This window comes from Varroa destructor, unplaced genomic scaffold, assembly GCF_002443255.2.
Source record: "Varroa destructor unplaced genomic scaffold, Vdes_3.0 BEIS01000003.1, whole genome shotgun sequence".
Taxonomy (NCBI): domain Eukaryota; kingdom Metazoa; phylum Arthropoda; class Arachnida; order Mesostigmata; family Varroidae; genus Varroa; species Varroa destructor.
Genome location: NW_019211456.1, coordinates 16937972 through 17010060, shown reverse-complemented (window position 1 = coordinate 17010060; position 72089 = coordinate 16937972). Strand labels below are relative to the sequence as shown.

The following is a 72089-nucleotide window of genomic DNA, read 5'->3' as shown; positions in this document are numbered from 1 at the left end:
TCGGACGCAGTGCATTAAATAAACATAAAATGTATGTATCTGCGCCAAAGATCAGTTTATCAGTGTAGAATATCTATATTTTTTTTAAAACAAACTGGAGGCTCATGATTTTCGAAAATCTGTCATATAGTCAAAGATTTTTTCGAATTCGTTCGAAAACCTGTCAGTGATTTATGTCGACATTAGGTGAACTGGCTGCAAAGATATTTTTCTTTTGCTGAACATCGCAACGAGGTGGTGATCAGACCTACAGATTCCTCTATAATCTGACCGGACAACCTCCTGTATCTGCGAAAACATGGTTTATTCCTGGCAGAAGTTCAGCCTTGTATCTTCTCGGTGCAATCAGGAATATTTTGCCAGACACAAGTCGACCTCAGGTCTTCGTGGTTTTTTGTTTTGGAAAAACGAACTTAGTTTCTGGCCCGTTATTGCCAATTTCAATAACCTTATTCTAGATTGTTTAGGCTAGACCAACGAAATCAGCGTGGGTGCAAAGACTGTATTTCACTTCTTTATTTGTTTTGAATAAAAGGAACAACGACAAAGATGATAGATAATCTAGGCTACATTCCAGCACACAAGTAGAAAATGAGTCAAGGCTTTGTGTTTTTGGAAACCTCGTTCTAATTAAATTAAAACACCTATGCGGCCTCGGCATCACAGCGCTGAATGTAAAAGAAAGTTAGTGCAAAATATTAGAATCTAACCCTGGAAGCTTGGCGATAGGAAAAAATAAGATCGCTTCTAATTTACTACTTACTATTCACATCGAATAGCAGGATACTAGGTAATGCAGGTGAAAAGGCTTGAGAAGGAAAATTTATGTGTCTATTGGCCCTGTTGTGAACATTGAAACATCTTCGTAACTCATCCAAGAAAGGCAAATTAGCTGATCAGCAAATAGTATCCAGTACATACTTAATACAATATAAAGCTGATTTGAATTTAGCGCAATACAATTCTGAGGCTATCTAGTTCTGCACAGGATTTGTAGAGATGGAGGGTTCATCTGACTGATTAAAACTTTAGCGCTACAAGCATCTTCCAGCGAGTCAGTTTGAATTCACTGACCGCCAGTGTGGTGCGCCTACACCTACTATAGACGATATACTGCCTACCTCAGAGGCGTAGGCGGTATATCTGTATCTGTCACGGAAAGAGAAGCGGACGCTGTGCTCAAAATTGAATTAGGGCTTCGTGGTCGTTAGTTTAGAGAGCATCTGTTTGTACTCAATCTCTATGTTTGAGTTTCGTTAGGCGAGTATTGGCGATCTGTAGGGCGTCGTCTGTTACGCTGTCCTGGGAACGCGTGCAAGGAGTCTGGAATATAAATGATCGAGGACTTCGGGTTAAGGCGGGTTAAGCCTGTCTCTCTTCATGGAGGAATATAGCATGTTCAATGAGGCGTCAGGTCCACAAAGGTTGTGTACACCGCCAGGCCTCTAGGAGGTCTCTGGGACGGTTCGCCTGTCATGAGTCGAGTCACTACCTTTGCGAGATGCTTCGAAATATTCGACCACATCTACAACGGAAGATCAACGACGGCAGAGTCGTTTCTTTCTGGTGTCAGCTGCCTGTTCAAGCAGACGATTAATGCGCGTTGCCTTCAAATAGGCCAAATTGCGTTGTATTTAATCCACTACGAATTTATGTTCAAGTTCGGTTCTGAAGTTCTAGTTTCCAAGAGCACATTTGCTTGATAATTCGAACGTCACACGTTACGTTTGAAGAGTTCGTTACAAATTTAATCATAGGTAAACTCGCCTACGATTGACGCTCATTAAACATTAGATTACCACGACTGGTTTGCAAATACGTACGCTACTGATTTGCTGGGGCAAGTTTAGCCGTTGGTGATTACAGACTCTCAATACTTTATGTAATAGAGAGCCTAAAGAAGGAAGTGTCCCATTATTTATTGAACACCAAAAAACATATTTGTATGTATGTTTAAATTTATGATGCTGCTGTCTCTTTGAGCATACGGCACAACAGGTACGGTTCTTCAGTTCTGAATCCCGAAGTTCACTTTCTAAGCAATATTGAACGATGTAAGTGATTTAAAAGCAGAATGCGACAGTTCGGAAGGCTAAACAGCTGGCTGGAAGGTCGCTGCCGTCAATGACATCTGTATTATATAATCTGTGTTAATAAAGAAAGTAATTCTTTTGATGAGTGAAACGATTTTATCAATGGCCGCTCATTAGTCCAATCTCTCTTTCGACGCAGCGCATTCAACAACCCTTATACAGCTAAATTATGGGTCATACTCTTATGCTCGGTTCTTTATTACCTTCAGATTATAAAAGGGACTGACAAATAAAAAAACAAGACAATATTGCCCAAGGTAATCACAAACGTATCTATAAAGCAATGGCTCGAAGTGCTTCTGCGGATCCCCTTGACGCGTCCGGCTTATTTCATTATAGAGGACCCGATTTCATGTACGTATGTATCTTTAGCCAGGTTTCTATTCGTTTTCACACACGTGTTTGAAAGATGCGATAGTAATTCTGGAGAAGACACTAGTTGACGTTGTTTCGGCAAGCTCTCTTCGCGGTTCCCCATTAGGCAATGTTTCTTTTCCATGCATTACTTTGTTTTTTTCTTTTAACTCTTTCATAGATTCTACGCTGGCTAGTAAAAGTATTCGACTGGTCTAGTATTTCAGCAAAGTTGGACTGGATTATTATGACGAAGGTAATTAATTAAGACGAAATGTAACCTGTGTATATCTATAATAGACTGTAATAAATTGAAGACCATCGCTTTTGCAATATTTCAAAAGGCTTGTCCACTGTCCCATGTATCGGTCCTAACTTTTGCCTAGTATCATATAGTGGCTTTATTTACTATAAAAAAGAGTCAGCTGACTGCCGCCATGCAATTTTCTTCTCAGCGAAATGCACAACCGAACTCTTAACGAAAGAGAAAGCTAATTGATGAATATTTTATCGCGGGTGTATGACAGTGGACAAGATAAAGCCAGATATACTTAGCCAATTTGAGAATGACGGAACGTTTAACAAGTTAGCAAAGAAAGAAATGAGTTTTTGACGTTGCAACAAAGCCTGTTAATTATTGAAAAAAAAAAACGGCTAGAATTTACAAATAGGCCGCATTATTACTGTTGTTTTTCTCATATGAGGCTTTTGTCGCCCGGGATGAGAGGCCCAAAATGTTTTGCGTGCAAAAGCGTCAATAATACTTTGTTCAGTTTTTTTTTTTTGCATTCAGCCAAACGTTTACGTTATAATAAATAACTTCCTTTCCTAGCGTTGTCTCTTGCGAGTTAAGCTGCACATCACAGCGGAACGGGCAAGATAAAAATGTAAATGAGACAGGTAGTAGCTGGTATGATGTGTAATGATGCATGTTGACTGAATGTTAGAATCGACATCTTAAAGAGGGTCAACGGATGTCTTGAAAACCATTTAGAAACGTTTGCGTTGGACTGATATTCTTGTTAGCAAAACAGTTTAATCAGTTTCTGCTGAACGGCTCAACCGAAATAACGCTTGATCGAACATGTTTGATAGCCATTGATACCTATCTTATATACAAATATGATACGACTACCTCTAACGACATTTTTAAGCTCAATGATTAGGCCAACGCGAGAACCAAGCATGGAAACATTAGGGAACCTGACTTCAAGCAGAAACCTTTATTCGCTTTATGGTTAGTCATAAACGCTGTTCTCGGTAAGAGCGTAATAGAGTAAAGCGTATGTTCTATTGAAGCTCCATTGGCTGACCACTCTGCCTTTTCTTTTTGTGTGCAGCTTTGTAGAAGGGTACTTTCAAACACGCTCTGGTGTGTAGTGGCCGTTCGGTTCATTTCTGAGAAAGCTATAAGATCCTGAGATAAGTGCACAATAGACATTCGGTAGACTGCGTTTGGTCGTCGTTACTGCCAAATAATGGTCCAAACAACAGCAGCGCCAGTGATGACTGCAGAAAGGACGGAAATCCGAAGCCTAAGAGGCTGTGACGTTAGGCCGAGCGCCATGGTTAATCCAATGTCTCATCGTGACTCCTAACTGTGCCTTAATTGTCTGATAATTACTGTTATCGGCTTTAATGATGCTGGGGCGTTTCTGATGCCACGTCAAACCTTATGAAATGGAGCTTCGACTAAGCCTATTTGAGGGCTGACTCAAAGCAAGAGACGCACATATCTGGCGAGAAGAAAGCATCGAACAATTCAAATGGGTGGAAATAGAAAATGCTTTAGTGATAACGGTATGTTGATATGCTGTGACTGCGCCTACTTCTGGCTAAATAGGTTGAAGATGACGCGACCCGAGATAAAGGCTTTAGGTGTTCGGACCTTTTACACTCATGTGTGCAAACAGTTGGATTTCCATCCAGATAAGATGTAAAGATTGTTGACTTTGTCCGAGAACCTGCGACAGAAAGAATAACTTCTTTTGACGCCTCTCATTTTTAAGGCACGGAGGGTAGCCTTTATCTTTGCATAACAATTAAAGGAGCTGAGGCGGCGAGTCAAATCGAGGCAGAAGGAGATGTTTACCTTTATGAATTGAAGTCCATTAAGCTCTCTTTTTGAAAAGAACAAAGCGGTAGTGCTTAACACGCATATAAATCGAATATCATCTATTGTACAATGTACTTCTATATCCGTAGACTGAAGGTGCGTGTGAGTTTTTGCTTTATTTTATAGAAATTGCAGAAACCGTATTTCAATATGTACTTGCTGTATCATTCATATAAAAGGAGAATTTCGGCGCAGGATGGATTCAATTATAAGCATCCTAGACTTCTGAGGATTCATACAAGGAGTTGTTGTTTTTTTTTCACGTAATATCACCTACAGATTTCAAAATGCGTAAGTTTCCTTTCAGAAGTACTCCACATTTATCGAATCTGCAGGAATAGACCCTGAACCCGGTATTTCAAACGAAAAAATTGTCCCAGGAAGTCCTAAATAGGCATTGACTTTGTTTATTTTTCTTTTCTAAATTATCCCATAGTCCGTTGCCCTTTGAGTTACGTCACTGGAGGTTTTTAAGTCACCCCAGTGACATTGAGAGGTTAAAGGGAGAGTGGAGGCAGGCTGCGCGTAAACGAAATTCATACATGAATAGAATCGAGACTAACGTTGTTTGTGCACTCGGAATAACGATGATACCAGCAATGGGAGTATAACACATAGTTTACACGAATAGCTATATCGTGGTGAGTTGCCGTAACGACGGATTAATGGGGGGCGTCTGACAAGACTACAGATATATAAAAATACAGTACAACTCGGTCTCATCATCTCATGAATATGCATTTTGCCCATATGCCTCAACGGTTGTAGCAGATATCCACGGTCTACAGAGTCAGTCAGCCGGGATCTAGAGATAATTATTCTGTAGGATATAACTCCCGTGCGGGTCCTACTGTTATACGCATTTATACAGGTATTAAATAGAGACATTGCTCGTCTCATCTTTAGTTCATGTGCCATGGATCCGGGATGTACGTAAGCAGCGCTTTTACTTAGCGTTTTGTTATCAATGTACGGTTACTTAAAAGCAACTATTCTATGTGCATATTCAGTTAAAAGCTGGAGTTATCAATCATAGACGCTGACTCGTTTTTGTTCTAATAAAATGACTGTACCGGCATGTTCGATTTTCGTAGATAGAAAAGTGCTGACGGAAATCTTTGTTTGAAATGCATTAAATGCGATGTGGCAACATGCTCTTTGTTTTTCCGTATTCATTGTCCTTTCTATAATTACTATTAGTGATCATTTTAACTAGTTTTCGTTAAGTTGCATCACGCATATACGGTCACGCAGAGCCTGTTTTGCTATCTAGCCGTGCTTATATCCAGGTAATTTATGTTAAGTTATTATATGTCTTAACAGTTCCAAGCTGTGTACTTTTCGTCGAAAGCATCTGCTCTATTTCGCCTTTGACTTACCTGCATACTGTCCCCAACCTGGCCCAGATAAAACATTTGCGTCAACCATCGACCCATGCTATTCACCACATCGTGGCTTTTACTAAGCCTCTCTACGTATAAACACTTGACTGACTATATTGAGGTTTTTGTGTGCTTATCCACTAGGCTAGCAGTAGGTGCTGTTCCTTCGAGGGGCCAAAGAAGACCTTAGGCGCTTCAGGATGCGAACAGCTCTAGCGCTGCTAAACGACCCTTGCAACCATCGGTGTTTTTCATGCTAAGGCTGGTGTCCCATATAGAACTAATTTACTCCTAATGTGAACATTCTTATTAAACAGGAATCAAGCACGCTTTGCGGTTGCTTCACGCACGAGGCTGGTTGTTGGATGCTGCTGTTCATTGCATTCAGAAGTGACAATTTAAAAATCGATCAGGTGTTCAAACATACATAGTTTTACATATATTAGGGAACGTACGTATGGCTACGACAAATTTGGGCCTAGAAGCCACATGGAGAACAAGAGTGACAAACAACTATATTACACAAATAATCTTAGTCAAAGCCACAAAGCTTAGTCCAGCCTGTGTGGTACACTCAGTTGCTTGCCCATCGCTTTTGAAAAAAACGGGACTAAAAACAGGGGTAGCTAGCCTACGTGAAGAAGGGCCTATAAGAACTCCAAGGGCTATTTCAATCCGTCAATTAATCGAGGATTGTGGCCTATACCCTAACCGCCATTACCATGTGTACATATACACTGCACCCTCAGCTCGGACTTAGTGCTCTCTGTCTTTTCTTCGCTAGGCAGTTCACAGTAGTCCTCCGCATGGACCCTATATTGAAAAAGCACGAGGTGGCTGCCCAGATGCCTAGGGGTAAAACCAGACTTAGCTGGAGCTTGGTCGACTGTGAGTCTAGGCTATAGAAAGAGTCACCCTTCAAGTGGCTTTTCGTGAGTCGATGAGAATGAATGCTCAACCGTAAGCATGGCGACTGGGCACACAAGGATTGGATAAAATATGTGCCATAGAATGCGAAAAGAATTAGGATACGTGGGCGGTCGAAGAACTACTGTAAAGGTTTAGATACCACACATACTGGGAGTGACTTGCACATATGTTAATATGAATTTTATCGAGAGCTTTTTTTCTATATCAATAGATATCATAGTTGCGTATCATGCTGTTAGGTGTCCCAAGAAGCGCTGTAAGCGAGACAGGGCAGTCTGCCATATTTTTTAATGCTAATACTGTTGACATTGTTGCGCCATGTGCTGCACTTAGAGGATGCACTTTTCTTTACTCAGTATAGAAAACACATTTTTGAATAATGAGATACTTATTAACTAATATTATAATATGAAACAATGAAATCAGTAGTATCGTCGCTACATGTCCATTGTTGCTGGTTTAAAGTGTTTTATCCGATAGAGTGGTAGATATGTTTTGTCGTCTAGCTTGTTTAATTTGTTGGGATTTGCTTGGTTCAATTGAATGTTTTCATATCGGCATTATACCCCCTGGGACCCGCCGCCCCTTAGGTTAGTTCGTTTATTATACTAATAAACACTGTTCTTTCACAATAAACATTCTATTTACTATAGCGCCCCATGTTTATACTAAAACTTCATATCTAGTCCTGTGTGATCCCCTCATCAACTTTCTCGTGCTTGTAATTACGCTGGATTGGTACAACGTACCGGTGATATAAAACAACTAGTCAGTGACCCGGCTTGTCCGATTCTGCATCTTCCTCTAGATATTTTTCTCGTTAATTTGTTTGTGTGTACCATTTTCCATGTCCAGCTACGTTAGTTAGCCATAGCCAATTTCCCCTCTCGACTCTGCACGGGATTTATTTCTAGTGCTGATGCAACTCAATAATTTACAGAGCGGACAAACTTGCACTTGTGTTTGCTGCCTGACTGCTTAACAGTTTTCTTTCATTCTAATGAAATGTTACTGCTGCTATAATCGCATTTACAACTATCAGTAGAAGTTCGGGCACTCATCATCTGTTTGGTGCTCGGCACCCGCTGCCGTGGTGTAGAGGAAAGCCTTCAATCGCCGCCGTGTCTCGAAAACCCTCTTTTCAATGATCGCGGGCGGGAGTAGCATAACTTCGTAATATTGTAGATGGGTTGGATTCGTTAGTTGGTTAGTCTAATGGTTCATTTACGCGTCATAAAGAGAGATATCATGTGAGTCTGGGCGGGAGGGAGTCGCTCGTTTCTTTGATATACTGGGTTCTTGGACGGATAAATGGGCAACATTATTACGTTGTCAAAGTGGGTACTCTTGGCGTCAGCGAAAATGTCGCGTAAACAGCGATTTAGCTAAAGGAATTATTCGATAAGCCCAGCACGGCTGATTTCCTTGCGCCGACTGGGAAAAACAACGGTTCGAAGGAAAGAAAGCACTGGATAAAAGGAATAAGATGTTAAATAACAAAATCAAGAGAATATAGGCGATTTTCGCAGAATAAAAACTACGTATAGTTACTTAGATGAGAAAACGCACATCCAGATACACACGTATATATACAAGAACAAAACAAACCATTGTTTACAAAGGCAAAGATTGTGAGAAAACTAAAATTATAAATCAACATTATGCGAATCAGTAATTATTAGAAATGTTTCTAACTTTAACTAGACAAATCTAGATGTATGAACGTGTCCAACATTTAAAAACCCAATATTGTATATAACTTCTATTTTTTTTTGACTTCCATCTCTTTGTAGCAAAGGTTTGCGATTGTCATTAACAGATATGCCATACCGCGTTTGTGAATGTTTAGTGAAAAACGATGGAACCAGTAAGCTCTAGTTCTTGAGTCATCAAAGCTATTCTGCAATCTGTTTTTAAAGTCTTCTACCAGATACAAAGTTAGAAACTCAGGGCGGCTCAGTGCTTCGCCCGCCATTGGGCAGAAAACTGAGAGACGTTAAAGTGCCGCATATTTTTTTAACCTATTCTATTTCGATGTGATAACGGCTTGAGCTGCACGCTAAATGGTATTATGATTGACCCTTCAGTCCGAGTTTCTGTCCCAGTGTTTCATTCCTTAGGGACGCCAATGCAGGGCTGTGGGCGGTCGAGTATGCTCTATCCAACTTCTATATAGTGGCGCAATAGTCGGCGTGCGTTTGAAAAGCACGAGAGGCCATGATAACTACATCTATTTACACCTATGACCCGACAAATATAGCTGCTGCGCGTACCCATTTTTGTGCAATTGCTTAACTCCACTCGTTAACTCTGTTGTAGACTTTTCGAGGAGGACCTGGAGTGGACGACGAACGCTAGCAGGTAAAAGGTCTAGGATGGTATTATTGGCAGAATGAACCTGAGCCAAGCCACCCAACTGGCACTGAAGTCCGCTTGATTTACACCTTTCCATCTTCGAAATTGTACCTATACTTCACACTGCCACTACACAATAGAAATCTATACTTGTCTTATACAATGTAACTGAATTTCGTAAGTAAGCTAATGCTATCAGGTTCTGTGAGGATGTTTTGTTCATTATTCTTTCACACTTGATTTGTTCTCTTTGCTTTACGGTGTTAGGAGCTCATTAAAAATGTTTATATTAAAATGTGCTTATGTCCATAATGACGAGAACTTGGTATAAAGATCTGATCGAGACAGTTTAGTGGACATTCACGTAGATACGTTCGTAAATATTTACTGGATATATATATAGAGATCCGCATGTACAACTTTTTGTGTATTATTTGTACAAAGCCATCTTTACTTGGCTAGCCGCGTTGCTCTACCAATACAAAATTTATAGCCAATGATCTGTCGCAAAAGTTCTACCCTGTGTATCTGCCTAACCCACCATTATAAAGTATATTTACGTACTCTCTAATTATATCTAGCTTATATTCTCCCGTTGCAGTCATCTAGCCAGCTTGTTCTAGTCTCTAACGGATGAGGGTAGACTTAGATACGACGGGCTGTTACGCGTGATCTCAAGTTTCTCCTTTAGCGATAAAGGAAAGGCCCAGCACTAGGTAGGACCGGTGAAAGGTATACTGCATGGTCGGGAATTGTGACCCTTTATAAAAGCTCGTCTTGCAACGCAAATTGTTGTCCTCGACCAATCCCCATCAGATTGGTAGGAGCTACCGGTAGGACGAGAGTGAGATTGCAATTAGCTCGCTAGTTCTCCAATAACGTAACGAATTCCACATTCAACGCTTCGTCCTTCCTTACCGCAATGACTGGATCTCCTCTCGCCCTTACTTACTACTTTATGTATTTTCCTCACTCTTTTGTCCTCCAGCCGTTTAGCCAAGCAAACCCCCTGCTGAGGTATTCTACAAAGGGTTAGCTAAGAGATTTTGAGGGGTACTTGGCCATGCAACTGGCTTTGGCAATGCTGCTGCTGAGCGATGCCAATGGTACTACTTATGACAGCCGGAGAAAGTCCAGTTACACAGTTCTGCTAAAACAGCGCAATCAAGAACAAGGGAAGACATGAGCGAAAAGCTGAGAAAGAGAGAGTTACTAAAAGAATTCTGGTGGGAGAAATGGGAAACGCGGTGTTTAGATGCACACGTGCTCATATGAACGCGCGGTCGTGTATATGCCAACATACAGCTCATAAACGTTTGCTGTATACATAGGCAGGAATGAGTGGGGGCAGCATTTAAAGCATACACGCTTGCTAGCATTCTAAATTAAGAATTACCGGTAGGACTGTGCACAAGAGTTCCCAGCGGATACAAACATCCATAAACACAGATAATTTTCAAAGAGAACCGCCAAAGCTGAAGCGTTAGAGGGAATGACGCTGCGCACGAAGCGACCCGAACGCGAATCATCGTCCTCGTTGCTAACACGTAAGCTAACACGTTGCACCATGCTGTGCAGTCGGCTAGTGTTAGTACGAGCTCCGAAGACTATGACCCTTCCAACTGCGCGCCAATGCACCATCGACCAGGTGGCGGTGTTCGGCCAGGCCTGGCCTGTTCATCTGCCTGAATGGCCAGCCGCTACGAGTAGGCAACCGCAACAAGCAGCTTCAGGCAACAAACGCCTGCTTGCTTCATGGTTGGCTGTCGACCGGTGACGGTTCGGTGTGAATATGCAGAACGATTAGGCACGTCTCGTCGTCGTTCTCGAGCTGATCCGATTTGTCTGCTGCATTGGGCGGTTCGACGCGGCGGAACCCTGCGACAACCAATTCCGGTCAACATAAAACTTCTACTGGATAACTTGCCCTTCGTCCTCCATCGAATAAGCGCTAAGACTCTCTTGAGCCACCGCTTTTGCCAACCCTATTCAGGACTACAAGAAAAGTTAAGAGAGAAGCAACGAGGATGATGATGACGACGACGACGATGGGGGTTGATGCGGAACGAGTTAAATCGTAGAAATGGCATGAGTGAACGATCCGTGGACAGATGGTGACAAAAATCAACAGCATGGCTGCGCTCCTCAATGTTACTAGTAGACAAAACCTTTTGTTGACGCTGATATGTTAATGTAAGCGATTGCGAATGAGTGGTGCGTTTCGAGGAACAGTTCTTGCTCAACCGAGTTGGGCTGGAAAGCACCTTTATTAATAGTGCATCATGGCTCAACGGTTTATGGCATTGTCATATTATGCTGCATAAAAAACCACTTCCTAATTACGGGTCAATGTATGTTTTAGGATGTTTTTTTGTCCATTTGCTGACAGCAGTACTCAGAAACAAATATTCATCTATATATGACATGTAACACAAGCTAATTTACTACTACAAGTACTAATCTAGCAAATGAGAGGGAAAAGGGATTTGGCAAAAAAACAACTTCTCAAGGCGACATTAATTCGTTTTAGCTTAAGAGAACAAATAAAATGAACGATTTTGATCATGACAAATTACTATCATACATCTAGTCTATGTAATATTTGTGCACAGACGGTAAACTTGTATGTGAATTTAGATGTTAGAAATATGTTTCCGTATATCGTAGACAAATTACTAAACTGTTCGCGGATAACTGAATCAATATAAGTTTTTTTAAAATATTTTTTAATATCTTCTCTTATGAATGTTCTAAAATTCTTAATCTTCCTTTCATGAGCGACACTGATACGTTAACAGATTTGACAAGCTTATCTCGGGAACAAAATAGATAACACTCTGTACTCAGTTATGACTATTCCGTACCTATCCGATGTCTACTGCAAAGGACATAGAATATTATTCAAGTGTTTTTTTTTTTTTTTTTTTTTTAAATAATTTATCATCTTCACGTTCTATTTCAAAGATTGCTATAGTACTCCCTAGATATCCTTCTGCTGTCACTATTTCCTTTCACTGGCTGGCCAATAATCTAGGGAAACTCCCAACTGTTAGAGTGAACCCGCTAATTTGATATTATCATGTGGACATATTTTTTCGTCTACCTTTATTCATCAGTCAAGCTTCCATCTTGTCTAGAAACAAGTGCGTTATTGTTGATCGACGTCCTTTGACAATCTATGTTGGTTAGAATTGTGCTGTAAACTGTAGGATTAAACAAAGTCTATTATACTGTTGCCGTCTATATCATCGTATACTACTACTACTTCTACATTAATGCGACTAATATAATGAAGGCCCGATAGCAGGGCAGTTATGGCCGTCATGCATTTGTGTTAGCCCTCTTCTTGAGCGCGTTATTCCTTAAAGGCAAAGCTAAATTTTTTCATAGGTCGCCGTTGTATTTTGTCACCTTCAGCTGCGGCTGGCCTTCTTTGTCTAGGATGTTCGTTGTTAGTTTGAACGTCTCTTTCAGTGATTTCGGACTGCACTGAAATCTGTTGGCCAATCATTACTAAACGGCTGACCACTATTCAACCGTCTTGCTTCTAGTTAACGGCACTACAGTTTCTAGTGCCGATAATAAGTAATCTTATTGGCTGATATTGTATGTAACAATGGTGCGGACGGTGATCACAGGTCCGCTGCTGTGCAGACAAACAACGCCGTTTTCTACGGCCGTTGCCAGAATCGGCTAGCACCAACTTCCCTCTTAGTGAATCATACGTGACAAACCTTCTCATTCGTCGTACGGATATGGGATGCTAAGTTACGAAATAATATACATGTGGAAACAGCGAACTATCAGTAGTAACAGCAGCGGCACACAACGGCAACGTTACCACATAAAGTACGAGGCGTCCGGCTGCCAGAAGTGCGATCCGGAAAGCTGTGTTGCTATCACTATTGCCGCTGCTCCCAGTCCGCGCACCGCTGCTGCTGCTGCTGCTGCTGCTGCTATTACTGATAACAATAACAATGCGATTGTTGCTTCATAGACAGATTTCGGTGGTGTGTTTGTACGTGTGTCTCGCGCGTGTATTCACAACAAGAACTACTTCGATCACTCGGTTAGCCGTCAATGAATTTTCGCCTCACTCGTTGGTTTGGCTGCTTGATGAAAACGGTTAGCGGAGAACTCTGACATCGTACCGTATCGTGTATAATGTCCAGCGTTTGCTCTGAAACCGCTTTTGGTGCCACTGCCGTCACCGACGGCCGCTGTCGTTGGCGTCATTGCTGGCTTTGACGGAACAATTCAGAGGAGGTATCAATACAGTCAACAAGCAAACAGAGCTAAATCAATGCCTAGTATTAGCCAGATCCGAACTCAAACTAAGGCAATGCGAACGCTCACTGTCGAGTGCAGACGCCAATGGGCCATGCACCAGTTCCATTGTGCCCGAAGTAGATCGATGATAATGTATGTGCATATGTAATAGATTTAACCCATATATTACAGACCCAAAAAAATTACCGAGAAGTCATGCTAAAAGAACAGAAAGATCTGAACCGAAAATTACTCTTAGACTGGCTTCCTAAGCTGGATTGCTTACAAGCTGAGCACTCAGTGCAACAGGGATTGATTGTATATGAACGACTGCAATAACGATGCCGATGTTGTCAGCCTGCTGCGAAGTAAACGGTGCCAAAGAAGTCGAACGACGAGCTCAATGGCTACACAAAAGTATGTCGTTGTGCATACAACAACAGCACACGTACACACATGTACATGCATGCGCTCAAATAACTACTATTCTTCTGGCTCTTGAAAGATCGTTTCCGTTTGAAACCGTTTTTATACGTCGTCTAGTCACTGCGATGCTATTAAACTTGGGAATATGTGCTCATCTAGGCTCGAAACTAGTTTCAGTTGTCCTAGAAACCGCCCATCTGACGCAGTGCCTAGCGGCAATACCGGCTATACAGTTCAACTCATCTATTACTTAAGTTGTCTATGCTAGAAAGAAAAGATGTTCTTCGCAAGAAACAGGACATCTGTCCTATGAGGACCTATTGTCCGTAAAGTAAAAGGGATCAAATGCAGAATATTATGAACCGATGCCGATGAGCGATAAGTAATATCTGAAAAACATAACTGTACGATATGAAACGAAGATCCAAATCAATTAAACAGGCCATTGAATTTTCATTGGCGGTAGAAACTGGAACCGTAACCGGAAACTGGCGCTTGGTGCCGTACCTACTTTTACCGCTGTCTACCAATTCGGTCCGTTGTCTACTATTTTTTGAACGTCAGCGAACACATTCTACATTGCGTCATACACGTTCTAAGAGAAACGTGCTTTAGACAGCTATAGCAGCTAACCTCTGAAGACACAAATCATGTGGGTGTCCTTGAATCCTTCTGGCAATTATTGTGTCGCCAGTGAATACCAGACGCCACTGACTGTCGCACCATCGTGCAGACGTATGTAGCTTGGATTATATCTAAGAAGCAAATTGCTAAGCACTTAGTAGTTAATTTTCCACCATCAAAGCTCTCACTCAATGCCCACCGACGTAATTTCACAAGTCATAAAATTCAAGTTCGTTCAACTTATTTTGATGACCCAGGACAGGGTCGGTTCTATTCATCAACAATGGGGATATGATTGTATTCTTCGATTTTTTTTTCTAGGTCTTTAATAGAATAAAGCATGCATATGTCAGACAGGTTTGAAATGCTTAAATAACGGAAGTTAGCCGTGTCATGTGGACTAGATGAAATCCAGGATAGGTACTGATCTGTATAAACCAGGAAAAATCTCGCTCAGCGTGCTTCGTGCCGCCAGCATGTCGGAACGGTCGTGCTTAAAATCTATTTTATTTTATGTATTTCCCCTTTTCATTTCCCCTTGATTTAAAGTAATATCACTAGCAACAGTTTACATTATAATCTATGAGTTTAAATTGTGTAGATTCAACACAATATACAAATAAAAAGAGTGTTTGCAGTATCCAGTTAATTCAATCTCAAATATTGCGTAAATAATGGCATGTTCATGTTTGCGCTCAAGTGCGTTACAATATATATATTAAGCATCACATTGGTTTTCAACAAACACAGATTCGTTACTGCTAGAACCCATAATGAGTGCTATATAAAAGAGGCAAACAAGTTAATACAGATAAACAGTACAACAGTAAACCTTGTTTATACGTAACGGTCAACCTATTTCGTTAATAGAAACTGCACGCACGGGCTAGATAGTTGGTTCTTGCGGAACTTCGCGGAAATTATAATAATATGTAATATCATAGCTCCAGTGCTAAAGTTACTGTCAAAAATTAGTACAAATATGTTATATATATCAGAACAAGAAAAATGATTATGTGATGTTGCCTTTCTTTAATTTAACAAACGGGTGCGTTATTTCACAGACGACTCACCTACAAGTACTCGCTCCTAAAGAAACTGACCGTTTTTGTTCTAGTTGATGAATATCTATATAAAGTACGAATGGGTCTGCGTGTGCCTATAATGCTATGGCATTCCGCTAGAACGGCCAACGTTGATGAGCATGTGTCACTTCATTTCGCCATAACAGCCAACAATTGCGAGGTCTAATTCCGTACGCGCAAGCTCATGAGCGAACGGAATATTACAACATAGTAATTTGCTGGACAAGAGACAGATAAGGCTATGGCTGACTGACGCAAGTTGGAATGAGAACCAGAACAACCATGTCGAAGTGCCTCCGAAAGAAGCACAGCCGCTTGGCAAACCCTGCCAGCCTGTGTGGGCCGAGTCGACGTGGAAACATTCGTCCTTGCCCTGCAGTGTTTGTCCTGCAGACGGACTATCCAGGCTAGTGGCTGGCCAGAGAACGCTGCTGTCAACGTTGTCGTTACCGATTGTGCTGATGGTAGTGTGACTGAATAATGCACAACGCGGAGGCGTTGTTGTGTTTCTGAGTCGAGTTAGGTATTACACGCTTCCAGCGGTATACTCTAGCAGTACTAATCTCACAAAACCGCTACTGAAAACGGCACCAGCATGGAAGTAGCACAAGCAACAACCAAGGTTAATTGCCTGTCGGTCTTTCCGTCCGAAAAGAGGGGCTCCAGCCCTCTTACGCCCGCCACCCCCTGTCAGAGCTAAGGACAGGATATAACACCGCGTGCTGCTTGCTTCTGTTCATTACTACGAGCATACTTTTCAAGAATATACTAGTGATATAACCATTGTTAGCGGTAGACTCACAACTTACGATGTACGGTTTGCACAGCATGAGGTTAGTTGGGAGAGATAGAGAAAGCATTCGGCGTCGAGACTTCATGAAAGTCCCCCCTTATATTTTTCTTCTACGGGTATACGTATAAATATATATGAATGAACATAAAGTCGACCTATAATAGCAAAAGTTCATTGCTGGTGAGTTTGTAATAGACCTGAAGAATAAATCAGATTATCATATTACCTTGCAGCCACCTATTGAACACATATATAACGTTTTAGATTATGTATCAATGGGTACACTATTAGCTGCCTGTATTCATACACCTTGATAGAGTAGCCATGCATATAATATGCCTCAGCAATAAGTAACAGACCTTTATTATATAAAGGTTCGAAAAACCTTATTGTGAATAGTGATATAAAAGATCGGTCATAAATGACACCATTGTCTGTCTGTTCTCTTCTTATAGATTCATGCATGTCGATCACTGTGGTACATCGTATGGATGATGCGTGTAATTACAGTCGAATAATAGATATTAACTGACATGTGGATACCTTCTCTATATAATCAGCTCGTAAATAAATTAGTCTTTGATCATGATGCTTGCATGTGACCTTCAACCGTTCGGATGGGATTGATGCCGTAGAAAGACAAAACGCACTATCTTTTCTAGTACTAGTCTAAGGCTAAATCTGCCGTAAAGCCGTCTTCCCAAAATACGTACACTGGACGCTACATCGCTTACATTATAATCCTATTTAGAGACGAGCGTGTATTCTATACATAAACCTGCTATCCAAAATGCTTACACGTTGTGGCATGATCTACTTTCGTGTAAGGATAATTTCGTTATGGTGGAAATACTATTTTGGTTTCGGTTAAGGGCGGGACACGATCCGTCGAACCTTATTTTTATCTCATTGAAACGTGTGACACCGATAAAAGTAGACTAAGAGGTTTTTTCACTACAATTTCAACAATCTCTAGATTTCCAGGATCGATCGTAGAGATAGTAGATTCCAGGAAGATAGTAAGAGTCAAGCCCTAGCTCTTGAATTTGTTGAACACCAGCATTTATTTATGCTCGTTATCCACATGAATGGCAATGCAAAAGCCGTTTTGTTATAAAAAAAAAAAAAAAAAAATGTATGAGCATTTTTTTCACATTAAAACAAGGTGGCTGTCAGTCAAATAGTGGTTTTCGTTTGCGTCGTAGCACCGTGCTCTCCTGCCGCTAACGACTGCTTTTCTATGCTGGTTTCAAAAGCGTGCCAACTCGGCTGTACGCACAAATGAAGATTATTAAATATTTTACTAACAAGGATTTTGGAAATTCTTCCCTTTCCTTTATTTGGGTTGCAGATATTTATTTTTCAGACCAGTCTAGTTTCAGCAACATGGTAAAATATTTGCCAGATCCCAAGCTAGTCAAGCGGTGCCAGCCTTTCTACCCTTGAGCGCAATTATGTTGTCATTCAGGTTCGCGACTGTCGGTAGCGCTCGGTATACACGACACAGATAGCGGAGTACCAAAGCGTTGAGTATCTTATTCGTAAGCTCTTAGCTTCTTTCACCTGAAGTAGTATTCTGCGGGTTATAATTCCGCATATTTATCGATTGGTCGGAGCTGCAGGTTAACGGTGAGGCCTGAGTTCAGCACTGACTGGGCCTGATGTCTTCGTTGAATTCATTACTAATTTATCTGTGCAAATACATAGACTTTAGAATTAAATTTATAACAGTTTCGGCTGTGTGATTACGGCAGTGTTAGATTGATTGGACGAAACCTTTGTATTATTAATTACTAATGAAAACCTCACATTTGACTAGTCTGCGTCTTGTCTTTGATTTATCTTTAACCAAAATTACGTAACGGCGACGTTTTTGAGCTGCTTTAGGCGAATGAATGTTTTAAGGTGAGTGCACCTTTGAAGTAGAATCAGACAGTGAACCTTGAAGATAGCTATTGAGTGCCCCATATAGATCTTTTCGGTCTCCTCAGAATAAAAGGTTGCTTTAACAATGATAATTAAGACCTTAACATACTGAATCTGAATCCACTTGTGGCTTTTGCCTGTGACAGTTCCTCTAACAAGATCAATTATCAATCAAGAGTAAACACCTTTAGCCTGGGATACCTCACAGCGTTTAACTCTCTCAAACTTCACTACTACGGAAGCTGTAGGGTACGCCTCGTAGCCCCATAACCTTAATAAGAAATTAATAAGTTCGTGTATGGTGGCATTTTATTCGTAAAGTATATCACAGGATAAATCTGCTTTCAAAATGCCCCCGATGAGTCATTGCATTTCGGAGTATAAGTAATTTGTTTGCGATATCGTTTATTAAATACTAAAAAAAATTGAACAAAAAAAGAAAAAGCGACGAATTTGCTTAATAGCTTTTCGGTCGTTATATACTGACTGTTTATGAACCGAGTTTGAAATGATCGACTACTTTCTAGTAAGGTGTGTAAGGTGTTCACTCGATATTCAAAACTAACTCCTGCGACCAAACCCCAACTTTTTTAACCGATATCACCCATCTGCTAAGCCTCCAATAAGCTTCTACTTTCGGAAAACTTAAGCCGAAATAATCAAATAGTTAATTCTTAATGATATTGTTATTTTCCCTATACCTTCGCATGCGCACTTTTTCCCAGCATGCACCTCAGATGCTTATCGATGATATGGTGGTATTTTTTTGTGCCAAACTGTACAAAAAAATACACGTCTAGCCATGTACGCATATGCCTAATTGAAAACCTAACTAGAGAAGCATCGAATCTACTGGACAATGCAGCAAACTTATGACAGAGTTGAAACATTGTTCAAGGTAGCACCGTAGAACTGCCAAATAAAATGGCACTAATGTTCCACTTGCTATAAAGCTCCTTTAATATCCTACATACATCAAACGTATGGGTTTGCTTTGCAAACGTTTGATGTTGCGGACCCATAATTTTTTTCCATACATATATTACTCCCATTCCTAATTCTAGGCATTCTAAGTCCTAATTCTAGGCATTAAAAAGATTCGATTACGCATGTTTTTAATCAATCAGCTGTTAGTTTCATGTGATTGATTGCACCCTTTTTGTTACAAATTGGTCTATGTAACCATAAGTTCCAGTCCGTTCTATTACAGAACTATAACAACGCAGCCTCACTATTAATTCGAACGCAAGTTTTTTAATTTTTGAGTTAGGATGAAAAGAACCCTTCGGGTTTCTCTATCCGAATGGGACTTTCAATGACCCAATTACAGACAGAAACCGCCTCTCTTGGAGATCTTAATTTCTCTCATTCAAACAACACCTCGGCCCAGTCGCGGTAAAAATTGTCATTTGTACTATTTCATCTCGCGAGTACAAAGCGGCCACTATTTCACTTGCCAGCTGCAACTCGTAGGGCTTTGAAGTAGCTGCTGCTTTGATGGCTCAGCATTTGACTTGCAGCAGCCTTATAGGTTACGCGTTTAATCCATATCAAAAAACTGCAGGATATCACACGTAAGCCTAGCTTCATCATTTCTACCTTACCGTCACGTTACCTTTTAAAAGTAAATATGTAATCATTAGGTAGATTTATAGGTAATCCTTATAAAAGATAGCTCTAAATCACAATAGTGCTGGAAATTACCTTCACCGTTTCTGCAAAATCAGCGCTCGAAATAATTTGATAGACGAAATCCGACGTTGTAGTTAGCGCCGCACTCACTCTAATCTGCTATCATCCGCTTGTCAGATCACGTATACGTAACGTGAACATTTGAATAGTACCCATTACTTTCCTGTAGTAGAACAGAATCATTCGTAAATAGAGAAGAATAACACTAGCTTACATCTGCGATCTAGCGTCAAAACGCATTGTCAGCATTTGCTAAGTAAAACAATTTTCCTTCTTTTGGATTATATCTTTCCCTAAATTACTCTTCGAAACGTTCATCGTAGTATTTGTTCACGGTTTGCTTAAATCGATCCTATGGTGACCTACTGTCTAGGCATGTAACAGAGTCACTTCTAGTCATCTAACGTAGCGGTGCTGAACAATTTATGTTGACCGTGCTACCTCACACAGTACGAGAGGCAATATGCCAGTCCCGTTATGGGTTTTTTTTTTGTTTAACTCACCTTTGAGCCAACATTAGTTTTACTATGTAGCGTTGAGTAGGTAAAGATCAAGTCAATAGCCGAGTGCTCACTATGTCTGTCATGTTTGGTTCTAGTAGTGAGAATACGAGCGATCCTTCTAAATTAATTATAACACCAGTTCTTCGGTTATGAAGGGTTGAAGCACAGAAATTGAGTGTTGGAAATTCAATTTCGTTCAATTGTTGTACAATAAAAACATTGGTTACGATGTATCTCTCACTAAAATACATCGCTGTTAAATAGAGCTATTATATTCCCCTACACGTAGAATATTCAGTGAAAAACAATATCATCTAATGTACAAATCGTAGAAACAAGGACAAATTGCGTGACATACTGGAAGATAACGTACTCTCTAATAGCTTCCGTGCAAAGCAGGTCACCGAAAGTGGAGATGCCGGCGTACAGATTGTCATAGCCGGAACTACAAACACCGACTGGCTTCAAGCAAAATGTGCAATATTCCGTGCTTTTTTTTCTTATTGCAGTTCCTCTCTATTTGCATGGTACATTTCTACAGGGTTGTTGGCAGTTGCTCGACACATTTGCTAACACACACTTTAGAACCACCGCGACCTCATCTACTGCTAACGCCTGACGTTTTCTAATAACAGCCTATTTTCTCTGATTGGACCGCCTGGCAGGGTTTCCGGAAGCCATCATAAATCGATCTGATATATCCTTTGGTGATTGACTTCGTTCGACATAATAGTGAAATAGCAGCGGATAGTGTTGCGCTGTCTGTTTCTGCCCGCTTGTCAGAAGTTCTCGTAGGTCAAACGACTGTTACCAGCCGGCGTATATAATACAGCCTTTGGATTGAGTTTTTGCGGAAGGCTTAAACAAATATGACACTAACCACTCATTGATACAACCTTAGAAAACAGACCATATTGTGTCTATAATGGTCAGTGAACGTTTTATTCGTAATCTGGAATAATAGTTTAATTCAAAAGACTCAAGCAGTTTAGTGAATACGATAACGCGTTGTAAACGAAGCTCGTCACACTCAAGGCCCTCAAACATGTGCCGTGCTTCGAAGTTTTGAGGACTCACGTTCTACACTGAACATTGCAATCGTTGCCAATGCTTAGACTTAACACCATCTATGTCTCTTTTAATGATACTACAATGAGTCTTCGGCAACTTAGATTCCTTCAAACCATCGTTACCGCCCCACTATAGTTCTTCCTTTAAAAGCGATTCTCCGCAAAACACTGAGCAGGCCCTGACTGGATGGACATCGTTATCTAACTATTCTACAATTAAACGGTATTCAATATGGCAAAATAATTTAACAAAAAAGTAATACATCATGGGTGTATCTAAACTCATTGGTGAATGAGCTACAACTTGCGACTATTACAACTAATAACTATACAACTAATAACTTACGAGAATAGTTATTGTCACATTAAACGGTGTACTACTACAATGTAACTTCAACACGATAAGCCCAAAAATGATAGCGAACGGATGCATAACTGTGATTTCGTTACGAGACCTGTGGCAGGTTTACAGGGCCTGAGTCGATCGAGCTTACCTTATAAGAGCGACTTGTTCGTTATAGAGGTTCGGCATATACAACGAAATCGGCATGATCAAAAAACCATATTTGCTGTATCAACTAAGCAATACGTTTAAAAGCTTAAGCATTCAGTTAAGCGATCGATAAGTTTATGCGAATTGATAATAATATACTATTTTGCTCCCGTTAGTCTGCGGTTGAACTGTACGTGTTCCGAATTTCAATTGATCATATGCGTCGTTTTCTTTTTGTAATGAGAGTCACCCTTCGACCCATTTGAGCGAACCGAAATTTCATCTGGTTCTTGTTTTTCTGTGGCAGAACAGTACACGGCTCCCCTGTCGATAGAACCATTCGTAAAATCAGCGTCCTGAACATAAGCTAGCGTTACTGCAACTGAAGTCGTCCATGTCGTGCAGCTTTATCGCTCGCTCATATGGAACATATAAATACAAACAGAAGTAAGACGATCGTGCGAATTCGCTGATCAATCCCAGTAGTCGAAAACATTAAGGCAGATGTAAGCCGATTAGCAAAGTCAATCACGCTGTCCTCGAGTACGTGTGACCAATGGAGAGATTCTCCGACAATTGGCTCTATAATGACAGATTTAGACAGCAGACGCCCTTGCCATGCTTTATCAGTGGCAAGAAGTGCCTTCAACAGAGATATCCCGAACTGTGTTTTTGGCCCTATACTCTCGATAGCTCAGACAATCGAGACATACGGGTAAGTTTCGATAGTGGCGCATGCTGCGTCCGAAACTACCGCATCGCCCGACGATCAAAATGCACGTATCGCGGGTCTGGTCCACTGCATCGCGCTGTTACAACGATGATGCACGACGTGAATGGGCTCGAACAAGAACTAATGGCCGTCAACTTTCATATTCAAGAATTGGACAGAAAACCTCGGAATCAAGGGGCGCAAGGGAAACTAAAAAAGCTCTTCGTTCGAAGAGATCAAATACTCGATGAATTGAATAAGCTGTACTCTGTATTCGGCCACACAAGAATCTACCGTGCCCATCCAGGAATATAGTTCTCTGGATCAATTGACTGGACGAAATCGGAACAATTAAATAATGTGGCGTATTTAATTGTTTCAGGTGGATCGTCGTTTTTCCATGTAAACCGCTATCACGCACTCTCTATCTGATGTTTTGCGCATGCGTGGCGTTTGATTTCTATGCTTCGGTGATGACGACTCTCATAGTAGAAACTAGCCTAATCCAAAATGTGTCGATAATGAATTGATGAAAAAAAATCAGACACTGCAGAATGGTGCGTTGCCAGGCAAGCAGCTGCGGTGTATATTCTTTCTCTGTGTAGTAGTTTATTACATAGCATTGTTCGACTTGCTTTATTATGGAACGTGCATTGGAGGTTCACTGTACCGCACCTAATACCGCACCCCAAAAATAGAAAAATACAATACCCTTCAATTATATCGTCATGACATTTGGACCGTGTGATTAGTTGTAGGAAGTAAAAGTAGCTGACCTCAACTTTGAACGAGAGTGACAGTGTGACAGAAGTTATTACTACTGAACAGTATAAAAAACGGTGTAAAATAGTGAAAACATGATCTTCTACGGGCAATCTTCTGGATTCCAAGCTGGTTCCATTATACGAACAAGTTCTGTTGAAGTTAGCATATGATGCTTTGACTTTTGTATGTGTATGTAATGTGTGCAGTATAGTGCAACAGAACTCGAGTGAGGTAAAGTGTCGGGAAATCGATAAAGCAAATTTGAGAAAAACAAAGGACGCAATGAGACCCAAGCAACTGATACTTAAGTGAAACGAAATATGGAACGGGACCCACGTAAACAAGATTCAGGTCTATTATCAATGTGAGTGCCTAAAATTATATTGAAATTCTGTGTTTGCAACATGTCTTCGTTTTGCATTAGTAAATTGCATACTGTAAATAGTACGCCTAGCAACGTAAATATTATTGAATGCTTAATCAACGTTCACGTATGCTCGACGTATCACGCAACGTACCGGCAAAGATATCTTTTGTTTAAGCATGATTTTCTGAACCTGACATATGTATTGAATGTAGAAAGCTTGTAGACTGCTTCCAGGGGTCTCGATTGCAACAGTTCGAGATCAGCTGAAGAACGAAGGAAGAGATAGAAGAGGCCGTGAAACAAAGTGCACATCTTGCGCAAGTTTATATATAATAGTGTATTCATCAGCATGCGTTGCCTATCTACATTCCCAAACCTTGCTTGTCTTCCGGCGGGATTCACTTAGGTTTTTTAGCCTCGCAATGAAATCCACACGGAACAACAATAGCGACTTTAGCCAAATGGTTGTACTTCGGGGCGCATACTACGAAAAATGTTTTGCAAGGGATTTGCAATATGAGCATGACTTCCTGGTGGAAAAGGTTCCTTTCGTATCGTTGTACTTCCAAGAGTACTACGATTATGTAGGTAGAACGTTGCATAGATCGTGCTACTATCTAAAAGTTACAGGAATTACATCATCACATTCTATACATACGCTCGCTTTGGCACAATCACCGTTCTTGTTTATTGACGGCGTATACCAAGATCATTTGTTAGGCTTGCAGTACATAGACAGAGCCGCATGTTTATTTACTATGCACTTCTGGAAGCAACAAAACTAAACAATTTTTCATACATCAGCACTTATGTGACCTTCACTGACTTAATTGATTGTCGATATATATATTAGTAAAAAACCATCTACTTTACAAGTACACTCGGAAGTGGTTGTTTTATTGTCTATGTAACTGTAACGGGCTTAGGCTCCCAAAAAAATCGTAAATAAGCGAATCGGTTCTTCTGTTTGAAGCTCCGCTCTTTTTCCTATATTCTTCCTAGCAGTGTGCACACGTATATCTGACAATTTTTTCCACTCCATTCGTAAGACAGGCACGATATAAGCGCCTTATTGAATTCTGAATCAAGAATTCACTGCTACGGTAAAGATTTACGCCAGAGAACGTTACTTGATGCTTAGGCTCCGTTCTTCCTCCATTTTTATTCTGTTGGCTCCGGTCTTTACTTTGAAAGAGCTGCCATAATACAGTTACAATGAGCGACGTGCGCAACGCTGGTCTGGCGATACGTTTCTGCAGAAGAATCTGCCACCTGAAACGAGGTAAATGCCGCGTGAAGGGATGCATGCAAACACGACGCTACCGCAGAGAGCAGACGGCACAGTGAAGGGTATAGGAAGGCAGAGATCGACCAGCCAGCCGTACACACCATCGTCTTCTTTGCTGCTTCCGGTTCGACTTTCCGCGAGTGGGAACTTTCAATCTGTTCCCCGAGTCACGAGGTTGCGGGACTCCGCATATTTAGCGTTATTTTACTTATGCTTCAATGTGTTGCCTCTCAAAGGCAAAAACCAAGTGGTCGACTTCGCAAAGTTTTATTTTTAAAACGACGTTTTCGAAAAGCTCTAGCCGAGCTGAAAATTGAATAATCGAGCATATACAGAATCCAAAATTCTTTGATAAGTATATCGGTCGATCCGTCCTCCGACACATGAATATTTCACCGTTTCTAACAATAAATCAAGTAATTTCATGGCGTTTCGTGAATCATCTCTAGCCTCGTGGTTGGTATGCGCGGCAAACAATGGCACCGCGAAAAGTCCTAACGAAAATAGCAGAGGACATAGGAAGACACCTTATTGTTCACGAGGAGGGAAATTTCACGGCAGTTAGCAGAAATAATGCGTGGTGGGGTATGTGTGCCATTTACAGTGATAACAAGCTAGATTCATAGGAGAATGGGGTTATTAACACTACCATCGAAATTATCTAGTTGATGTCGATACTTAGATTAGTCAATAGAGTAAATGCTTGTTTATCATAGGGACGCGTACGTGGTGGTTTAGATTCGAATCTGGGCATAGACACACTTGGTTTCGTACAGGAAGCGTTCCATCCGTCTAATGGAATGCCTGACAGTGATGCCGCACGTAACACTCGAAATACAGAACAGCTTTATCGACGTTTAAGGAAGCTTCTTTGGGCAAACGAAGAACATAATGATTTATATTTCACTCGTAGTAAATTATGGGTTTTTATTCCGCGATTAGCGTAAGACTATATATTTCAGTCTAATTATGGATGTCAATACAAACATACTGGCGTATCACTGTTGCCTTTGATGTACGATGCGAAATTAAATTTCACCACAAGCGGAGCTAGCGTGTCATCGCTGTTTGTAAAAACATATCACAAGCGGAGCTAGCGTGTTATCGCTGTTTGTAAAAACATATGATTCAAAGGTTACCGTACCAAATGGTACGTCTCAACAGAGAAGATTCACGGAAGCCTTAACTAAGTCACTTTTATTGAAAGACTATTTTTTCCATGTCCTTTCCTTTAATCATATATGATGGGTCCACGGAGCACACCTCATCGTTGACCCCGTCCCACTGAATGTTTGGTATTGCTCTAGCTTACGCATAACATAGCGATCTAGAGTAATTTCGAGACCGCCACATTCAACTATTAAGTCATTTATCCAATACATTACGTAGGATGGTAAAAATCTTAATCTCTCGGGTAATATAGAACTGATCCGTTTCTTTCGAATCAGATAATGCGTGTGAGCTTATATGGCTTAGAGTATGCCGAAGGGTCTACGTCAAGTCAATCCAGAGCAAAAAGTCTGATAGCACGCTATGCTGATGAAACCCCATTTTTCAATCTGAGCAAAAATCTAGGGTCACCACAGATCACAGAAATGGGCTGAATAGGTATGCGTATTTCACTGGGAAGCCGTTGTTGGTAAACGAGCTAAGCCAAAACCAAAGTTAACAACTTTAACTTTCAACTGTCGGTCAGGAGCGAAAAAGCTAAGGATATCACATGTAAGTTCCTAGGGCACGTGAATGGAATATTGTTAGTTAGAAAAAGCTCATACGAGGCCACATATAGCGATGAATAGAAGCAGAGGTCACCAAGAATTCGCAAAAATATTTAACGAGTGACGGCATAAACGATGACAGTATCTTGCGCGCGAGCGTGTGCACTATATAAACCGCATACACAGCGGTGTTTTATACGCAATGATTTGTTATTGTCTGATTGACAATCGTCATTGGTCACGATTTTCTGGAAAAACTTGACACAAAAATTAGGAATTTTTCAGAAACGTAAAATCGAATTGTTTTTTTCTGGTCCGAATAGATACTTCATTGTATCCTGGACGGAATATAAAGATACGGCTTTAAATTTTTTGCCACGATTCTGTCAGTCAAAGAGTCAAACCTTGAGTCCTTCCACGATACCGATCAATAACTGACGTAGAAACCCATTTGTATTACACTGTGATGAAATAGGTTACCTTTTGATTTTGTAACGTCTAGGGTGAAGTGTGCATTGGACGTGAAACGTTTACACCGATACGGACAGTGACGCACTTTATGAATATTCACCGCAGTTAATCCTCATGCTGGTTTGAAACTTTGAAGTTTGTTGTTCGTTGCAGGGTACCCCGGGCCACAGAAGAGAGGAAAAACATCATACAGCATGCCATGCATTGATAACACTGCCAGTCGTAAAGCGAAAGCCAATAACCCAGATCTTAGTGCTATTAAACGCAAAAAGTCTATGAATGGCTAGTAATTTTTCTCCACTCAAACATTCAATTACAGGAGCAAGCGACTGACCTATCGAGTAAATTGGTTAACACAAAAATCCTGTATGAAGGAACACGCATTTCCCCCGCATTCATTGTGTCATTGAACGAACTAGTCCTACAGCTGGGCGAACGACAGCAGGCAATGAGATCACTCCCTACACGTCTTTTATCTCCATCTCAAACACCAAATGCTACGAGCGAGCGAGCTAGCTACATGAAATATGCGAATATCTACTGTAAGTACATAAAATGAAGTCTGCCTCTTCAGCCCATCGATGCATCTATATAATGCGCGTCAAACAACAAGTTCGAGTAGGGTAGTTTCATTCGGATACAAAGTAACGCAGTGGTGTCTAGCGTCCATCTCAAGTACAAACAATGGATGTAGACCATAATGGCCGCGTTTTTATGACTGCAGAATCGTTTAGACGGAATTAGCTAGAGGGGGTAATGAAAAACCGCATCAAAAAATATATTGTTGCTAGAGTGACGGCTGCCGAACCACTCGCAGCAGAGGATAGTTCCTTTTGTAGAGGGCAAGAGACCTCCTGCTAAGATCTAAACATGAGTAGAGTAACGGAACCATTACCTAGCTAGTGAATCGTATGGGCACTGAACATGCTAACGACCAGCTCGTACTATATCGGCCACGGTAACCGATTAAATTCTCAGAAAATAACGAACACGTTCATTGAGATTAATGATTGCTCGCTCACACTGCTTTTGATCTTCTCTGATATAGTCTCACGACTTCACACTATGGTCGGCATAATACTGCCTGAAAAATATGTACCCCACACTCGTGTTAGTAGCGGATTTGAAAACGATGAGGTTTCTTAAGCGGTGGCTGTACAAACAGTATTGATTAAGCATGATAGACCGTTTCTAGTTGTCGTTAAGCGAGTCACGCGTCTGCTTTCGATTGCCTTAGCTTCCCGGGAAAGCTTTTCCATGCGTCTAATATGTCATCGCCGTGAGTCTCGTTTACTAAAGCACAGACGGCTACTTCAGCACTAACACGCTTCAGGTTATTAAAAACTTGTTATTGATGATTGTGTGAGGCGGACGATGACTTCATAATTGATGTTATTGTACTTGTCGACTAATGCTCTCTATTATGGACAACAATATTGCCATCTTGCGTTCGAATCCGAGAGGTAATCTAAAAATGAAAATGTTTGAATTAAAAGCAAGTGTGCCCAAAAGGTACAGCATCAGTGGGGGGTAATGCCCGGACGCGCGGGTTAGTGACGGATTATTTATCGTCCAAATATGACAATTAGCTGTTGGACATAAACTGGTGGTAGTTTCTAGGTAGGCTCAGCATGAGAACTGACATAGAGATTCATCGCTGTTTCAAAGTAAAATAGGTTCCTTACGTACATGACAATAATGATATAGGAGGAGTTAGGCCAAGCCGAATAAGAGCACAATTTGATTGAATATCCATCCTGTTTGAGATATCTTAACATGTTGTTTCAAATGGAAGTGCCCCCTTAATTTATCTAATTTGTTTCTAAAAGGACCGCTCGTGTAGGTGGTGATTGCGTGCATTTACTAGACATAAGACCTACGTTCCATTTGCGTCCACTTTATAATTACGCTTACTGATTATCGGCCAATTCTACCTCTGCCCGGTGGTATGCTATAATAAATATCCATGACTTACGACTAAAGACTTAAAGTTAAACTTAGAAAAAAAACACAGGACCGATTCAGGGATCAGGATTAGTTCGCAATAATTCATCCCGACTTTTTTAAGAAATGCAGAAAATTATTAGTTATCTAATTCTCTATATATATGTAGCTGCCATCGATATATATCGATGAAAAATGGTCATGTTAGAATTAACATTTTAGTGGAGGGTTGTACCAGTGGCAAGCAGCGAGTAAGATGCCTTTTCTTTTTCGGCGTTAAATTTTTTTGGCCTGATTTACCCTAAAACTAGAACAGTCAGCATTTTAACTACAACCGATGCGTTGGCCCATATCTGGTATTCGATCAACGATAGACGGTGATCCCGAAGTTAGCTGACTGCCTGGCCAGCTGATGGACGCTGCGAAACTCTACTGTACTAATTTTCTTTCGATTTACTATCATACACGAAAAAAGCACATTATAACGTGTACATATGTTTTTTCTCGTATATGATTTATATATGCTTATATGTATTCACGAATTTCCAAATTTTTTAATTGCTTCAGCAGGTTGAGTTGCGCGCAATAACGCATCACCGTCCCTACGTTTCGAGTTTTACATCCGGTATTGCCGTTAAACATTCCCGACGGCTGGCTTCCAGCACGAAAGGGAAGTGTGTCTAAGAGCCTAAACTACAACAATCCCTAAAACTACCAGGAAAATACGTTACCAAGTAAACTTTCATGGAAACGTATGTCCGCACGTCTGCCAATAACACGAATGCTGTCATACAAAGTACATTGCTTTGGATAGATGCTTTCCATTGTTTTCCTTCTCATTGATGCAAAGGCGTATAGCGTTATCCTATTAAAAAAACTGCAATCCACATGAAAAATTTACATGTAGGGGTGTGATTTTTATAAAATGGAAAAAACCGCAGGTAATGATGCTATGATGAACATACAACACATATGGACTTATATATATATATATATATATATAAATAAAAGCTGCTGAGTTTGATCCGAATTATGTCTACCAGATGTCTACCCCCGATGTTGACGCGAACTGAGCACGAGTGTCACCGAAACAACTTACATTATAATTGCAATCCGATGAAGTAATAGGCTTTGAGGTAGGAGTTTTGTCACGATCATGATTCTTTCGGGTGTTGGATTCTGCTCTGTGTTTGGCTTCCGTCTTTCGTTTTCATTGGCCTCGAGATAATTGCCTATTATCTGTTTATAATATGAGCTGTTATTCAGGAGGTTCGCAGTAGAGAAATTTTCTAATTTTTCAGCTGAACATCGACATGTGTTCAGTGTTTCGTTTAACATCTGATACTGTTTAGGAGGCCAAATGTGTTTAAAAGACCGACTCCTTTCCTTCATATTGACCTAGGTTGTAAAAATTCGGCACCATATTAAGAAAACTGCAACGAAGAGAAAAGATAGAACGCAAAAAATTGGTGTTAGCATTTCATTTGTTTCAGTTCAATAAATTCCTGTTTCCTAAGCATTTACTTAATAAAGTTTCAACTTAGTGTTAAGCAAAATTATGTCCATAAAAGCTCCGTTTTGTCGGACGTTGACTAAAAGAGCGCGTCAGTCCAGCGAATACGCCCTAGCTGTATCTAGTCGAACGTATTCAGTTTAGCCTTACTGTTATTCTTCGGAAGTTGTTTCGCTGTTGTAATGAATGTTACATGAAGTTAAAGTTATTGCTTATTCAATGCACGGCATAGGTACGCCTTTCTTTCCGTACTGTCGTTCAATAAAACAAATTAGACCTCTAGTATACACTGGAACAGATACATCCAGCAGTGAGCTGTAATCCTTTTTTTACTAAAGTAAATTTGTCCTACAAATCAGAAGTGAACACAGAGCATAAAAACAAACAAGAAATCTCACAACGTCCTCATCCTTGCTGCCGTGCTTATTGCTTATTGTAAAATGGGCAGCCGTTACCGGAAAGGGGCCGGGGCATAGGCTTTTGGTAGCAGGCGACAAAACGTATTGGAGACTGAGCTACCGCCAACTTTTAAAATATGACTGACGACGCGAAGCAGTCACTTGGACCTGGTGAAATGACGTTCCACATCCCGTTCGTGTCGCAATTTGACGCTTTCTCTCAACCACGAATTTATTTACTGAATCATCAGCAGGCAAATATCCAATGTAAAACTGTCAGTGACTGACGTGACAGTTGGTCGAGGTGATAATACTGCTATTCCGCCAGGAATTGTCTGGGTACGGGGGTTTTTTTTTGAAATGCGATACAGTAAGAAAACATCATCCAATACCGTCAAAAATGTAGAGACTCAATCGTGACAAGTGATACAGCGACTGAACATTTTTTTTTGGGGCCTTCAATGAGTTTCAGCCAAAAATGCGATCCAGTAATCTAAAATCTAACCGGAATAAGTAATCACGAGTTACTAGACAAAAAAATTGTGTATATAAACATTCTTTTTCTGTGTTTATGTGAATATTTCAATACGAGCCAAATCGACACAGGCTTCACAGCACACAATATATGTGCATAAATAAAAGAACGTTTGCTCATCTTAAATGAGGCCCATCCATTTTGTCGGACCATCGAACCTCAAACATTACGATAACATCCTCGAGAACGTTGGTCGAGCAAACGCCTTCAAATATTCCGCAATCGGTTATTACTCTCACGGCCTTGTACAAATTGAACAAAAGTCTTCGTGTCATAATTAATATGACTAATACGGTGAAGCTTAGAAGGTTGTGATAAGAATTTTCAGGAAAAAAGCGGTGTGACAATGTTTTTTTTTTAATGAGCCTTGTTCTACACGTTGATTTTCATACAGGAAGAATCGTTCGAAATGTTTCGTCTGCATGATCACAGTTTTTACTGACTGGTAAAGCTCTGCCTCACAACGTAGAGTTCATAAGCTGTGTTATTATAGTGTATCTAGATGACTGGAAGAGACCCGCTAATTTCTTCTTAGTGTAATTTACCGGGTCTGTCTTGTACGGACGCTCTGCCATTGCTACCGGTATAACATGCATTTAGACTGAATTAATCGATTAGCGAAGTTCTATACCGTCCTGTGATAGTTCAGGAAATAACATCTTCTAAAGCCGCCTAATGGCCTAGGTTCGGCTCCTGACGTAGACACACTTAATTGCGTATCATATGGAATGCTTAACGGCAATGCCAGACGTAAAACTCGAAACATTTAGCCATTATTGACTATGAGCTTGCTTTGGCGGCTGCGAATCTTTAAATTGGTAACAAGCGATTAATATTAAACGTATAATTATCTAATCTGATTATCTTTTTGTGCGAACGATAAGGTTGTAGGATTGGTAAAGGCAGTACCTGATTATGACGGTGAGCACAATACATTGTTTATTTCTGGGATGACTCACTAATGTTGGTTACGTTCTCTTTCATGAAGCCCACTCGCGCTACGCGGGCGCCGAACACTTGTTAATAGCATCAATCAGTGAGTTCTATTGAAGGAAAGTTAGCTCCTTCCATCTCGTATGATATCGATCTTTCCATTTTTCCCTTCTCGAGCAAAAAGTAAGACACCCTAACCTCCAAGTATAAAAAGTTTTTTCGGCTGTGGGCTGTGATATCGGACAAGATCTGAACAAGTACATGTACTAAGCAAGTACATGTATCTAAAGCCTTTTGATTCGAGTTGTTTACCTACGAAAAGACAACGAGTCTAATGTTCATTTCTTATATCCAGTATCGCAATGTTGGATAATAAAAGTTGCCATCTTGCTTAAACTTAGATAGGCGGGATCTCGCTTACCATTTTATTGCGACCACCGCGCTCGTAAAATTATGTCATAGGGCAGTAATAAAGTCGTCGCTACTGGTGTTTAGGGGATCGAAATTAAGTATGGCAAAAACTGTGTGGTTCTCACGTGCTGCTGAGCTACACTTGTGAACCATACTTCTGCAATGAACGGATTGCAAAAGTTCCTTTGCCAAGAGTGATTTATAAAAAATTTGTACGAACCATTTAGATTCCGTAAATTGCACAGAAACCAAAAAGGATATTGTCAGTGCTTCATACCTCCTGCCGAGATTAGAATGCCAACGTTTTTCACGCCGGCATTAATCCAGACTGTTTCCTCTAAATTCACGTTTAGATCCAAGAACGCTTCTGGCTTGTGTGTTTCACGCGGCTTCATTATCGGCGAGTGCATTGGTTGTATTTATTACAGCCAGCTTTTTTTGTTTCACTAAACTTTACAGCGACGAAGTTTAGGAGGTCACTAGCAGCAATTGTAAGCAGAACTTCTTTAACCTATCTCCAGTTTTCAGCAAACTATACTTCGAACTTTGGAGACGAAAGCGATGTATTCTATTCCCTCCTCTTAGCTCCTCTTCCACTGCTGTAATCTCAATCATGCGTGCAGTAAGCTCCTTTTGCGCGTGAGTGCACGATTACCTCTCATAGAAAATAGGGATGGCTATACGAGGCTGCTTATTAGCAAAATGGAAGGCAGTAATCTTCTTTTTCTTCTTTGCTCTGTTAGAGAAATGAGACAGCTGGAATGGCATACTGCTCTTAGTTGGCTGCATGTCAGAGCTTTTTTTTCCTATCCTACGGACTGCCGTTTGCCAGGCAGATTCGCTAGCCGGAGTTGTAGAAAGCCGGTCCTGTAGTGTGATAGTTGCCTATACGCTTCCATATTTGCCATATGCAAATGCGTACGGTTTCCACCTGCAAACACCACTATAATGATAAAAGCACACGTGCCGCGCCTCGAAATGATGGAAGCAGCTATGTTCCGTGACTGTTAATATTGGTTTACGGTAGTGATGCCTGCAGATATCTCATTTTGCCTCGTTTGACTTTAAGAGGTTGCTTCTAGTGCTGCACGGACGATAGATCGACCGCCTTGCTGACCTAGATCTGTACTTCGTTCCAGAGGTGGTTTGAGGAGTCTGAGTTTTAGCTTACTGTACACTTTTTTCGGGCTTATACTGTAGATTGATTCCGTGTCACCGTACCATATTCTAACTACACGTTCGCGCGTGCATCTACTTGTCTTAAAGAGGTAATCCATGTCTTATAATTACTTCGCTTTCGTTACCGTTTATGTCTCATGTTGTTTTTCTGAACTCGGAAGCAGAACGATGGACCCGCCAGATAATTTGGCTAAATCATCCATCTAACCTTCTCTCATTGGTAAGAGGGTCCTGTCGTCTATAATGTTACTCGAAAACCTTTTAGCATTTCTACTTTTGGACATTTTGCAGTAATTTCTGCAGGGCAGAGCTAAAACGTGCAGGTCTGTCACCGGCATCAGATTAGCATGCAGTTAGCCCTTATGCAAAGACAGTAGACAACCCAGGCAGCCGTAATCAGAATGAGACCATCTCCTATTGTGTAGGTGCTCATCGACGCGATACGATTAACCTCTTCTTATTACCTAACCAACGTCGACATTTCGTCGCTGTGACGGAAGCCATTTCTCGAGGCCGCATTAAACCTCGTTCAATCTGCAGCCATATCTGCCTTTAAAACTAAGTAGTACTCTTAGTAGTAGAAATCCTGTAAAGTAACGTCCTTTGATAAGTAACTAAGCACTTTGTACAAAGTAATTTACTTTTAGGTGCTTTTTAGAGAAATAGTAAAAATACCGGTGATAGATTCAAGAAACAAACCTCAAGAAGGATCGCATCAATTACGGCTAAATCAATCCAGGTATTTTCTGTTACTTAGACGGCCTGAACACGCGACCCACCTGATGGACAAATTATCGTAATCATTCATGAGAAAAGCTAGATAATTACCCTTTTACACTGATGTGACAATTAATACACCATTGGGTCCATAGCAAATAAATTACTGCTTTATCTTCTGAGTGTTCGAGAGACATTCATATACTGTAAACAATAAGCTGTATGTATATATACGCTATAATTTTATAAGAAGAGCATCAATACTAGCCTTTCTATTTATCGATCACTCAGAATAACAGCTTCTTGAGCGAAGCTCAAAACGAAAGCTGAAGCATTTACATCACCATGAGACGACCCTCTTTAAAGATTTCTTTGACACAAATCGAGCGTTACGAGATGGACGCCTCATTTCAAACAACACTGGTCCGCCCCGCCAGCTGCAGCCGCTGGTCAAAATGACCATCTATGGCAAACAGTTCGGTGACATTTTCCAAGCGAACGTTTGCTTGTTCCCTGCCTGAACCCTTATTTTTAAGCAACCTTCGAGTGGTTTGATGGGTGTATTTCTCGCTACTCCATTTTTCCTTGTTTACATTCTTACGGTCTGTCCTGCCTATGTGCCTTCGAATGATAAGCTGTCGCTGCTCCAGTGGCACTTCGACTGCGGCGTTCCTGGTGCAGTCAGCCAATGACTGATTTCGGACCAACCTCCTCCATCAATTGTCAACTATTACCCACCCCGGAGGAAGGGATGTCTAAGGAGAAGGCTCTTTTAAATCATTGGTGGTAACGTTTTCTTTCTGATGACATGCAAATTAGCATTTGTTTCCACGACCGTAATTCCGATTCAAAGATGCTGGGAGTTAGGCAGCTTGTGCGTCAGCCAAGCCTTCGCCTGGCAATCGTGATTTAAGCTCGTCCACCTCCTGTGCAATAGTCCGACAGATAACAGATTTCTCGGTCATTGTCGCGGGACTCGTTTGTGTTGGTGAAACTTGCACATCTTGCCACAGAATCGAACCCATCAGAACCGGCCAATTCAGAAAGAGGTAAGGGTAGACCCTAATAGTTGCGCAATAAAAAGGCATATGTGATGTACATGCTTTCTTGGTGTAATAATGTTTCTGTGTCTGGTACATATGTGCTGAATATTTTGCCCACATATACTGTGCCGTAGCATTAGAATTACTTCTTCGTTTAGTTGTCACAAATTAAGGTGACGCTAATATATCCCCAGTAGGAATGACTAATCGCTTGATAAACGGTTGCCAATGACAAGCTGTTTCGAGCAAAATTATCTACATAGATATTACTTGGATTGCTGAGTAATTTTCATAAATCCTTCTTACACTGCCGCCGTATGAATAAGCTCGAGTAAGTGAAAAACCCGAAAATGCTAGTCTCATTTAGTGCGCTTTTTGGGTTACGTCGTGGGATCACCTTATCTATTGAAGTGAAGTACTCGTCGCCGGACACAAACGCTGCAGTGAGCAAGCGTAATCTGGAGCGAAATATTCCTATAGAACAATAGAAAGCTAGTTCAATTCTATCATAGGCTTCTCTCAATTAGGTTCCTTAAAAACTTCTTGTGAAAGCACCTAAACCTGTTGTCTTGTGGGCTTTTCAATTGGTCTCCTTCTCGAGCAAAGTGTCATAAAAGAATAATTCTAAAGTAGCAAACATGACAACCACAATGATAAAGCTTCAGTACAGATGAAGATGAATTATGATTTCACACAAAGTACGAACTTGGGCCATTTTGAATGTAGACTGTAGAAAGTAATAGGCAAGCATGGGTCGAACACAATTTTCTATACGTCAATATATACGGCTATCACGGTGAATATCAATGACAGGTAGCGATATAGTTAACAGATGCAAAGGTATAAGCCTGGCCTGGTAGTCTGAGTGCAATAATAGGAGTCCCAAGCGGCGTTAACAGTAGCCAGTAAGTTCCCTTCAAGTAAACTTCAAGTTATCTTCTTAATTTAAATTTGGCATACGTTACCCTTTGACACATTGCGAATTAGCCTATCTAAAAGTGGATTCAACACACCTGTTATTATTACTATTTTTTAAAAATATTTTTGGTAGTAAGAATCACCTTTAAAGTGTCTCATGGATGCTTAGAAGTTAGTCTACCCACAACTATATATATAGTTTATATATAGGTTTATATAGATGTTTGAATATGTTATATTTTTGATAGTCGATAGTATCCCTTTGTAACCTTCTAATATCATTCGTTCTAGGGATTTAGCAGTCATCGTAATGTCGGTGACGTGATCTGGACATGCGTTATATAGTGACATGGTTCAGCGACGGAAACGCCAGTAATCTCATGAGATGTAGCACGTCCGTCCATCCGCAGGAAGCAGATTGAACCGAAAATCACCGGGCATCCATCTTCAATTGACGGTCCCACTTCGGGTTTTAACTGTTCAGTTTAGACTAACAAGTCTTGAATTTCGCTTGAGAATATCCGAGCTCATCGGGTGCTGCCTGTTGAGACCTTCGTAGTACCTAAAGAACATTTGTAGGCTTTCTCAAATTCGGCTGGGCGGCAAAGAGTCATAATTCAGTTTCGGATTTTTTTGTTCGTTCGGCCAGAATAACTGAGGAAGTTTTCGGGAACAATATACTAGCTAGTTCGGTAGAAATCTCGTACCGAGTCGACCAACGAATGCGTTTCTGCCCAACGATTGATCAATACTTTACGTAGTTTACGAGCGATCCATGTATCGGGGCTACGACGACAATCTGAAGAGGAAACGACTAGAGAGGGCCACGTCTGAAGGAGCATCAAAGGTTTGCATATTGTAATTTTGATGCCCTCGTTGATTCAATAGGTCGCCCAATTAATGCCTTCCTTTGCCTGCCTGAACGAAACTCAAAGGCAGAATTCAAATATTCCTGCAACCAGCTAGGTTCACTTTTTGGTTATGAACGGCGACAAAGAGCCAATATGATACAAAAATTTGTTCGTTGCCAAGTAAATGCGTCACTTCCCAATATAGCTATTATCATATCGTTGGCTCATTTCTAGTGATTTATTTACGCGGTTCGTTTACGCTGCGTCTACACGCCTTTGATAAAGGACAATGGGGCGTCGCACTGGAATCATTTGTTGTTAGACACAAAAACTTATCTTTGCCTTTAATCAATTTCTCAGTGGACCGCCATTTTCTCACACTGATGAATCGGTTCGTGTTGAGCTCTTCTGTTTTCCATATAGCTTAATTTATGCCATGGAGGTGATTGTTACCTGCCACGGCTGTTTCTCAGGCGGGTTCCTATAGGTATGAACACTAAGCAGTGTCAATGACGAAACCCGCCACATTGTCAGGCGCGTAGTTGCTGACGCACGCGAACTTATATACATTTATTATCTATATATATAATAAATTTCGACATTGCCTGCGGCGAATACACCATTATACACACATTCAAATACAATAGCACAGGGAGCAAACAAGTAAACCTTCAATAATGGCCTGAACATGGCCTGTATTGTCTGTGTGCGTCTAGGACATGTCTAACGCCAAAGCAATCGTTAGTATTCGAATTATCTGTAAACAAAGCTACTCGTATGGCTTTTCAGTGTTAGATCAACGACTTCATCGGCGCAGATAAGACGACGGTGAGGACAGGCTGCGCCAGACGTAAGTAGATATGTATGTATATTTCTCAAACACAATTTGCTACCTTAGTGCGTTGCCAAGCTTCCCCTCCACGATGCATGTCAATTTTGGGCGTGCCTACTGGACGACCTGACTATAAAAATAAAACGAGAAAAGACCGCTGAACTTGACTAAGTTCAGCGGTCTTTTCTCGTTTGGATCTGAAGAAGGACTGAGCACTCTTAATCTACACTAATGTACTAAAATAATAAGGGCTTTTGATTTACGGAATGTCACTTATGTCTGTCGAATTATTATGGCTCGAAAGTTTACTATAACAATTTGAGGTCGCGAGTCTTGCGCTGTTGTGCCGCATCGACACCTAGAGATGAACGTGCTAGTACTTCAGCAAGAAGTTTCTTTGATCAATAATCATATATTCCTGTCTTGCTTCGCCCGTACACAAGACAATACTCTCGTTAACGATGCTGTCATAATTTCAGCTAATGTCAGCCAAGCATTTCTGGAGGCTCTTTGGGACATACATTTTTTTGCCGTTTTTCCCGGCAGCGCTTAACTACTCCTCCGTAGATGGCTGCCGGTGGTAACACTTAGATCGAGTACTTACGGGTTTGATAGTGACATGAATAAAATGTGAATCAAGAGCTAGCAGCTTTCGTGATGGTTTACGTCTGAGAACGTGATATCGACACTATGCAGTAATGGCCTGCAAACTAGGGTGCTTAGTTAGAATTAAAACTTTCGACCAATGACGAGGCTGTTTGCACCATAAGCAAATGGTAGACTCTAACGCAGTCGTCAAGTGCATGACATGCTGCTGCTGCTGGCGGGTCGAATACCGTCACGATTCGAATACTAACACTTTGAAAGTTAAGCCTTATATCTGCGTCCAGAGATAGAAATTCTATATCTTGCTTAGGGAGACCCTTGCGTTTGAAACGGTTTCAGATGCAGAAAAGTCACAATGATTTCTGACATCTCGACGATCGCAGCTGAGGACAGTCTATTATGCGATCTGACGATGTAGTGAGCCCTCATCTTCGTCGCTTCATGATGTTAAATTTTGCACATCACTCAGAAGAACTGAGCGGTCATTTCAAGGAGTATCACTTCAATAGCCATTTATTGACTGTCTGAAGAGTTCAAAAACATAACGACGCTGGCTGCAGCAGCAGCAGCAGCGTCAAACGTTTAAGAACCCAGTTCGCACACCGTATTCCTCAACTACGCCGTTGGCCAAATAGCACTTCGAACCGTTAGCAAAGCTTGGTCAGAGAAAAGTGAAAAAAATGAACGCATCCCCGTCAGCGATTGTCAATAGTCCACACTGCACACGTTCACCTGAGATCGAACATCGTAATAGCTAACTTTTACGTTTACTGACTGCGTACATGAAATAGTTGCGTGTTTTGCCTGTCACTATTTTTTGTATAGCTATTTTTGAAAGAAATATACTTGCTAATTTCAAAGAACTGCTATCTTTCCTCAGATTAATTTATTAAGAATACGTTTTGATCAACATAATTGACACACCAAGAAGCTGTACTGTCGGTTGGCTTAGAAGATGGTCTATTGTTCCCATGGAGATGGTTTAAACTTTTTCAGTTCAAGATACCTTGATTAAGCCCTTAAACTTTTTCCTAAGTTGTATTGTAAGTCACTTTTACAATGACTAGTGAGGGCTTTCCATCTTACATGTAAATTTAGGCCGAAAAATGGGGCCAAAGTTTGCTTGCACTATGTCCTGTGAAGATATACAGCACCATTTTCTGTTAAGCAGCTAAAGACAGAGTAAGGCAGAGCACCGTTTCCATCGTTAGACGACGTAGGCATAGATCACAGGGCAATCACTCAAAACGGTCAGACAAAGCACGACGAACAGAGTGAGAAAGCAGGATAATTACCTGCGCTTACATGCTATTACTTAGCCATGCAAAATGCAGTCCCTAGCCGTACAGAAGATCTTTGTAACTGTAGGATCCGGATAAGGGCACAGAATAAGGCTGTCATTCGTAAGAATAAGCTGACAAACCAAGAGTTCTGTAATCAATTTTTGAAAAGAAACATGGAACTTTGTAACAGTAAGCGACACAGATTCTCTCACGAAGTAGCTATAGACTACAAAGTATTGCGCACGTTTTTCATATTATTGAAACAGGTTGGGTAAGAAATACAATCTCAGTTTCACTAGTCACTAACCGCCTGCTCGCTGTGCAAGGAGTTCACGGCGGTTGATGAAAGCCATATTCTCACTGACGTTTCTTTTGACGGTTAGAGTCCCATTACACTACGAAACCGTTTCAGGTAAAATATATTATTTCGCCATATTTGTTGGAGAAGAATGATTATTGCAAGTCCTAGATATTAATAATCACTGATAACGACGACACTGCTCTGAGTTTTAGTACAGGAAATAGCCGAGGTCCTACGCGAATTTCAGGTTGCTTCGCATATGCGTCGAAGTGACGACGAGAGAGCACTTCTGAGGTCGCCTTTCGGGATAGCGTATCGCGCCACGAATTCAACCCGTGTTTAGTCGTCACCTCAATGAACGCCAAACTGTATCATTGTGGAAGGTAGCATGAAGAATCTAGCTTTCCCTGAACACATTAATTTAGTAGAAATAGAACGCTATACTAGTTTTGCAACACGGTGCGTATGGATATGGTCGCCTTTGCGCGAATTCATATGATCAATTAATTTGGCATTAAATGGCAATACCGTCGTGGCAGTGGTAAAAGTTACATCACCTCCCGTTGCCATATGCTTTAACCCTGCTATTATGCGTATACATCGATATGAAAATAAGAAGGCTCCACAGTTTAGCTGTGTCCCGCTTCCGACGCGTCGCGATCGCCCAAGCTGTAAGCGGTCATGCTCAATTACATGCAGCGAATTTGTTCCACCCACGTTTGCGACGTCGCGCCCTTATTAACAATGTTTACCCTTTAGTCGGCGCGTGCGTGCATTGACTTTATATGCCACGTAATAGTAGCGACCTCTTCGGGGATACCGACCTAGGAAAGGCTTTGTGAGGATCAAACAGAAATCGCACGTGTGGTGCTAATAATACAAGACCCTGGCAGAAAGTTGGCTTTAATCTCGCGTCAAGGAGAAATTCGACGAGTGTGTGCCCTGAGAAGAATAGAATCGTGTTACCCTCTTAACTTTGCGTCCTATAGGTACAACATGAGCAAAAGGCTGACCTAACGGCTTGCGAAGTTTGTATGTACACCACGTGGTAGCTATTGGCTAAACTTACCGGCTCCATTAATACGCAATATGATGATGATGCGTATAAATGGGAACTACTCTGCTGAGTATACAAGTTTAACCAAATACCTGCAGCCTATAATATATCTGGGCTAGGTGTGGTTATTGGCTCGTTGGAATTCTACGCTACCTATCGCTTTTAGCCGTACGCTAAAGAAAGGCGTAGCCGGAATAGTTCTTCGCTGTTTGATCATAATGTGCTAACTATAGTTCACTGCTTGACGAAGTTCGCTTTCTGCCTGAGGAGTTCTGCGTTACCCCCTAGTTGTATCCTCCCTAGACCACTAAGCTTAGACCTGCGCCGATACGAATGTGGAGGATGTTAGCGGGGTCGCCGGAGCTACTCTGTGTACTAGAACATAGGGCATACCTGCGCGCTTTTCACAGACGATCACTGCCACTTTCAAAGTGCTTCGAACTTTTATTAATTACCTATTTGAGGAAAACAGTTCACTTGCACTTGCGCTGAACGCACTACAGGGAGACATATCCGATTAATGAATGTTGATTATTCCAGTTTACATACACCGTTAAACGTCATTGTTACTTCTGAACAAACCTAAATATAGGTTTTTGTTTTCTTCGCTGATCTTAATCATTGCTGGTGGGGAGCTGGGTGGAACGATTTGCTGTTGATCGAAACCCAGACAAACAAATAAATGTGTAGCATTTTACAGTTTGCTTTGTAAATGATTTATTTATACGCAAAATACTTTGCTAAGTCGTGCACCCACGTACATAATGCACGCAGTACAACAAGTTCAGCTCGTTGTTTTTGAAAATTCAGCCTAATTAGGTACGCTGCTAGTAGAATGATACGTTTATGTGGGTAGATTTGTCTTCAGTGGTTTCAGGCCACCGCTTGCACAGGTGCCGAAAATCAATTTCCCTACAGCATGGCTGAGCAACTACATGTGGAGTCTCAATAAAAAAAAAGATAACTCTATCCCCGAATTATGATGTACCGTTTATGGTTAGATGTTTGTTAGACGTATATTTTTTTTTATAGTATATATAGTGCATGACATACATTTAAGACTAGAAGTATGTACGCGTAATATCCCCGTCGATAACGGATCTACTTTATAAATCGCTCAATACGAAGAAACTCTTGAAAAAGACTCCATCGTCACTTCGCTATAATGGATTAAAAACAAATATTAGGCTGTTTCATACGGGCCTTTGCAAAAGGGATCCAGGCGAGTCATAGTTTATCAAGTGATTTGAGGGAAAACCAGTAATAATATGCAAATGACGGTGATGCTCTTTTTCACTATTGTTTGTAAACGGTTCGATTAAATGTTCATTGAATGTAAGAAAGATATCTGTTTACTTAGGTCACTAAAGCCCACACACGGCCTGTTTGGCACGTTGATTAAGAACGTGCCAAACTGAAAAGTCTATAATCTTAGCACACTGCGCATGCTCTGGCCAACCCTTATTACCTTATTTTACATTATGTTATGGTATTTTTTACTTTTTGATGATGTTGCTATACGCTAGGCATCGCTGATTTACTAGTGAGCGTTTACATATGAACATATACATTTAGTCCAGAGCTTTTTCAGCCGATCCGAATGTGCTAGGAATTATCTAGATTAATCGGTTGAAGCGGATCATCTCTACAAATGTTGTTTAGCAAAAATCAAAAGTAATTTGAAAAGCTCGAAGTTTGGTGACGCTAGAATTAACCATGCGTGACGGATAATAATACACGAGGATCATCGATGAGAGGAGGCGATTTTATAAAAAGAAAAAAAAAAAAAAGAGGATCCAAGATAGCAAGAGAGCCGATGCAATCCTGAGATTAGAAAGTAATCTGTTATGCCGATGGGCCTGCTGCTTTATTTTCTCAATATTGGTAAAGCTTATATTAGTCTTTCGACACTTTTATTATGATAAAGATACTATACGCAACTCCAATCGGTGGCGTTCAGAGCAAGGTACAAAACTCTGTTTTATCTGAATTACAGTGTATTTTGAGGTGTCTCTAGGCGTGAGGTGCAACTCTTTTGAATTTATTTATATAGATATTCGTTTTAGGCTATTAACCAGGTTTAGATGATATCGTCTGTCACTGCATGGTCACCTTTTCCTTCAGCTAGGATCGATCTAAATTATATCAAGTAGAATTTTTTATGCATTTATTGGAAATTTCATATCGACGATTTTTAACAACAACACATTACACAGTTATTAGAGTAGTATTTTTAGGATAGAATGTAAGTTCTTTAACATGCCACAAAAAGAACTTGGACCCTATCACTGTCCATTGGTATCCATCCCAATAGCTCGTAAAGTAGAGGCAACCGCGCTCGAAGCAGCTCCTTTAGGTGTCGCTTTTTCACTTCCCTTTAGTCACGTTCCTCTTGTCGACAGCTTTCGATGTTTAGATTTTGTCGCGCCACAAACGTAATAAAATCTGTTTGTGGGTTTGTCGTTTCATTGCCTTCGACAGTCAACCATCTTGCACCGGTAGTGCATTCTGACGACCGCTTGCAGACAGTTCTTATTTTGATAGTCGCTAGAGGATCCAGGAAATCCATCATATGTATATATATACCTTTAAGTAAAAAGACTGTGTGTAGAACAAAAAGGTATTGTAAATCTTATATTAACTGACTGAGAAAAAATACCGTATTCAACAATCCACTGCAGCACCTTTAAGCCAATTTTTATTGATGAAATCCTTCATTTCGGCGAGCTGTTTGTTAGTCGTCGCAGGCGCGAGTTCTTAATACTGGTGGAAACTCAATTCGTTCCAAAAGAAAAACGCTCGTTCGACGGCGGGCGAAAAGGGTTCGTTTTCAAAACATATGAAAAAATCAGCTGTTCCCCAATGTTTACGTTCCGAACGAATTTTCCTCAGAGACTATAAATCTAAAATCGGCCGTCTTTAGAGGCCGTTTCCGAGTGCTTCATGGCTTCCAACGAACATAGGTTACATGTTAAAATGGAAGGTCCATAATAGAGATTGAATTGAGAGAGTCGAAATCAATGAAACGGGGCACAAAAGGTTATTTGAGGGAATTTCGAAATTTTATAGGAAGGCATGGAAGGCTGCTTTCGAGGTGAAAGGTTATCTATCGCTTGTAAAGTTGTCATTGTAAGGGGCGATGGAGGCTAGCCCTCTTTTGTTTGAGTGTGATTCCCTTAAATTATCTTTAGATAAAACTCATTTGTATGTATTACGTTTGAGTCCTCAACGGGTCCAGAGACACAGGTACCCTTGACAGTGAGAAGATTTTTCGAAGTGGCCGATAAGCAACTTATCTATGTATAGATCATTGTATGGTAATAATTCAATAAAATAGTAAAAAGCTACAAACTTTGGTTTATGATGTTTGTTTACTTTTACTTTATGTAGATCAACTTCGGCAGCAGTCTTCGGACGAAAGTATAAAGGCAACGTTTAATCGTTCGTGTATGTATACGACGAACCATGTATACGATCACGGCATCTTGTTGCACTACTTATTACCCACTATCATTATAGAGTGTGTCGCATAGTCGTGCCAACATTATTATCATCATTGCTGCTATTTAATTTTTCAAGTTCAAGAGCGGGTTCAGTTTTAGCTAATTTACGGCAAAAAAAAGTTAGAAAACATGTTATTTTACCTATGCAAAACACAAACTACTGACACAGTTCGCTTAAAAGGATCTGGTAAAATAATATATAACGACGTTCTAGACCTAATGCTCGGAATTGTTTACTTAACTGGTTTCTCAAGAAGATTGAAAAAACCGAGAAGCGGCGCGTTGGAGTAACGCACAGCGGGAGTCCAGCTCTTCGCGCATACACCTGCGCTTGCCATAACGCTAATTTTAGGGAAAAATTCCGCTTGCCTCTAGTGAGTCGCGAGCTTCTAAGTTGGACTAAGCAGGATAACTTCAGTATAATATGAGTGGAGCTCTTCAGGGCGATGCGGTACGTTTACACTAATACAATGGAAGACTACATCTAGAGTTGATACATCTAATAAAATAATAATATCTATTGTTCAACAATGGAGCTCTTAATAGAATAGAAAGCTTTGTATTGCAAGTAGTGGGCCCGGCGCATGCCCTAAAGCTCATTGCAAGTTTAAAAAGAACGCAGACGTAATGAACTATTATGAACATCTCATTGTGATTCTCGAACTATCGATCTATATGCCTGTATCTAAACGTAGCTTTATGTATTTTTCAAGGCAGTACGCCTGTGATCAGCATCATTGTGAGGAGCGGTTTGTCCTTAAAGGTGACTGTATAACATTCGACTGGTATCCATCCGTTGCTGGAATTCGTGCTTTCTTCGAATATATGTTAGTCATGCATACGCGTTTCTAAGTAATACCCGATCGATTCGGATGCCCTCAGAGTGAGATCACTTTGCAGCAGTAAGACAATCAATCATTGCAAAGGGGTTTATTAAAAGCATTATTTACTAACATCTGCCAAGGGCATAAATAACTAACGGTTGGATGGGCGAATTAATCAACACCTACCGAAGGCGGATTTTGTCACACAACCGAGGCTGTACCTTCTGCTGTTTCTATAATCAGTGTGACCGTTTATTCTATAGTGGCAGTAAGAGATCTCTTCAACATTGGCTCGACGGATGCCGGCATTCAAAGCAAGAACGGCAACACCCGTCGACATCTTGCGATTAAAGCCGCATATAGAGAAATCATTATTTCTAATGCCTAGAATCGTTCATGTAGAACTACAAGGGCTCGACTTCGGCCAAGGAGATAGAAACCGACGAAATACCTAATAACTAATTAACCTTTTAAACTATAATTAATCTTTATGTTTTGAAAGGAGACGGACAGCGTCAAGCTTCTATTTATTCGTTTATTGCGTCATTTTATAAATATTATATTTTAATGGTCGTAAAGTATGAAATGAAACCATGACAGGGTTAGCAATGCCTGTTACTAGATATAGAAATAGAATGCCAACCATACCCCTTTGTGATATAATCGATTACTTGTAAAAAAGTACCAACCGGTCGAATGCAGCAGGGAATGGGTCTAATATAAATTTTAGTAGCTCCATTGCGCTCATCAGACCAGCGTCGAACTCACAGTACACTACCAGCTGTCAGCGTATTAACTCTGTACGTATTTAGGCTTCCGTTTGCCTAATGAAAAGCTCTGGATAAACCAAGGCCGCTTCATCTTCGCTTCAAAAGACTACGATGATGCAAAAAGTTAACAAGGTCAGCTGTGATGACGTACGTAGCAGACTGAACGAAGGCTACATATATATATGTATAATTTCGAAATAGATATAATACAAAATAGCCATAGCGCACTAACTCGTGACCAAGTAACTAGCAGTATGTGAAAAAAATTACAAAATAATTATATCTGCAAACATGTTTGAACACATAACTATATATATATATATATATATATACCGATAATGCGGAATCAAAAAGTAAAGTTGTCAAAAATCAATTTTCTAGTAGTTAAATCCTAGCTTTCGTCCTACTAATTGCATAATTCTGCTACAGCATATATTACAATACTGTTTTCTTCAAACACCACATTTTCAACATCTGTAGTCGCTTCATCAAAACAAATTAAAACAATGTAACAGGTGAATCTAAGCTACATACATCTATGAACAACTTAAAGGCTCTTTGGCGTTGCCGTAAAGACATTTTGATCAAATTGCTTCTAAATAATCTTCCATCCAACATGGCTCTATGCTCGTATGAGAAAATCATTTTCTATTTCTGAGCTCGATTTGTTTGCATTTGTGACATGTACATGCCCACCGCAACTGGATTAAGCTCGAATACCGTTATTAGTCTATCCTACTAAAATAACACACAGTAAAGGTACTGACAGTAGCAATGGGTCTCACAGAACTAGAACGCTGGCACTGCAACCACATCGAGAGGCACAAGCACCGAAAAAGAAAAACGACATATTACAATTACATAAGCGAAAAGACAATCTTTCTAACAGCATACATGTACGCACATATAAAATCCCGCAGGTGTCGATCAATTTCATACTCGCTTGCCGTTTTCTTCGAAGATTTTGCCTCTGCGTATATACACAGGGTATAGAAAATGGTCATCGTTCTTCAATGCTTGGCAATACATTACGGTACGTGAACGCTGCCCAAACCATCCGTACGGGCACAGCACATCGATTTAGTATCTATCTAGAAAGCCATTGTATGGCAAAATATAGGGGAATGACCGCCACAGCGGACTAATCACACTCGATCAGTGTATGTTTTTCGTATACGATCTAGACCCTTTGCGTTCCAGACATCTACCTGTCAGTGGGTAATACTCACGAATGAAAGAGATTATGATAAACTACCAATAATCAATATGATTTCGGGCTGTGGTTCGTTAAGTGTAGATGTGGGGGGTTATTGTCGACGGGTAATTTGAAGAAAACCCATTACTACAGAAACAATATTAGCAACACGTTCTAGACTAACAACTCGATTCTACCCACAGGCGTATTCCGCGTTTGTCACTGCTTCTTACCACATCTAAGTGGCAGGACAAGCAGCCGTACGTAAGAAACGAGACGATCACGAGAGTTCCGAACGATTTCTATAATGCTGCAAACTTTGTTGCTACGGGAACGATACGCGGTGACCGTTTTCGCGAAGCAAGTACACCATTCAGTCGCACGTTGGAGTTAACCACGTGCGCTTAGGAGTAGACCTTACTACCGACGGATCGCGTATAGTTTTTTTATTCAATGCAACTATATGGTAGTTAACAATCGGACTAACATCCGTTGCGTACCTAGGTAGTGAAATTGATAGGACGACCTTCCTCTTCTTATCTTTGTTGTACGATAGACAAAGCTAAGTTACATGCAGTCAGTACGTAAAGCATCGAATCTACAACAAATAACTATCTACGAATTGCGCTCAGCAGGCCGCGGCGGACAGGCATTGTTTAGATAAATCATATATATGTTACAGAAAAACGGGCACTTCAGACCAGCGACGTTCTTTCACTCTAGCGTCGACTCTGCTTCCTCCCGCGCTTTGTTTGTTTAGTTTTCTAGATGTCACGCCTAAGAGTTATCTTCTAAAGTAGCGTGATGGCTGAAAGCCGTTTTCGTAACGTGTCCTTTCCCTTTCAGCGGGAGCGGCGGCGGCCTGTATATCCTAGTTAGAGGGACAAGAGGTGCATCAGCCAGTAAATCGTTACGTCCGCAGTATGGTATAGTAAAAGTTCGCAGACTCAACTATACTGCTATTATCGTCTCTTTCGTTGCTGCGACCGCCGCGTCTCTGTTGTTGCCGATAGATTACCACCTCATAGGCAGGTGTAGCAACAGCAAAACTAGCCGAAGTCCCGGAACCGGACTTGCATCGTTTTCTTTACCGAAACACTATTGTCATCATCTAGTTGTTGTTGTTGTTGTTGTTGTCACGGGATAGAGGCTCTGCTCCAGTAGCGGGCTCATTTTCCAGCTGCTTATTTCGGTCTAACATCAACGACCTTTGCACGATTCCATTACATGGGTACATCAGCTGCGAAGTGTACACTTACTCCTAATATATTTTTCCCGTTAAGAACGATCGTAGCGCTAGCGAGAGCTATTTTAAGCAGACTATTGTTATTTGTGAGTTTAGCAAAATCGCTTTTTTTACATTTGAGCGTAGCAAACATGAGACTATAGCATCTCGCAGAGTTTAACGCCAGTAATATAATCAGCTTGACGACTGTGTTCAACGGCGACCATCGTAACGTTTTAACCTAAACAAAGTAATTTTTCAAACCACAGTACACAGATATAGGTGTTCTGAGGTCAGGCCACATAGAAAGAAGATCGTCTACCGCAGTAAATTTCGTTTACCTTCTGAGATTAGTTCATAACTGACAATTCTGAAAATGAAATGAAATTTTTTGTTCAGCATCTGAAATAGCACGAAGTGACCTTCGGCGCCCCATTATTGGTTTAATTTCCAAAACAAACCGGTTATATTGGTATTACCACCAGTCGTAGGACTAATGACAAACTGTCCGCTTTGTGCTCGATGCGGATGAGCTTAAGAAAAACCCCGAATGACACTCAACAACTATTCCTTTCCAGGATGCAGCTTCATAATGTTACGGTGCACAATGACAAAACATTTCCATTCTGTAAAAGATCATTGATAAAAACACAGCTTTCCAATATTAAATATAGTTAAACGGGCCCTGTTTTAGATCTGAATCTATGAATTGTGACTTAGTCTGAGTTAGGCCTCAAACGTTTGTAGGGTTTAGCTGAAGTGTTAGATTGGTATAAACGTGCGCGCGGCTTCATTGTAATGTTGTACAATAGAATACATATTAACACGATTAATTGATACGATGATGCTGGCTACATTTATTTATCCTACTTGCATGAAGGTACTGGGCCTTATTCGGATAGTCCTTGTACCAAAATGTCTCACTAATGTGGATTACCTAACGGACTCGAAGGGGTCCGCGGCTATCTATAGTTGTTGCTCTGTGTGTATTAATTCTATCTGTCAGTTTCGCCGCGCGACTACCGTTGGCTGTGATAGCAGTAGCATTTTTAAGCCGCAAAGTCTATTGGGTTGACGATTCAGCCAACAATCGACAGACGAGTTCAAAGAACGCCGACGTCACCGCTTCTACCATTGCCCGTTCAAACGCTAGGCAAAGCCAATACAGGCGCCAGGTAACACGTGGGCCAAGCTCCACTTGCTACTTATCCGGCCCGTACCACTGTCGCTACGATACAACAACCTGAGTGAATAACTACGTTTGTGGAAGCTTCTTACGTACAATCGACTGTCTTCGCTCTTACGAAGACACGGTTATCTCACCACACCCAACAGCGAAGGTAAGTAGTCCCAATTTACACGAACGTTTAGAAACATTGTCGTACGACTGGAACGCCACACAGATTAGCAACTGTGAGAAACCCAGACATTTCGTATTACCCATAAAATGTGACAAGTAAAATACTTGCGATATCCAGATTTTCATTAACTGAAATGTCAACTGTTCCCTTTTCGATGCAGCACGATATCGTAGCTTGTTGTTGATGTTATAGTAATTGCCGCGCAGTCTTTCTTAATGCCCAAGGCTGCCGCTGCTATGGTTGTTGATTTTCCGTTTCATTCGCTTGTCGTTTTCTTTTTCTGCCAAAAAGCTAGCTATTATCAGCTATCTATCAGTAGCTTGATAGAAAATCAAGTGGATCTTGGACTCGTTATCGGTGAGTCTGGGTCTGGCGGCTAGCGTCGTTCAGGTAAGCTTATCTCCAACATACGCATGTGCACGTTTGCCGTCACTACGACCACCTTGAGTGGAGTACCTACGATTGCTAAGAGTGCTCAGTTCTAAGCAGAGGAACGACGTACATACATGAATGTAGCGGCAAAGAACATCGCTAGCAGCTATCAAACGTCATGACGAAAATTTCGATAACTCTAGCAGCGCCGCAACACCGATTGATGGACGTAAGTGGACGATTCACATTGACTTCTCTATAGTCTTTGTACGAGAGGATATAAGTTGTGCCCATATAATGTAGCTGCAGACTGTCGCTCTGTTCATTGAAAGCTCAAATCATCAAGGACACGCTGCTGCTCGATCCTAGCCCAGTCGATAGTTTGAGGCTGATTTATACATTGTCATTTGAAATTTCACGGTTTCTAGGACGTTCCACAGGAAAATTTATCAAAAACCGTGCAATACAGACAGTATCTGTTAATGCAACATTCACTCCAGTAAAATAAGAAGCAAATACTAACGACTTTTCCAAAAAGGCCATGCTTGTGTGTGAACCATCGTCACGTCACTGACCTGCTACATTGAGACGATTTTTAACGTTGGCTCGTCTGCACGGGTTAATGAAATACCTACTTGGCAAAATAAAATATTCTGGGTCGGAGTTGTTGCAATTTTTGATGGTTTGAGACAATCGTAGCGAAGGTTAACGGAGCGCGATTGTGCTGCTTGAAGCGAAACGTCACTACGTTAAAATTAATTAAGCTAGAAAAGGCACAATTTGTATCTGAACCCTTCGCGTAAAAAAAAAGGCTAAATTATAATGAATGCCCAGTCCCCGTATTCTAATTGCATATTACTATGAATATAGAATTTTGCTTCAGCTGCTGATGAGGACCTACGTGCCCGTATCACATCTAATTAATCCCTTTACACTAAAATTATCCATGTGATTCAATCAATAAGACTCAACGTTTTTCTCAAGCAGGTGTGACAATTTCACTGGAGAACGCCGCAGTTGCATCTCATAGTCCCGTCAGTTTTTGTCGTTGCTACAGCTCCCACTCTTCATCCGTTATCACAACAGACAAAAGTGGCATTGTCATTCTGAGCCAGGCCCTTGAGGCCTAATTAGTTTCGACAGCTGACACGTTCGATCGAAAGCGTTATTAATATATATATATATATATATATATATATATAATATATATATATATATATTAAAATAGAGACATTAATGAGCACGCTTTCTGTCGAAAGCGTGTTCATTAATGTCTCTTCGAATCCGTCGCAAGTACTTAAGTCGTATTAAATAAAATAATTGAAAATACTGTATTACGGTCGGTCGGTAATATCCATCTGGCAATAAAAGTAATTTTTGCTCTCAGTTTATTTGACTCAACCCATGTACATACGTTTATCCAGTAGTACCCTGTTTTAATGTAATTATTACTATGAATATATTAATGTACTCTACGTTTATGTAAATAAACTTGTAAAGTAGAACCTATCGTGTATTTTCAGAGACTTACCGAAATGTTTCTGTATTGTATAATGAGTCACCTGACAAACCCTCGTAGGCGAGGTGTGCATGTCGTTTTACATAATACACGACCCAAGCAATCTGATTATAGGCGATAAATACTGGAATACATGAGCACCCTTTACATAGATCACGAAAATTCGTCGACCGCGAGTATAAGCGGAAATGCGATGTAGTAACCATCCTCCAAAGTACCTAATGAGTGCTGGTCGGATTAAAAGAGTCAACATGATGCCTCCTAGGAAGAGTCGTCAGCGTCGCTCGTACGTTCTCCCTCACTATCCATAAAATCCATCGCTTCGGCCATGATAGTACTCGAAGGAATCAAGTCGAGGGCTTGATCAATATCGTACCTAACGATCTCATCCAGTGGTAGCCGTAAGTTGAGAATCTTGTCAATACAGCGGCGAATATCTTCAGCCTTTTTCCGGTCATCCTCGTCAATTCCCTTCGCCGCTCTTCTTCGAAACCATTTTTCTTGAATTTCGTGTAATTCCTCGCTGATCTTATACATTTGGGCAGCGACCACTTCGATCTCTCTGGCATTCTTCGGCCGTTGGGTTTGCCAGCATCTTCCTTCTCGAGTTATCTGTATGAGTCTTCTCGCCTCGTCATCTGTGTAACCGAACTCTAACAATAATTGAGCAATACAATCTAAAGCTAAAGTCGCACCTTGCCAGTCCCCCGTACCAGAGTGGCCTCCCTGGTATTTACAGCGCCGTTGTAAGCTTTCGCTGCAAACAAGCGTGACGATTAAACCATATGGATAGATTTGATTCGAGTTACCGACTACCGGATAACAATCAGTCATTTTTTTCTTATCCATTGCTAACTTAAAACTCTCTCGAGTGCTAGGAATACTCGATCAGTAGCAGAATTTTGCGCAAGTACTGGAATTGATCGTCATTCTATCGTAAATTCACGCACTTGTGCATATATATAATTTTCCATTGACGACAAATAACAGAAGGTTTTCAAACTAATGAGTTAAGCTTCTCATATGTTCGTCATGACTCGTTCAGTATTTATGTATTTACGCACCTCACATTTGCTAATTATGTGTGAAAGTCTATGCTTAGTACCGTTCAATTAAATCAATTTATCTGCAGCTGACACCCCATAGACTTCGTATTCAAAGCCGATCACTTATCTCAGAGAAAAAATGATGTGTTTTTTTTTTGAAAAGGCAAAAATTATTGATTAAAGCCAACAGCCTGATGCCGACACCTAAATATTATCATCAGTGATAAAAACATTGGTCAACTTTCCACAATGCTTCGTAGAGCACTCGATTTTACGTATTGCCCACTTGAATGTGGTTCTTATATTTTCTGCAGGCCATATACCGAGTGAAGTTTTCTCCGCTTCACGGTATTACTGTTCAGCATGTTAACGTCTCGTTGATTCTGTATTCTATTCGAAGAATTAGCGCTACGAATCAGCTCTGAGACAAAAGGGAAACCAATTTTATATTCTAAGCATCTCTCACGGCAACCCTTTTAGCTAGCCGGTAAGACAAAATACTTATAAACGTTTCGCACAAGCAAACATCGATGTTTTTATTGATCCTGCGATCGATCGTGTTTTTTGTCGTAGTACACAATATTCTACTACGGATCATAGAGGTATTATGAAGTGGCTGTATTGAAAAGTGTGTATTTAGGATGCTTTCAAGTGAATTATGTTCGATTCCATCTTTAGGGGGTCAGAACCCATTGCGAGCTATAACAGTATGTGGTATTTATCAGCTGTTCAATTGTGAGAGTTTGATACGGTCTATGTTGAAGGTGTATCATACAGACTTAGAACTTAAACCGTTAGCGATAGGTGAGCCGGCTTGATTCACCTCTAATCATGACATCAAAAGGTTGGTTCCCTATTAAGCCCATGTTTTATGAACCTCGCCAAAGACCTTTTATTTTTTCAGTTAGCTAAGCACTCTTCGCCCTATCCACTTTGCATTGAGATTTCCGACATGAACGTTCAGTTGCGAACTGCGGTCTTTCCAAGCGAACTATAGAAGCAGTCTGCAAACCTCTGAGATATCTATATTTTCTAGATGATTTCCTATGTTTATAAGGAGGCATTCTCTGTATATGTCTCATTCCCTATACTTCTTGCGATAAATCTGTTCAATCAACTGTGGCAACACATCTTTAGAGAACGAAAACCGTTGTGTAATACTTGTATGCAGTATAACATGTATGTATATATAATTAGCAGTTAGGGGCACGTTCGAGCAAAAATGCGTAACGAGATCATTCCTAGATTACAAGCAAATGTTTGCCCGTGTGTTGTAGATTTTTGTGAATAAGCTAAACGGCACTCTCTGTTTTGACGTTCTGTCAAACTAAAGTCCAGTCGCATCGATCAAAGCACCTCCCCCTAGGCAGTTACATCAATCGATCGGAGGGGCCCTTCGGGTTGCCCCAAATGATATTTCGTACGGTATTCTTGCACTCAATGAGCAGGACTGGGTGTGCCACATCTCATCGCCAACGCTATCGACGTTCACCACAAACAATGAATACGTGGCGCATCTGTCGTAAAGTATTGTGAAGCCGATTATGCTTGGTACGGCAGGCGGGGTATTGATATTAGCGAGCAAATATTCATGCCGAGCTTAAAACCACAAGAAGTGAATATTTCATTTAATCCAGACCTGCGTGTTAAGTGAAGCGTCACTATAAAGGGATTGCATCTAGGCAGCGTTTTAGCGCCTTCCATGAATTGCATGAAGGGTATATTAAATTTTCCCCTCACCGTGCCAACGTGACCAGATTGACGTGTAGAGCGTTTAAACAGAGAATGAAACGTGCAGCGTGTAACGTCTACCTAGATTTGCAATTTCATTCTAATTCTTTTATTTACAACTAAAACTTGATTATTAGCGGAATCAAAGGGTAAGTCTTAAATAAAACTAAGGAGTTGGGCTCGTTTCTGCTGACACGGGCTCAAAGTTTTCGCGGCTTGTATGTGGTAACGAAAATAATGGTTCTAGCTATCTATTACATGTATTTTCGTGCAATGTTTGGAGTTTTGCTTTGGATTTCTACCTGACAAATACCGTGAAAGCAAAAAGAATTCGTTTGCATAAAAAGTTATAAAAGTACTATAGGCTACCGACGCGTGCCCATCTTTCGCATTTTTTGTTTGTTTGTTACACGTGTAGTCTAGTAATGAAATTTGGTCATGCTTCGTTAGAAACAGCACGTGCATAATAATAGTAGAAAGCACTTTTTGGGTATATAAAACGTTCAACATAAAGATCAAATCATCCCGTAAATACATCTTAAACAATTCGAAGTACAGAGATACCGTCTACCATTATTAGTATACTGATGTACAGCATCGATACCTAGCGCCTGCAAACGTCACCGTTACGTATGGGTGCCTCACGATGATTTCGTGCATTTTGCTATCTACGCTGTGCACTTCTATGAGTGCGTACACATAGTCGTGAACGTGATCGGAGTCAGTGTCCGGTAAGAAATTGACGTTGGCACCCAGCATAGTGAAGGCACAAATCTGAGTGAGTGGCCCAGGCGTGGTGCTAACAATTAACGATGTTCGTTCTGATCCTGTTAGGGAATCGTTGGCGCATTCATGCACCACAGGTCAATATCTACGAAAACGGACTGAAACCAGGAACGTTCTGCAACGGAAACGAGGTGTGGGAAAGCTCGCCGTATGCTATTTAACCTAAGTTAAGCAAATGCAACGAACCGCCTACAGCTAAAAATTAAAAGCTAAAAATAAATATTGTTAAAATTCTACAATGAATAAACGAGGGCCAAGCAAAAGGTTCACGTCATAACGAAAAGCACCAATATTGCTGTGTAACGTAAAAAATAAAAATATTGCGCCAATTAGAATTGCTAAATGCGCTTCAACATAGGCTTTATATTACATGAATGTACGTATATTGTTTATGTAAAAACGTTTTTTTCGTGCGTCCGTCGCTATGATAAATCTTAACTATGAGTAATTGAATGATTGAAAATATTGCTATTGTTAAGTTCTGCATTGTGTAGCCATGATATAAGATAATAAAAAGATAGAAACAATGTTTTTTTTTGCTTACACTCGTTACGACTTTTTATTGGCAAATTATTCCGGCTAAAGAAAACTAGCGTTGGCCTATAGGTGCCATTTGTCGTCCTAACTGTACACCGCAGTGCCACTCGTAGAGCCTAGAGCAACTAGGTAACTCCGAATATTGATCAAGTGGATTTTTCATTACACGACATCTTTATCCATTGATATTAGAGTAGCTAATATCTATGCACGTCTCGTTTCCGTTAGCTGTTTATACTTAAATGGTTTATATATATACTTTTTTCTTAGATCGCAGATACGAAGTTGCGATTTATCTGCAAAATTTTCGAATCCGCTTTCATAGTACTCTGATTTCTAACTGGATCCAGTGATCGAGAGGAACGACGGAGAAAATGCTAGCTAAATATAATAGAGCCCTGAATTAGAACATGATATAATATGAAATTCACATATACGCACCGTTGTAATCGTTGCTGGAGGAAAGCTAATAAAGTGATTGCGTCAAAAGGTACGCTTTGCCAGCTGATTAATATGGACGACTTCTTTCCCGCATAAAAAATCAGGGTACACAAGAATTAAACATTTTTATCACTGATCAGCTGATTGCCAACCAGATAAAAATGGTGTCGGAGCAGTAAAAAATTTGTCAACTATAAAGATTAGAAACATAGATAAACAAAAATGGCCATCACATACGCTGTATAATATTGCAAACCTATCGATTACCATAATGAATGACAGAAAATGTATTCCCTTCTAATCTTATACGAATGAAGAGCAATTGTTCCCACCTGAAGTCCGTCTGTTTCATACGGTGTCTCCAATCATCGTTTGTGCGTGTACGTTGGTACAGGACAAGACAGATATTAGCGAACATCATGACAGAAAAAGAAGGAGTTTTTCAGTTCTAATACATATGTGCCTCGGAAATGCGCAACAAAGTCACACATTTTTATGAAGATGCTTGACTTCGCCGCTTACATGGTACCCGCATGTACTGCCAGCATAGGTCAAGCGTGGTTAGTTTCATTCATGGACAGATGAGGGTCGAACGCATCTTCAAGTTCAACAATGAACGAGAAAAACCGCACTTGAAAACAACTTCCGTTACTGCTTTCTCTATGCTCATTTTCGTTCTAGCTATCGAAAATGATGCTCGCTTGTTTTTTCATGCACAATATCTCTTGTGGTAATTTATTGTAATTTAAACGTTCTTGCAGGACTGGATCAAGGCCAGCTGACCCGATGATCTCGCTATAATTTGTTTTTTCTAGAATGAGTTATACTATAATATTCGCTTTTACTCTATTGAAGCGTATTTCTCGTCTCCAGTCGAAACACACTGTCTCTTCAATAACAAGATCTCGTAACCCATACATGTCCTCGTTCGCTATAATTCACTGATAACAAGAAATCAATGACTGAGCTGAAAGGAAAAAGTATTCCTAGCAGCTGTCGTGTGTGTATGTAAAAATAACGCTAAGCAATCATGCCACGGTCAGAATCGATCCAGAAACGTTGATATTAATAGGGCAAAATCAATCCAAGCTTAATTAGTAGCGACGGGATATGTCCATCTATCTGTTATTATTATTCTGTACGAGGTAAAGTTCGCGTTCTTTTATCTCGGATTCATTCTGTATATACGAGCACGAAAATGTCTTAAGGCTTATAAAGCAATTCCATATCGTTTTCACATGCGGTGTTTTTCGAAACGATATCGAAGCAATGTTGTACGTCAAAATACATTACAGGTACCCGTGGTAGCGGCAAAGCGAAAAATTTAACTGAAGACAACGAAAAACATAGCCGACGCGCATACGAAACAGATCCAGATGAAAAGCAAAATTGTTGCCGAACGTCTTCCGTAGGACAACTCGTAAACATCAGCGAGCAGGATTGCACGCATACGCCCACAAAGTTTTCTTTTATCTCTATGCCCTTCAGATGTACAAGTAAATCTGCAAGGCCAAAACGTTTTGAATACTACGATGAGATGAGAGCGATAATGTCGTACGTTGGCAGCAGTAGTACCGCTGCTGCCGATGATGATTATAATTGTCATGGCACCGCTCATGTAGTTGTCATCGGCGTCCTGCTGGCAATGACTTCGTTGGCTTTTTTTCCACAGCGCTTCGTTGTGGACGGAGGAAGTGGAAGGGAAAAAGCGCGGGAGAAACATGGAGCATCGTCATAGCATGTTAAATTGTTCTTCATATCTTCTTTTCTTCCTGGTGTACTCATTGATCTCTGCTCGTTTGGAATTCATATATGATGCTGTGACAACGAGCAAATGACGGACCCCGAATAACGCTTAAGTAATAGGGAGAGTGTTCACCTTAGCGCAACGGCTGTTGTTTGTTACTTCCATTTCGGCGAGAGTCTGCCACGAACACTCCATTTCAACATTTACCAATCTTAGAGAGAGCATCGATGTACAATTGTCGCCAGTTCTGGTCTTGAATCTTTGCGCGATGCTTTCGTATGGTATGCGTAAGACACATATTATTGGAGGCTAGTGCTACAAGCTGACGCTGTACCAGAATATCTATGTATTTATTTATTGAAACCAGCTTATGATATACTTAGATATTTCCGTGTTGCTATGAAAGGTCTATGATGTTTTCATATCTGGATTTATGCCTGTGCATAGAAGTGATCTGAATATTGTTACGTTTATAAATAACATCAGAATAGATGATAATCGTGGAGTACGATAACGAGATACTATTACGATACAGGGCAATAGCACGACCACCCATCGTTTATGGCCACTTGTTTACAGACATCTGTATAAAGAACTCAATAACGCTAGATAAGAATAGATTATTATGGAAAATGTATGATGATTGTCAATGAAGCTTGCTACATCGACTGACAGCCATTTGCTACAAGTGCTCGTAACGATGCCTAGATGTAGCTTTATGATAGTTATTATTAATATTATTATTTTTAATAATGGCCACCAAACTTCAGTCTCCTGACACGCTCAACGTAGAGCAAATTACCGGCTAGTTTCTCTCTATGCCAAACCCCAATAATGTCAAAACGATTGTGCAATGGGTATCACTTTCTTCTGGGCTCGTTAAATAGTCCGTTTTAAGTACAACGGTCAGCAGATTACTTCTGTTGTTTTGGCGGCTGCTGCTGCTGCTGCTGCTGCTGCTGCTGCTACTACTGCTACTGCTATGTCTATCAGCACTATTATTGCTGACCGGACCGGTATTAGGTGGCGTCCTGCTTTATACGATACGAGATCCACTGCTTGGCGGTCGATGGGCTCCGTTTTCTCATGCTTCTGGGTTTGAGCTATCGCCTGTAGTAGTAATGGCAACCGCTAAACAAGACCTCTACCCAAGCATCCAGTAAGCTGACTGAATCGCACCACTACCACTAGCATTCGGAGATAACGGCAGACAGCGTAAACAGCATAAATTCTTTGCACTGTCCAAACATTTCCTCTAGCCCTCATTTCTTTTCTTGTTACTGCTTGCTTTTTCTTGTCGGCCAGCCGGCGTAGCCATGGCAGTATGTAAGGTTAGTAAAGCTTCGATACCGTCGAAATTGCATGCGATACTCTCTCAGAGACTAGATACTAACGTCAACGTGTATAAATATGCACAATATGGCCGCAATATAGTGGCAATGTGTATACACAAAGTGCAGAATCTTGACTTGCTCTACACAGATGGGCCGCTGACCATTCAGTCGTTGGAACTGATGAAAAGTAACTACACTATCTGGTAATCGAGTCGACTAGATAATGTGTTTACAGCTAGATCTGAGTCGATTCGAGGAAAGCCTTAGAGCCGACAGAATTCAGGACGCAGACAAAAAAAATGAGCCTATGGCTATGCGGAGCAAAGAACTAAGTTCACGCTAACCGACAGATCTAGGGTTCGCTCGTCTACAAACAGCCTATCAGAGTAAAGAAGAAGACTATATACTTCCCGGTATTGTTTATTTGCTTCGTGCCCTCTTTCACCAATAAAAAATGGATAACTAGCATTTAATTATATGCAAAATAACTAGAACGATAGAATAATACAACTGTGTTGTTTAAAAACGCACACTTAACACTTGCGGAAATATTTAGCGTCTAGAAAATTCTGCCAAACGTGCACAATGTTCACGTATTAAATAGATCTCGATATTTTAAAACACGTTAGAAATCACGAGTATAGTGCTGCCCTAAATATAGTGCTGAAATATAAATATATGAATACATTCAGCAATAGGATCTTTTGACAGCCAAGATGCTTATTGTGAATTGTATATATGAGCGCTTTGTGGGACTCGGCAATGAACTTCACTGAACTTCGTCTTTACGAAACCCGTAAATAAAGAGCTCGTATCTTTTGAAGGTCGAGATGTTTGTGTCCTATATATCGCATCGGATTCTCCTTCTACTATTGCATCGCCAAAATCGATCTCCAGCAAACGCTCTCTCTCTATCTCTTCCTAGCTATCTGACGAGACATTATGAAGTTGTCGTGTGTGCGCGCAATCCAAGAATTTAAACGCTCGGACCACTCTACGAAAGCGTCTCCTGCAAATCAGAAAGCTTCCCCTGACCAGAACGGAGATCCAAGTCAATCTCCAGCGAACAATTCAGTGAGAGTGTTACTCAACTCTGGGGAGGTCTTTGTATGAAGAGAAAAGAACATTACTGATCGCATCTAGCGCGGTCGCGGTGGTCTAAATGGTGCTCTATCTAGAAGTACCAAAGGGGTGTGGGGGAGGAACAGCCGAGAATTCTACACAGAACTCAAGCTCAGTGGATGCTCATGGCGTCCTATTGAGACTGAGCGATGAATTTCTCTGGCGAGCGATATTCGATGCTTGTGCTATAATTGTATGCAGTTTGGTATGACATATAATGCTGTAGATGACATATAATGCATAGATGATCTCTAAACAGATATGATACGTTTGATCCGAATAAAAAACAAAACAAACGGTTCTGAACTCTCTCTCCGTTTCATCGATTTGCTTTCGTCCACGTTTTGCTACTGTAAAATTGTCATTGAATTGCTTTTTTCGTTTGTTTTTAAAGCCTCAATTTTTCTACCTCATCGATTTTTACGCTTTCAAAGCATGTTTTTATACCAGTTCGGTCATGCCTGAGTCACCGTTCTAAAACAGCTCAACACTCTCTTTACCCAAACAACATACGGATCGGATCCTTCGACGTTAGATAGGGTTTCTTAGAGAATCTCTCACAAAAGAGTATCTGTCAGTAATATTTTTGACGAAAAATCAACGTGAAGCAGTAACGAGTAAGGCAAAGACTCTAGAGCCTGAGAAAACGCTGCCGCTTAAAAACGCGCGTCTATTAAATACATTGAAACAGCGAAACGCGGTTACCATGCGTTAGAACAAACTAATACAGGGAGAGCAGATACGAGTTGGAAAGTCGGGAAGCGCGTTTGTCGACGATTATAAAAATAAGATGGTAGCTTGGCTTGCGAGTGACTGTTTAAACGTTCTGTCCGTTACACTATAGAACGCTAAGCGTAAAAATGCAATCATTGTTAAGTTGAGGCCACTTTAAGTCACGTATGTTCGTGGCAATAGAATCGTTGTTTTCAAAAAATATACGACCATATATATTGCGCCCATTAAAACAACTGAAAGGCAATATATATGACCTGTTTAACATAATTACCTTGAGCGTGTCGCTGATGTAGATGACATCTTTCCGAGCTTCCCTATCTTCCCCTGTAAGACGTCTCAGATTAAATCACTTAGACCATTCGTCTACATCAGTATTTAGGCAAAACAAATATAACAATAATTGCCATTACGGTTAAATTCGTTAAAGATTTAATTAATAATAAAAATGGCTACGATACCCACATAGATACCAGGGTTATTGAAGAGTTACATTAATAGACCGTGATGAGCTAAAAATCACGCTAGATCGTTAAATCAATTCTAAATTATGAGTGAGTAATTAAATAAGTAAGAGGGACGTCTGCAGTCGTACGAAAGTACCGATGTGAAAATGCCGGCAAACGACAGCATTTGCTATGGTACTCCGTTCCGTGAAGTGCATGTAACGTATTGCTTTCTTGTAAGTATTTCAGTGTTTGTATCTTTATGTATATATATGTATAGCCAGCTGAGAAGCAACAATTTCGCGTAGTGTAGAAACAAATAACATATATTCTATCAGGAGATTCCTCTTCGGATGTTATATGCTAAATACGCATATCTAATATGATCTTCATTTTGGCCGTTAGGGTCCTAAAAATAAGTTCTATTTTCCTTGGCAATTCTGCTCGGTTTACTGTTTCAAAAAAGTACCTATTTATACGTACGCAATATGAAAATACATTTTTTTCAATAGCTGTAAAAATTAGCTTTCCTATTACCAAGCAAATAGTTACTTGTATTTCTCACGCAGGTTCTAAACCTCTATTCTTCAGAAATCCTGGAACTAGCTCAAATGTTTCCACTAAAATATAGGCCTTAGAAGAAACCTTTGATGCTAGAAGTCAAGATTTAGCTTTCGCCTAATATCTGCGAGTTGACGGTATCCGTTTGACTGCTTGTTGTTCGGTTTGAACGCTTCGCGAATGCTACAGGGTAGAAAAACAGTCAAACTTCCTTGAATGAAGGAAAGGAGCTGCCTGAATGAGGCTTTGAATTTTTTGCTCAACAGCTGACAACGTCGTTCGTTCTGCCCGTTAGTATAGAAGCCGGTAAGCCAGTTAGGCTGCTTCCCATTACTCACTAATCCAAATAATCATCGGCGAGAACTATTGCCTTTAGAAGAAAGAGCGCCACACGGTTTTTTCACTTAAACTATTAACCATCGTAAACTAGCTATCGTAGGCCGGCCAGAATTGGTTTTCACGAATTGATTTGCCTGGTCCAAGATAGGAAACATATAGTGAAACTGTCATATCAAAGAAAATCGCTATGAGGATCTAGCAGCATTAGAAGTGGGGGTAAAACGCTGAAAATAGAGAACAAAAAAAAGCTTGGGTTGTATTAAAGTTCAGAATTGTAAGCGTGTACGCAACAATGTAAAATAAAGTCAGAACATTAATCGGGGACTAAAAAATTTAGAAAATACGGCTAACTTAGCTCAAAAAGATGTGCTTTACTTCGTCGAATTTTTCTGTTCAAAGTCTCATAGTGTTGAGGCGGTCTGGGACCGTGCTTCTTGTAGCATTCATGTTTGAAACCTATTTTCACATGGTCGGACACAACGGATATCCCATGATAATCGTTTATAATGATGTTGTTCACGACGCCAATCCTATTTCGCTGAACCAGGTCATATTCCGCTGTACGTTTCGAGTCATTTGTTGATTGGTCGTCCATGAGATGGGCTGATTGCTGATAACGCTTCCGGCTAAAATAGCTATCCGCTTGTTCTGGTGAGCTGTAACAAACAGTTGAGAATTACAAATACACCTACAACTTCCTACCACAGGCTTGTAATATTGAACCTGCCTCTAATTACTTACATTATAGGCAAAAAGTAGGTTTAGTTTGTATGTGCGTTTGGTTGGCAATTTAACTTTTAGCTGGAATGAACCTTTTTATGTCTGAATCAACATAGCTATTTTATTAAATGTCATATATATTTTCGTTTTGAAGGATTAATGTATCGTTGCAAATTACTCCAGACCCGTTATATTACGCCTATACTAAGTTAATGTGGTAACGAAGATTTATAACTATGAATAAAATAGCTGAATTTATAACATGCGAATTTTTGGCGAACATACTGATATGTAAATGGAGTTAGAATGCTGTTACCTGTTCCCGAAAAATATTTTGAAAAGTGACATCCAACCACGTGTTTGCAATATCAGTAGTCCATTGGTGTCCTTAACCATAGAATTTTTAGTTGGCTCAATAATGTATCGGCATCCTACGTGTTGCCTTTTTACTTTCAATGTGGTAGTGCTTTCAAAGGCCAGCGGATATATTTCTTTTTCTTTCTTTTTTTAAGAACGTCAATATACCCGTTGCGTCTGGTGATTACATGATCACCACGTTACTGTGCAATTGACACCAAGCCGCCGAACTCTTGAAAGAGGATCAAGAAAAAAGACTACCATCCTCATAAGCATCGTCTTCGCCACATCGTCTCTGTGCTGTTTCGACGTCTCGAAACGACGACCGCTACCTCCACAGCGTTTCATTATTGTTGTCTTCCTCTGTTTTGGTTAATCGAGTGAGGTTAGCGACAGCCCTGGATGAACATGAAGGTGTTAGACAGAAATAATGGCGAACTCGGCTTTGAGCTTTATGGCCTGGCGAGAATGATCAGGCTCACACTAAGATTTCCGTTCTCTTCGAATCCGCCACCCAGGCACGCAACCTTCGCCTCACGATAAATGTGGTCCAGGAAAGAAGTACCACATAAACCCACCTAATGTTTGGGTACGCGAATAAGCCTAATCTTTGGGTTATCTTCCACGGTGCAACTTGCGATATAGACTATCTATCCTACAATGTCTGTAAGCCCAAAACAGAGTAGTCGTCATGTAATTACCGATCGTACTACGTTAAATTAAAACTGGGCCAACACAAGTCGGCCGCTAAATGGGCCAGATAACTAAAGTAAATTCGAGGAATCGGCATCATTTGCGAGGTATATCATAACAGATGAGATTTATAAAAAAGTTATAAGACGCGACCAATTATGACTACGCAGCAAATCAAAGCAGCGCGTTATTACTACGACAACGCTCGTCACTGCTTGTCCACGAAGGGAACACGACGAAGGGAACCTTAATTATGGACACACTGCACCTATGGGGTAACTCTTCCTTGAAAAATCTATGATGACACGCCGATTTTGATAAGTATTTCTGTGAACTTTCCTGGTTTCCTGGCTCACGATTACTAATCTTAAATAGCATATGAGTCAATCTCAAATAGATTTTTTCCAAAATAATAATAATTAATAAATAAATAGAATAATTTCGAAAATCAATTGTCTACCAAGGGCATACTAGCCTGAGTGCGAATAAAAATATAGATCGAAGCTTCGTTTTATACTGTACAAATACTTATATGGACTTATACTATATAAATTCAAAATACAACCTCATTTAACGCATAAAGAGATGGAGAACTATACAAATTTTTTGACAACCAAAGTAATATAAATAAAATTATAATTCTTACAAACAATCCAATTACTCCTTCTAATTTATTAGGAATTGACCGCAAAATAGTATAAGTAGATAAAAAATACCACTCTGATTGAATGTGAACTAATGAATCAGCAGGAATAAAATTTTCTGGGTCCATAAATATATAAAATTTAATTAAAACTACATGTATAAATATTATAATTAAGATTATTATTCCTAACACATGCAAAATGATAATAATTTCAATATCAAAAAAACTAAAAAATTTAATCTAAAGGACATTCAAAAGATCTAGGTTTTTCATACATACATTCTTTTTTAAAACTAATCATCAAAGATAAAATTAATATTAATATAGAAATAAATAAAATTATAATAATAAAAAAATTATATTAATTTAATTGGAAATTAATGACGCTTGCGCTATTTTATAAAATGCTGCTCTCAACTAGGCGCCTTTCATCGTCGGTTGGTCACGTTGTTTAAGGATGCGTTATGCTTACTTAAATCATAATACATTTACGGCTTTACTTAAAGCCTGATTCTATTAAAAATATATAATTAACAGTAAACACATTAACCAATAGTTTCTATGTTTTACAACTAATCTATGTGCCGATATTTTCATAATTAGCGCAATAGCGTAAATAGAGGTAAAAACAAAAGACAATGTTTAGTAAGTATATTTAATAGACACTGCGAAATGTTATTACGCAATGTTTATGATGTCACAAATAGCCGGTCTTTGCGGCGATGAAGCGTAGGTCGTGATTACCAAAGCGTTAGCTCGATTCTAGGCCGAAATTTACCTCTTGTAACACGCGAAACACTGCTAGTTTCAGAAGCAGCTATTCAAATACGTGAAATACGTTTACCTTCTTCGAAATCGAGCTCTACGTTAGAAGGGTCATACTATGTTATCTTAACGACGCTGATATGATTTCAGAGTCATACCGGAGTTACTTCTGGACCGTGATGGCCGCAAAATTGATTCTCTACTTAAAAATTTCTGGCCGTCTAAACCTCAACAAGGGTGAATCATGAGGGCCTAATTAATAAAGATAATTGAAACATGCCAAGAGTGTATGCTTCAATAGAACATTGATTATTGTACTTAATTTATTGTTCGTGTCTCAACAAAGGCCGGAATTGCTGAGCACTAGTACCGTCGCGGTTGGAAAACTGTAGAAATAAACTATGAATATATTGTTAATAAACATGACCATGGCATGCTCCTTTAGAACAGGAAAAGCTGTTATTAAGAGTTCATAAAGAAATTGTCTTTAGCTGGAAATCAAAGCTGCGATTTCGGTAGCAGATTCAATCACGCGCTCCAAACTACATTTTGTCATCAAACCGAAAGGATTGTTCGTATTTTCCTCACCTACATCGCGTTTTCGTTCATTTATGCTTCGGTGAGCCCTGTCCTGAAGATCGCCTGTTGCTTCCGAGGAACTATAAGCATAAAAGAGTTTCAAGTGATATAATAACTGAAAAAATCATTAAAAGCTTATTTTTAAACCCATATACTGTAGATAAAATAACGATTACTATTATTGTTATATAAAAATGAACTATTGACTCGTTTGTGCATGCTAAAAACGTCGAGGAAAATATCCGATAGCCTGCTCTGTACGTTGTCGGTGTTTCTTACTTTACCTTTGTGCCTTAACAAAAGTGACGCGCACAGATGTGCGAACCGTCGCCTCTGACCGTCCCCGGGGCCTCCGCCACCTTTACGGCATCCGCGGGTGCTCTGCTATGTTTTTGCTGACGTTTCATATATACATCGGTATATGTGAATTCATATGTGCATCTTCCTAGCTGTTTCGCTTTCTGTAAGTAATCAGCTAGCCTTTTCCCTTTCATACACAACTCATCTTCTTACTTGATCTTGCTTCAACGAGAATGCGAAAAAAATCGAGACCCAATACCTAACCGACCCTTTATTATATCACGCTATATACGTTTGGCGCCTACGCTACTTTGTTCTTCAATATTGACGTTCGACGACGTTCGTTCTCGACAAATTTCATTTATAGCTTCCTTGCTTAAAGTTTGCCGGGAGGTGCTTACGGAGGAGGTTCGATCACCCCAGCAAGCGTGCGCTAAAACCGAATCGTAGATGCAGCCCAACAATTTTCTACTGGACCGATGCACTATTGCTTACTGTAGGCGCAGAAGTGGCGATGGTACTATGGGCGCACGACAGTGCGTTTACCTGCTTCCATGAATACTGAAGCGTGCCAAACAACATCAACAAGGGGCGCCTGTAGATGCTATTTAGTGAGCACTGACTGCCATTCTGGCCTTGGTACTTGGGCATTGTCGGTGGCGCTGTCCTCTTCGAAATGTCTTTACGATGTAACTTTACATTCGTCAAATGATAGTCATTGTTGCTACCTGTGGGCGCGTCTATTTGTGAATGTATTGACTCTTGGTTAGTGTCCGATAAACCATGTAGTACAATGTCAGAGTAAGAAGGAACGTTGATTCAACAAAAAGTACTTGCCCGAATTTTGATACCGAAGGCGTTTCTGTTGTGCTTGTTTGTGAATCAAGCTGTGAAAGAACAATGTATTATTGTATGGTGTTGGCCAATCTTAGAAATCAATGAATGCCATTAAGCTTGCTATGAAAAACTAATATCAATAATAAAACATTCAGTGGTTAAGAACTCATCTCACTATTGCTTCTTGGACGTATCCACGCCGAAGACACTCTATTGTCAAGTAAATCTCCATAAAACATTAAAAGAAGCTTAAAAAGCTAAAAAAATTAGCCTACACATAGTCCTACTCTATACGAAAATACTACATAAAGACGTAAAAATAGTTTATACAAAAATTTAGTTATGTCACAGCTCACAGTAAGTATTCGGCAGCCTCTACGGTAGTGAACATTTTGCGCAACATAGTATGGGATAGTACCTAAATATAGCCGTATTGCTATAAAAAGAATGACTATGTATTGAGTTTAATAGCAAATCGTTAACTGATAACGAACTGGTAAAACAGAATGTAGAAAATGTGCAACAACGTTAGTGGTTCCACCCGTTACCTCATGGCAAATGAGCAGAACAGTTATTGGGTCGTAGGTCTCATACAATCGTCCTACAGGCAGTGACTCTTTCCTACTCTTTCCCAAGTCGACCATCACCACTTGAGAAAGGATGCTTCTGACTTGAGTCGCTCGTACTGATTCAACCATCAGTGTGAAGCAAATTCAGCCCAATGCGCTTGTAGAGGGACACACGATCAAATGCTGGGAATAGTAATACTGAAATCAACAAACCGTTCTTTTTTCGGTATCGAGGTTGTTCGACAGATGATTAGAAGAACTGAATTATTTTAAATCTAGTGCGTTGTGTGCTTTAGAAGCTCTATATGGAATATACGACTGACTATGATTGATTTTTCTCTGACTATCTCTAGGGGAATAATACGTTGCCGGTGTGGGTGCCGCCGAACGGATAATGATGTAACCATGAACTGATTGATGTAACAAAGCTGACTGATCGAAACTGATTGGGGCAACGAGTGTGGGGTGAATCCCAGTGAGAACCATGTTCACCGCTCGGCTCAGCGGCCACAGTATCATGGCCATTTGTGTTGTAATGTTTTCCATGGTGCCCAAATGCTCGATGAGTATTCGTTATATGCAACCGGAAAATTGCACATGGGAACCGCTATCGGATACAGCTGGTGTATCCATGATATGCAAAGTACGCACCCTACAGAATGGAGCCACTGTGACAAATTTCTCGCTAATTACTCCAGGCCAAACGGTACACCTAACTATCTACTGTGAGGATTTGTTATTTTTAAGTGAAATTGGTAGTAACTCACTGGAACATCTGCGGGGCCTTAAGCGGCTACGCATCGAACGTTGCAAGCTCGACAGGCTGCCCCCGAACACATTTAAGGGACTGTCCGGCCTCGAGCAGCTAACTGTGAGGTCGTATAATACGAAATGGGGTCGGTTCTCCCTCAAAGTGCCATCGTCGACGTTAGCGCCTCTAACCAGCGTTGAATCAGTTGATTTTAGTGAAAATAATATCGAAATACTGCCACCGGGGCTGTTTTGCGGACATCGTCAGCTCGAGTTTGTAAACCTGACAAATAATGGATTTTCGGAAGTTGCCAACATTGGTTTTGCTTCTGCTTCATTGTGTACGCCAACCGTTCGTACCGTGGACTTGGCATATAACAAGATCAACGTTTTACCCGAACTCGGTTTTAGCACACTCGGTGTTTTACAAGAGCTGCGTTTAAGCCATAATCAGATTGTCAGGATGGAGCCTTTCGCACTTGCAGGCCTTGTCAAACTTGAACGTCTCGATTTAGCTCATAATATATTACTTGCCTTACCGGCCGCACTGTTTCAGTCTACACCGAAGCTGTCTGAGTTGTATTTGCGTAACAATTCATTAAGTGCACTGCCACCTGGTTTGTTCAGTGGACTGAACAAATTAACTGTCCTTGATCTAGGACACAACCAACTTTCAGCACTCGAATGGCTAGGAGCTCTTGATAACAGAATAACGGAAAGCCATCTTCCAGAGCTTAGTGTAGTCGACTTAAGCTTTAACCGGCTCACGCGGTTATATCCGAACGCGTTTCATAGCCTAATCAGCTTGCAAGTGCTTCAGCTGCAAAACAACCTCATCGAATCTATTGCTGATAACACATTTGCCCCCCTTGACAATCTTCAAACGTTAACACTGAGCAACAATCGGCTTAAAAGCATCGGTCGTCATACAATGGCTGGACTTTCCGTCGTGATGACACTTCAGCTTGACAACAACTGGCTTGAGGCCATTCATGCTGATGCTTTTAAGAATGTTTCAATGCTACAGGAGCTTAATCTCGCTGGGAACATGTTAACGACCGTTCCGCGTGCTGTTGCGTCTCTTCACAAGTTACGCTCCCTCGATTTGTCTGATAACGACATTGGGAATGTAGGCAACGCTTCGTATGAAGGACTGAATCAGCTACATGCACTCAATCTGATGGGCAACAAAATCGGAAATATTACCTTGGGCACATTCGATAATCTTCCCTCGGTACGTGTTCTTAATCTAGCCCGAAATGATATACAATCAATCGAGCACGAAGCCTTTGATGATATGCCAGGACTTCATTATCTACGACTTGATTCGAATCTTATCGAAGACATTAATGGTCTATTCAGTAATCTACAGGATCTCATTATGCTCAACGTGTCAGTGAATCGTATACGCTGGTTTGATTACGCTATCATTCCCATAGGTTTACAGTGGCTTGATATTCACGATAACATGATAGAAGTATTGGGGAACTTTTTTGAACTTGAACAAAACCTCAAACTTCGAACGTTAGACGCCTCCTTTAACAAACTGACGGAGCTCGATTCATCGTCATTGCCAAATGGCATCGAAATCGTTTTTCTAAGAAACAACAACCTCAAACGAATACAGCCATTTACATTTCTGGGCAAGCAAAACTTAACACGAGTCGATTTAACTAATAACCATTTAGAAATACTTGAAATAACGACATTTCGACTTAGCGAAGTGCCATCGCGTCGGCCCCTGCCGGAGTTCGCCATCACAAACAACCCGTACTTGTGTGATTGCCACATGGAATGGTTACAGCATCTGCAGAATCTCGATGAAATGAGTAGCGAGGATTCACGCCATTATCCGCGGATCATTGATCTGTACGACGTCCAATGTAGGCTCAGCTTCACAAAAATGGACGCTTCACAAACCTTGCCAGTACTGAAAGTAAAACCATCCCAGTTCCTCTGCGAATATAAGAGTCATTGTTTTTCGCTTTGTCACTGCTGTGACTTTGATGCATGCGATTGTGAAATGGTCTGTTCTAACAACTGCATCTGCCTTCATGACCAATCGTGGAGCACCAACATTGTCGAGTGCAGCGGGCGTAATCACAGCGACAGCCCTAAGCTGCTTCCAATGGATGTGAGTGAAGTGTACTTGGATGGTAACAATATTCCTTTTCTAACGCCGCATTCGTTCATTGGCCGTAAAAGCATGGAGGTGCTAGTTTTGAACAATTCGAATATCGTTACTATCCAAAATAGCACCTTCTCTGGCCTACCACGGTTACGGGTTCTGCGGCTTGATTATAACAAGATAGCTACATTACATGGACGT

The 72089-nt window shown here is 40.5% G+C and overlaps 1 protein-coding gene, 2 long non-coding RNA genes and 1 pseudogene across 19 annotated transcripts; 3 read left to right on the top strand and 1 right to left on the bottom strand.

Moving 5' to 3' along the window:
* Positions 1-17624: 17624 nt before the first annotated feature.
* Positions 17625-22353, bottom strand: LOC111247650 (uncharacterized). Its single transcript, XR_002672196.2, has 3 exons — positions 22113-22353; positions 20058-20208; positions 17625-18118 (listed from the first exon to the last, which is right to left on the bottom strand). It is a non-coding gene; the product is annotated as an uncharacterized LOC111247650 (long non-coding RNA).
* A 7-nt stretch (positions 22354-22360) lies between these two features.
* Positions 22361-56830, top strand: LOC111247651 (uncharacterized). Of its 17 annotated transcripts, XR_015322847.1 has the most exons (11): positions 22371-23952; positions 27752-27974; positions 37315-37870; positions 38664-38724; positions 47971-48083; positions 48449-48711; positions 49092-49171; positions 50477-50810; positions 51123-51432; positions 52191-54255; positions 56334-56830. XR_015322847.1 is itself a non-coding variant. In XM_086982326.1 (7 exons), the coding sequence occupies exons 1-3, from the start codon at positions 47162-47164 to the stop codon at positions 48651-48653; spliced, it is 339 nt and encodes a 112-aa protein (XP_086838452.1). In that variant the 5' UTR covers positions 45684-47161; the 3' UTR covers positions 48654-48711; positions 49092-50810; positions 51123-51432; positions 52191-54255; positions 56334-56830. The 17 variants fall into 17 exon arrangements, 1 of the variants encoding a protein (XP_086838452.1); XR_015322852.1 differs by having other exon boundaries at positions 22361-23952; positions 49092-50810; positions 51127-51432; XR_015322850.1 differs by having other exon boundaries at positions 22362-23952; positions 37673-37870; positions 49092-50810.
* Positions 56831-60107: 3277 nt separating this feature from the next.
* LOC147756593 (uncharacterized) lies at positions 60108-61775 on the top strand. Its single transcript, XR_015322876.1, has 2 exons — positions 60108-60341; positions 61169-61775. It is a non-coding gene; the product is annotated as an uncharacterized LOC147756593 (long non-coding RNA).
* Positions 61776-69153: 7378 nt separating this feature from the next.
* The window catches only part of LOC111247274 (toll-like receptor Tollo pseudogene), a 5876-nt pseudogene continuing 2940 nt past the window's right edge, over positions 69154-72089 (top strand).

What these genes read in the sequence shown, in the direction of transcription:
- LOC111247651 (XM_086982326.1), top strand. Translation starts at nt 47,162, where the DNA reads ATGATGCAAAAAGTTAACAAG. An exon ending in TGATGCAAAAAGTTAACAAG is followed by an intron (nt 47,183 to 47,970) that starts GTCAGCTGTGAT and finishes AAAATCCCGCAG; the next exon opens with GTGTCGATCAATTTCATACT. An exon ending in ATGCTTGGCAATACATTACG is followed by an intron (nt 48,084 to 48,448) that starts GTACGTGAACGC and finishes TTCTACCCACAG; the next exon opens with GCGTATTCCGCGTTTGTCAC.